The 60,000-nt window shown below is 36.2% G+C and overlaps 1 protein-coding gene across 4 annotated transcripts; it reads right to left on the bottom strand.

The window, feature by feature from the left end:
• Positions 1-21,104: 21,104 nt before the first annotated feature.
• LOC115222184 (activating signal cointegrator 1 complex subunit 1) lies at positions 21,105-42,291 on the bottom strand. 4 transcript variants are annotated; one of them, XM_029792331.2, is made up of 8 exons: positions 42,260-42,291; positions 38,789-38,892; positions 38,303-38,506; positions 33,472-33,650; positions 31,442-31,578; positions 30,320-30,439; positions 27,153-27,345; positions 21,105-21,455 (listed from the first exon to the last, which is right to left on the bottom strand). In XM_029792331.2, the coding sequence occupies exons 1-8, from the start codon at positions 42,274-42,276 to the stop codon at positions 21,339-21,341; spliced, it is 1,071 nt and encodes a 356-aa protein (XP_029648191.2). In that variant the 5' UTR covers positions 42,277-42,291; the 3' UTR covers positions 21,105-21,338. The 4 variants fall into 4 exon arrangements, with proteins under 4 accessions (XP_029648191.2, XP_029648190.1, XP_036366999.1 ...); XM_029792330.2 differs by lacking the exon at positions 42,260-42,291 and adding an exon at positions 41,828-41,967; XM_036511106.1 differs by lacking the exon at positions 42,260-42,291 and adding an exon at positions 41,790-41,931.
• Positions 42,292-60,000: the final 17,709 nt, after the last annotated feature.

Below are 60,000 nucleotides of genomic sequence, written 5' to 3'. Positions count from 1 at the left end.
ATTTACCCTGGGTTGTAAAAATATTCGTCATCACTCCATGTTGCACTTGGTGGTGGATATAGCCGCTAAAATCGATCATAGTACTTGACTGGTGTCAACCCCGAAAGGATGGAAAGAAAACTTGGTTCTTTCAAGATTAGAAATCTTAAGAGAACGTAGCAACAACCCATTTATTCCATTATTCAAATGCTTTTGTCATATTTTCCGTTAAATATTTTTTAATAACTTTTACTCTAAACATAACAAGAGCGTATTTGGCGTTCGGTTGCTTGAATTCCAATGAAACAGAAATTATTATTGCAACATCTTATCTCAGCACAGCGAATTTACTTGACGTGCATATGTAATTATATCAGCCGACTAATTGAGTCTGTGTTCTGAGGGTGTCGATATCAGAATGATGTTGATTGCTTAGTTAGTTTCTGAAGAGGACGGAATATTGTCATTTCTGTCATCTCAGTGGGTGAAAGCAGATTTAATGGATGAAACATTAAAATACTAAAACAGGGTCAAACATGAAATGAAAAATATATTAGTTGATGACTAATACTGTCCTTAATTTATCTCCGGCAGCTACGAGAAGCAACTCCAGATATATTTCACCATTTTTTAATTTCATCGGCGAAATTCTAGCTTCACCGTATCTTACCATAGTGTTAACGAAGGTCTACTCAGTACATATACGAAAAATTATGTTAAATGGAGTATAAACTTACAAATTAAATAATTCTGGGGTGTCATCTGGTGACAAATCATTCTGACTTGCACCCGATTTTCTTGAATAAACCTGAGCTATATAAAGACTAGCGAGAACCTGACATTTGAACTATAGTTCTCAAATTTTCCCAATCTAGAATCACGGCCTGATACGTTTCCATAAAAGGAAGAGTTGCCATAAAAGGTATTAATGTCTGCGCGAATATGATTTGACTAATCAGCAATGGTTGGTTTATTTATGGCTAAAGAAGCAATTTCAGAGGATGTGTGCAAATTTTCCTGCCAAACGGCTTCCTGAGCCTTCTGGACCGATTATTATTAAAAGCCGAGTTATTTCAACTTACAAAGAGCTACTTAAGATTTCTACGGCTCGGTCGTTTTACCCTGCATGGTAGTTCACATCTCTCTCATCTTTCTCTCTTATTCACAGGCCTCAACCGGTAGTGTCAATCAACGAATATTCCTTATATGTAATAATTCATAATACCCTGTACAATATTACTTTATTGGATGTATATTTGTAAAGTCAGAAAGACGAATGAAAAAATATTCGGAAACTCAGACAAATTTTCGAGTGGTTATTTTCAAAATGCCCAGCCTCTCTGACATTGAGAACAGATAAAGATGAAGACGGGATTGCAAACCATACTAAATTATTTCGTTTGACTTAACAACCCAAATGCAACTAACATGAAGATATCCATAATTTATATCATAAATACCACATATTATCCGCATATAAAATATACTGAGAAGCAGTTTAGTTGAATATTCCAGTAATATTGAGTTTGCAGCAATAGCAAACAATTAGTTATCAATACCGTCACAGCCTCTTCTCCTCAGCGTCGGGTCGAGAGGATGTCAACCATAGTATATAACGTGGGAGTCAGTTACTACTGAATCATAGTACCAACTTACAGAAAACACAATTCTATATTATAAGTAATGGATATATGATAGTTATGTACATGTGCGCGTAACAGTGAGTTGTGCATATATATGTTTTGTAATATTTGATGATAGCGTACAAATTTTAGTTTATTACTAGAGGACACGATTTTGCTATCTACAGCGATACTCCTCAAAAAGGGATGATTTTTTGCCAGTCCTAATAAACTCTGCTTCTCTCTTTCCGTAATTATGACCTAATCCATGTTTCCTAGAACTGCATCCTTTAATAAGTCTCTCTCTTTATCTATCTATTTCTCTCTCTCTCTCTCCTCTCTCTCTCTCTCTCTCTCTCTCTCTCTCTCTCTCTCTCTTCTCACGTTACCCTCCAATCTCTAATGCACAACTATATAATTTGAACCTTAATCATTCGCCTAGTTGGCAAGGATTGTAAAGTCTATGAATGTTCATACGACTGGATAAAAATATATGGTGAACTGTTATTCAGTAATGTAAACTAGCAAACAAATGCACTCTATACCTGGACATTGCACCATCAGACTTGTAGCAAGTACGTTAGCGGCCGACATTAAGGCAAACTTTATTTCTTCTGTTCTTTTATGGGTCGTTATGGAAAGAATAAGATTGACAACAGAAATGCAGGAAGAATGTAAGATAATTTTAAAATCTTTATTGGGTTTTGTTCAGATAAAATGTCAGCATCGAAGCAGACATGATAACATTCAATGGGAGAGCGATTTGTTTGTTGGTTCTTTCAAATGATAACAAGCAAGGAAATAGATAATGTTGCATCGATCATTAGTTTCTATTGCAGACCAACTTTGACCATTCACTTCCCAATCAAAACCAATAGAAACGACAAAAAAGTACACAGAAAACTACTGTCCATCTGTAGGTGTATACGCCAGTATACTTGTGTGTGTGTACATGCACGCTTGTGAGTATAAAGTGCGCTAGATGTGTGTGTGTGTGCGCGCGCGCGTGTGTGTGTGTGTGTGTGTGTGTGCGTGCGTGTGTGTGTGTGCGTGCGTGTGTGTGTGTGTGCGCGCGTGTGTGTGTGTACCTTTGTGTTTGTGCATGTGTGTCTGTGTTTTCACGTGAATACACAAGAGAGAAATTGTGAAAATTTCCATTCAAATCTCTGCATTATCTAGTGTATGTATCAAAGTTACGAATGTCTACATGAATAGAAACGATTCGTATTCTTGTGTGTGTGTGTGTGTGTGTGTGTGTGTGTGTGTGTGTGTGTGTGTGTGCATGTGTGTGTGTATGTGTTTGTGTGTGTGAGTGTGTGAGTGTGTGCGCGCGCGCGTGCTTGTGCAGATGAGTGGGGGTGAGAGAGAGAGAGAGAGAAAGCGAGACGGCCAGTTAGTAGAGTCACGAGCGCGTCAGATGGAATGCTTTTATAGTATTCCTTCTGGCTTTCTGCACAAGGTTCAAATCCCACTCAAGTTAACTTTCGTCCTTTTGAGATAAACAAGTGAAGTAACCGATTTCTCTCTCTCTCTCTCTCTCTCTCTCTCTCTCTCTCTCTCTCTCTCTCTCTCTCTCTCTCTCTCCTAGAGAAGAAGAAACACTTCCAAGTTTAAAATTGTCAAAGCTCGCCGTATGACGCAACTTCATCTTTGTTAGGACACACAGACACACACACACACACACACGTGTGGGTGTCAAAGGGAGAGGTGCCTATATGAATATAAGAATGGCTCGGAGAAAATATCCAGGGACGCCCGCTGCATGGATAATTAATAAGAGGAAACAAGCGTCAAACTGGTTCGATGAGAAGTCGAGAACAATCGGCTGGTTCCTGAATGTCATCTTCAAAGCCTATAGAGCAATTCTTCTTGAAAGATTTTCAGAGGAAAGTTCAATCCACCCTTCATACTCTAAAATCTGAATAGGTGAAAATTAAGTTAATTATTGTACTTTGAGCTTTGTTGCAGCATCAAAGAAATCCTGCAGCGCTAGATTCACAGAAAATAATGTCTGTTTATGTGGTGACACAACATTAGCTGATAATGCATGGTAAAGTATCAGTTACTGTATGTGAATGTGAAAATTTTAAGGGAAACTACAATTTATGCAAACATTTCAGTATAATTCTTTTAGATTGTAATTACGGAGGTTAAAGTTGCAAACTTTATGGCACGATAAAACATTCCAATGAGAATCACAAAATATTTGAGTCCTATTAACAAAATTTTTCCAGGCAGCATGACTCCAAAGTAGTTTCCTGCAAAAACAAAAGCCACATGCGCGCTGAATAGTCCCCTACTTTAAAAGTAGTTCTCTCATTAAAGTTAAACTAGAAAGTACGCGCTGACCAAAAAAGCCCAAAAAACAGCCAGAGTATAATACACATAGAAAACTTTGGAATAAGTTACTGTGTTATGGTATAAATATAAAATAGTGTTAACAGTGCAATGGAAACAAATTAATGAAGTTGGTCCCGTTTTTTATCAGTATGCAATCAAGTAGACTTTTCAGCGGACCCACATAAATTAATATATATATATCAATTCATGTATAATATGCACTCGTGCATAAGGCGCACCACTAATTCTGAGCAAAGACATATCTCCTGTCTCTAAGATAGGCAACAGACTAATGCTGAAATATTTGTGTGTGTGTATATATATATATAATATATATATATATATATATATATATTATATATATATATATATTATATTAAATCAGTGGATAGAAGAATACAGACAGGAGAATAAAGTTCACAGTTCATCTTCTTCCAGAGGATAAGGAGGTTAGTCCATACTTCGTGAAGGTATAGTCCCTTAGGTATTCTTCTATCCACCCTTAGGTATTCTATCCGCTGCTTTACTCTTTATTCTTCCATCTACTATTTTATTCATTATTATAGTCCTTATAGGCTGCGAATTTCCCTGTCTAGAACTTTCAAACATACTCACTTTGTCTCTGGTGATGGAATACTCAGTGTACGGACACGCTAGCCTATCACTTGAGATACCTGTCCTTCCTTGGTTTTTGTTTTGTCTTTTTCTTCTAACATATATACCTAAGTGTCAAGGTTTCGGACTGGTTATTACAAGGTCACAGATGAACCTTGATCGGGACGGCCAAAAGCCAACGCTATGTACGTCATGATTCTTGAGGACCGCCGGATTTCAGCTAAAGTCACAGCTGAGACTCTGGGGATTTCCCACGAAATGGTCACATCATCCACAACATTCTGGATATGAGAAAGCCTTCCTCAAAATGGGTGCCGAAATGCCCGAGCACAGATCCAAAGTGCATCAGTAAGACGACGTCAAAGGTGATTTTGGATCGGTTTGCAGCAGGAGAGGATGATTTTATGGCTCGTTTAGTCACCATTGGCTTTAGCATTATGATCCCCAGAAAAAGCATCAATCAATGGAGTGGCGCCATAGCGTTCACCGCGTTCCAAGAAGTTTCGGAGCCAAATGCCAGCTGGAAAGATTCTGACTTCAGTGTTCTGGGACAAAGACGGAGTACCCCTCATAAAATACCTGCCAAAGAGTCGCACCATCAACGCAGAATACTACACGTCACTGCTGGACGAACTGCGTGAAGTTTTGAAGCAGAAATGCCGTGGAAAGCTGAGCTGTGGTGTTCTGTTTTTCAGAACAATGCACCAGTACACACACAGCACATGAAACCCTACGGAAAAAACGCAACTTTGGCTTCCAATTGATAAACCACCCACCTTTCTCTCCTGACTTAGCCCCCTCCGACTATCGCCTCTTTCCACAACTGAAGAAACATCTCAAGGGAACGAATTTCACTCCGATTCAGAAGTGATCGCTGTTACAGAGGCCTTTTTAGAGGCACAACCTTCCGAGTTCTTTGTACAGGGCTTAGAAAAACTGAAAAACCACTGCAATGATTGTGTGAATCTAAAGAAAATGTTGCATAAACTCATAACTGATCCTCCTGTATTTTCTTTTACCCAAAGCCAGGAACTTTTCAGCATAACTCGTGTGTGTGTGTGTGTGTTTGTGTGTGTGTGTGGTGTGTGTGTGTGTGTGTGTGTGTGTGTGTGTGTGTGTGTGTGTGTGTGTGTGTAACAACAGGAACAAGAATGGAGAAAATCACCTCTTTAATTGGTGATTACACCATACAATACCGACAATCGTTTCTATAGTGCCAACATCTTCAAATAGAGAAAAAAGGTACAAAATACCAATCAGCCAATATATCCAAAACTTAAAGGCATACAATGTTATCAAGGTAACCCAAAACAAATTAAATTCAAAATGAACTATATCTATAATATATACTCTTTCTCTTTTACTTGTTTCAGTCATTTGACTGCGGCCATGCTAGAGCACCACCTTTAATCGAGCAACTCGACCCCGGGACTTATTCTTTTGTAAGCCCAGTGCTTATTCTATCGGTCTCTTTTGCCGAGCCGCTAAGTAACGGGGACACAAACACACCAGCATCGGTTGTCAAGCAATGCTAGGGGGACAAATACAGACACACAAACACACACACGCATATATATATATACATATATACGACGGGCTTCTTTCAGTTTCCGTCTACCAAATCCACTCACAAGGCTTTGGTCGGCCCGAGGCTATAGTAGAAGACACTTGCCCAAGATGCCACGCAGTGGGACTGAACCCGGAACCATGTGGTTAGTAAACAAGCTACTTACCACACAGCCACTCCTGCGCCTATATATATATGAATGCATACAAAAAGATTTTCTGGTACCCACTTAATTTTTGTGTATAAGGCAAACCCCTAATTTTAAGATTTAAAAATCTAGAAAAAAAAACAAGTGTTACCTGGAAAATGTTTGTAATGAATACAGTAATATACAAAATTAGCTATAAACTATGAAATATATTTCTTGTAATTTACTAAAAACAAATTTTGAATTTACTGTCATTTTCCAGCATTTCTACAAAGTTTTTCCAACATTTTTATTTGTGTTAGTCGACAACTCTGTAATTCTGTATGTCGAACTCACTCAATCGATACAAAGTAAGTTTTAGTACTTTTTGTAAGAAAGTACACTTCGTCAATCCGAAGGTTTACAGCATCTCATCCAACTCTGAATTGGAGCACTGCGCTTGGTGAAGCAGCTTTGTAAAAATGTTCCAATATCTTGTGATGAAGTTAGGTAAATCCTACACAGGTTTCCGCACATGTGCAAATTATGTTGTAAGCCACGTTGGCTTTCAGACATAAAGCAAACGCTATCTGACGAACTATTCTCAGATGTGTTGGACAGCATCTAGGAGAGCATGTTTCTTGCATGTTGGTGAGTGGTAGGTTTGGCCTAAGACAATACCTGCTTCTAACAAGACCGCGCCTCTTTACATAGCTTTTAATATTCTCACAAACCCAGTTTCTCCTTTATTTTTGTTTTCATGTCTCTTCTTCTTGTCTTTTTCCTCTACGCTCTTTCTTTTCTTTCTGTTTCCCTTTCTCCTGCTGTTACCTTTGCCGTCATTGCCACTTTTATTTGCCGCTCTTTAACCGGTGCACGTCAGGCCTATGTGGTCTGTGTCTCCTACTATTATTGTCCTTGTCATTATCCTTCCTGGTTGACATTATAGGCAGATATTCTACTCTACTTTCTATGCCTACTCTACTTTCTATGGCACACTTATTCTAACCATTACAAAAAGTATTGGCTGTAACAGTTGGAGAAACATCATCTCATTTTTCATGGAACTTGTTAGCACGGCCTCGTTGCATCTGTCTTTGCAGTCGAGTTCTTTTCTTGATGCATATTTCAGATTTTGTGTATACGTTGTCTGATCAATAAATATCTGGACTGTTACCATAGTAACGAAGCTAAAGCACACAGAGTGAAGCTGCTGGGTAAAGGTTGACCTTCAACTCTGCTCTGTAAGCCTAGTATTTATTCTATCGGTCTCTTTTGCCGAGCCGCTAAGTTACGGGGACGAAGACACACCAGCATCGGTTGTCAAGCGATGTTGGGAGGACACAGACGCACAAACACACACGCGCGCGCACACATACACATATACACATATACGACGGGCTTCTTTCAGTTTCCGTCTACCAAATCTACTGACAAGGCTTTGGTCGACCCGAGGCTATGGTAGAAGACACTTGCCCAAGGTGCCACGCAGTGGGCCTGAACCCGGAACCATGTGGTTGGTGAGTAAGCTACTCCTGAGCCTATATATATATGGAAGGTGAGGGCGTTCTCTTTTTTTCCATTCGTTTTACGTTTGTTTTTCCATACTGCCAAGGGTTAAAAGACTACTATTACACAGGCATTGTTTTTACAGCTAGATGCCCTTTCTGTCGCTAGCCCTGAACCTACTTTTCTAGTACAAAACTAATGGAGGGTTTGTTGACAAGAAAATTTCAATAGACATCATGTATGTGTATGCGTATATGTGTGTGTGTACGTGTGCATAGATAAATGTATCTCTCTCTCTCTCTGTGTGTGTGTGTGTGTGTGTGTGTGTGTGTGTGTGTATAGTTGAAATTTACGGAAAAACAAAAGACGAAGACACGTTTATAAACAACAAGCAGGCGTATTAGTTTGACGCTCGGTAAAGTGAGAATGTCTCTTACGTTTCGAGCCTACGCTCTTCAACAGAAAGGAACACAAGGAAATAAACAGAGAGAGAATTTTTTAAAACTTGTGGATTTAGCGATCAATCATGGTGACTGGTTGGAAAATGGTAGTTGGACAGGAGAACTAGGAAGAAGGGAGATAATAAAGTACTGGTGATCCCAAAACGCGGGTTTGCGTGCGTGTGCCTATGTGAGAGTGTATAAGTGTGTGTGTGTGTGGATAGTGGCTAGTGACTTTGATGTGTGCGTCTGTATTGTGTGGGTGTGTGAATGATGGTTGTGTGGGTGTGCAGATGATAGTGTGTGGGTGTGCAGATAATCTCTAGGAGGTGCTTCGCGCACCGGTCAACCAAGCAGCGTTCCGTTTGACCGATGTACAGAGAAGGACAGAAAGAGCAGGAGATGCAGTAAATAACGTTGCTAGAAGTGCATGTAAAGGAGTCAGTGATATGATTGGGACGATGATGGGTGCTTGTGAGGATGATGGTGTCAGAGAGGTAGCGGCAAGTGGGCGGGAGCAGGGGAACGAGCCAGGTTGAGAGGTAGGATTAGGGAAGAAACTGTGGACTAGGAGGTCACGTAGGTTGTGGGCTTGTTTGAAGGAGGGAAGGGGTAGGTTGGGGAAGATGTGCAAAGTGGAGGGGTTGTACTTGAATCGCCGGAAGGCTCAGAGAATGGTGCGTGGGAGGGGTAGGGTGGAGGGGTGGTAGGTGAGTGGTAAACGGGAGACAGGCAACGGTGGTGCGGGTGTGAGGCGAGAGAGCAGAGGCACGGTTCACGAAACATGGTCTGGCAAGAGTTGTGTGGATTGTGGAGGGGAATGTAAACATGATGGCGGATTACTGCTGGACCCTAACGAGAGATTGCAAGCAACTACCAAAAGCTGAAAGGAAATCATGTATGTATGTATGTGTGTATGTATGCATGCATGCATGCATGTATGTATGTATGTATGTATGTATGTATGTATGTATGTATGTATGTATGTATGTATGTATGTATGTATGTATGTATGTATGTATGTATGTATGTATGTATGTATGTATGTATGTATGCATGGTCGGGTCGTCAGCGACTAAACCGGCAACCCCACCAAGCTTGCTTGGTGAGGAGGGTGTTTATTGGACACCCTGTAGGATGAAAAACAAAACCCGTCAAAGGGCGGAGGAACTCTTGAGAGTCAAAGGCCATCCAATAAATGCCTTAAGGTTGTATCATGCTCAGGGACATAGAAATAATCGGACTGAATACCCGATCGCGCGGTTAAACCATTGGGAGTGAAGGACTTCTAGCCTTTGATAGGGCATCCTTCTAGGAGAAGGTAACTCCGGAAACTGGGATAACTCCAACATAAAACCTGCGACTCAGTGGTTACCGATGATGTTGACTTGTTCTTCTTTTCGGATTATGGCTGCTGTTGCTTAGTGAGTGGGATTGACTCAGTGCACAGCCTTTCCTCACTTAAAAACAAAATCTTCTTGCACAGGCATTGCACAATAACAACATTGATTAAGCTTCGTGCAATGGCCATACTCGATAACGAGGGGGCAGCCACCATGTATGTATGTATTATAGCCTATTAGCATTCAGTTTTATATGCTACACTCTATTAGAATAGATACTTTCTCCCATAGCAATGCCTTCCTTTTCATTCTGTTTTCTGCCCTCCTTATTTCTTTCTCTTTTCGTTTTTAATGTGTTTTTAGACATTTCAGTAGGACCATGCTGTCTTTTTAGCTGTCAGTTGTGATTTGAGGGAGGTTTCACAACTATTTCTAATAGTTTGAGTCACCACTCAGAAGTTAGCATCAACCTTCCCAGTATATGTTTGTACACAGTGTGTGTGTGTGTGTGTGTGTGTGTGTGTGTGTGTGTGTGTGTGGTGTGTGTGTGTGTGTGTTGTGTGTGTGTGTGTGTGTAACATTAGTCAAAATTCATGTATATAAGTATTACTATGTATTGTTCATGTGTGCAATTCGAGGGAGATGCACTATACACTATAGCTATTTTTGTTGTTTAGCCCAAGATTATCTATAATCAAGCAGACCCTTGATAAAAGATGATCCAGTTGTGACCACCCCGTGTTTATTTGGAAAAATCAATAGATCTCCAGTTTCAATATTTATTTCAGTTGTTTGATCATACTCATTGAATTGACCTGCAAATGGCTGAGTATTCCAAGACATATGTGCCTTTAACATAATTCTTAAGCATAATCAGCATGACAGTGTATACAATCCATCTGATAGGCTTCCTTACAGCTTCCTTCTTTCAAATTTTCCTCACATGATTTGAGTCAAACTGAAGTTATGGTAAAATAAATACTTGCAAAGATGTCATGCAATGAGATCCAATGCAGGACTCCAGGATTGCAAAGTTAACTTCATAAACATTTACCCATACTGCATCCATATGGATGCAGGAAATAGTCCCTGGTGATTTGGAAAACAAAATATTTCAAAATATATACACTATTCTGGAATTCTGGTTATACATAATAAAACATAGTTTTTGGCTTTGGGTGAAGAAAACACAGGAGGATCAGTTAATTATGATTTTATTCAACATAATCCCTTCTCAGATTCACACAATGCAGCAGTTCTTCAGTTTTTCTGAGCCCTGTAAAAGAACTTGGAAGGTTGGGCCTCCAACCAAACCTTTCATAACACCCTTAAAGGAACTTTTCAGCCCCCCTTATGCACTTGATAAAAAGTGTTCCAGCTGTGACCATCCTGCCATAAATAGTAAAAAATACCAAGTCATTGAAGGTATGACAAATTTTTTTATGACAGTGCCTTTCAGGTGGAACACATAAAGGAATATATATATTTAAAGATATTGCATCATCATCATCTAAATATCCACTTTTATCATTCTAGCATGGATAAGATGAGCAATTTTTGTAGCCCTTCCTATTGTGAACACTCACTTCTTTTCAAGAAAGGCACTATTTATTCCCTTGGTCTTTTGAACAACAATTTAATCGCAGAACACGCTTTTGCAGCAGGTTTAAACAGACACCATCCAAACGTTGATATTGTTCACACAACATATAAACATTGTCAAGACAATGGTAAGACACACACACACAAGCTTTCTAAATTTTCCATTGGTCAATTCCAGTCAGAAAGCAATGATCAGCCTGGGGCTATACTTGATAATACTTGCCCATGGTGCCATGTGTGTGGGTGTCATTCACCAATGTATACTAGCAAAAGACATAAACACTAGCAAAAAAAATAAATGAAATAAAATATAAATAGTTATTACAAACTAAGACCCTTGATATAGTTGGTCTGCATCACATTACAGTCATTCTTACTGTCAGAAATGAAGCAAATAGAAAACTTGTTTGTTGGAACCCTGTAACAAATGACATTTTTGTTCACATGTAAGCTGTTGCACACATATGTACACATTCACATACAATCAATCACACATTTAATAACATGCACTTACATATACATATCATTTCAACTTTAGAGTATTCAAACTGACACCTTATGTCCTGCCTCACTTCAAAACAAGAAGCAAAATGTAACAACTTCCAATTATTTACTGAATTTCTTTTCTTTAATCAACTATAAAAAAATTAAAATATGATAAGAAGAAATATTAATATCCATCAAAATTAGAAACATTCAATGTTTTTGCAGACTACAGTAGCAATTTGCCATTTATATATATCTCATCTGCAGTGTATCATTAAATTATCTAAAAAAATATTACTCAAGACAGGAAAAGAAAAGTTTGAAATTTGATAAGATAGTGCCAACTATTCTGCTTTGCTTTGACTGAAACTTGATAAGTTTTCTGCTTTTAGACTAAATATTTCTGTATAAGAAACAAAATTAAGAATATAGTTAACTACTGAGTCCATTTCTTAAAGCAAAACAAATGCAAAATGTCATTGCATTATGTTTTTGCCAATGGTAATCATTAGCAGTTACTAATATGTTCTTTTACTTGACATTACTAATACTATTACAAAATATAAGGTGCTATACAAAAGCTGTGCACTAGAAATTCATGACTTTAAGGAGTTCGGTGTTATTTTCCTTTTATTAAATCTTTAATATATAGAAGAGCCTGAATGCCACTGATTCTGATTTTCCTCTCCTGTGAATCTGAGGCATTATACCAATGTAAAAATATTTCATTTATATCTGATATATATATACACACACTGTGCTTGAGGAGACCCTGTGATTGAGGAGACCTATTGAGTCAAGTACATCAACATCAAAAAATCAAATGGAAATTGTAGTTGTGATACCTGTGCCAGTGGCACGTAAAAAGCACCATCCGAACGTGGCTGATGCCAGCGCTTCCTTGACTGGCTTCCATGCCGGTGGCATGTAAAAAGCACCAACCGATCATGGCCGCTGCCAGCCTCACCTGGCACCTGTGCCAGTGGCATGTAAAAAGCACCCACTACACTCACGGAGTGGTTGGCTTTAGGAAGGGCATCCAGCTGTAGAAACTCTGGCAGATCAGACTGGAGCCTGGTGCAGCCTCCTGGCTTCCCAGACCCCGATTGAACCGTCCAACCCATGATAGCATGGAAAACGGACGTTAAACGATGATGATGATGATATCGCTAAATTATGAATTATTTTGAAAGCATAAATCACTCAACAGTCAACATTTTTGTTATGACAAGGAGAAAGTGCATAATCAATTAACTAAATACCAATATGTTATTGATCAGTGTTTAACATTAATACTAAAACAGCATTTTCTAAACCTCATAGTTCTTAAAATAAATGTATGTTGAAATGATAATGTCCTAGGTTAATGAAAAGTGCAAATATTTATTATCAGTTCATACTGAAAATATGTCTTTAGTACAGACTGTATCAACCTAGGATGCATTCAAAATACAATGTTAGCATTAGTGTGGGATTAAAGTCCAGAATTAGAAAGTCCTGCTTAAGATATTTCATTCTTATAGCACAATGTTTTAAAACAATGAAGTAGTGCTGGTTTCCATTATTCTCAATAAAATCTGCAAACCTTTGATTTACACTATGAGTGTAGATGACCAAATAAAGAAGTTGGCAGATTGTATTGTGTCACTAGCACTGTATTGTGAACAGGGTTAATCTTATTGTAATGTAAACAGATACCTAGTATAACCCTGACAAGTGTTTCATTACCTTGCAATACTGAGCCCAGCTCTTCATGTGTGTGTATAGCATTGAGTAAAGTGGATTCCACAGGGCTGACTTAGCTTATATACACCATATAAAATTGGAGAAAATTAGAAATGGTCTTCATTATTTTTCTCACCACATATCTCTTTCTAGCTATCATTTTTAATGCTGCTGCCATTCACCTTTTGGCATTCAGATTACTTTGTCAAATGTGGTGCTTATTTATTCATATTGTTTTGAATTAATAATGCATTATCTTGTACCTATAAAATTTCAAGGATGTGAGCATTTAGTTTTTAGAATGATGTTGTAGGATAGGTGTAAGAGGCTAAGTTTGGCTAGTTTAAATGTGAAAAAAGGTAGGATATTTGGGCCGGATATAGCTGATTTAAAGGCTAAAGGGTTAACCATGTCAATACAAGCTTACCACTTAAAATAATATTAGTTAATATACTTCTTTTTTATAATTTTTTTTAAGATTTACCTATTCTCCAGACAGATTACATGTACTATAGCTTGTAAAAACCACATCTTCATTTGTTTTGTCTTTTTACTAACTGTACATGGGACTTCCTATATGCTGATGCCCTAGTTCTCTTCAATGAATCTGTCCAAGAATTGGAGTATAATTTCCAAATGTGGAAGCAAAACCAAGTATTGAAGGATCTTAAAGTAAATCTAGCAAAGACAAAAATAAACAGGACTTTATAGCTGTTTGAGAAGTGGCTGTACTCAATATGTATGCATGAAAAGTGGACATTAAATGACAATGATGATGATGAATGCTGTACAGAATAGTCAGTGTAAATTACAAGTGCACAAGAAATACAGTGAGATTACAAATGGGCTAAAATAGAAAGACTTTGTATGTAGCAAATGTGAAGTAATAACTATCAATATAGGCACATGCATGGCTGTACTGTTAAGAAGCTTGCTTTGCAACCATGAGGTTTTGGGTTCAGTTTCACTGCATGGCATCTTGGGCAAGTGTCTTCTACTAACCAATACCTTGTTAGTTAATTTAGTGCACAGAAACTGTATGGAAGCTCGTTGTATATACATATATATAATTTTAAAATAGGATAAAATCTTCATAAGGAATTATCAAGTAGTTAGCGTGAAAAACCTCATAAGAGAAAAAAATCTGTAAATTTTTTCCACTTCGGTACGATATGTTTATTTTGGTAGTTTTGACTTTAAGAGTCCCTCCTAGCGTGCGGCATATATATATATATATATATATATATATATATATATATATATATATATATATATATATATTATGTGGGTGTAGTGCCTTTGTGTCACTGTCTATCATCTTCATTACTTGACAACTGGTATTGGTTTGTTTTTGTTCCTGCAACTTAGCTGGCTGGAAGAAGAGACTGACAGAATAAGTACCAGCCTTACAAAAGGTAAATAAGTACTGGGGTCAATTTGTTTGACTAAACTCTTCAAGGTGATGCCCCAGCATGGCTGCACTCTAATGATTGAAACCTGTAAAGGATAAAGATTATATGCTTCTTTCAAATGCTCAGACAGCTCCCTAGAAGTAAATGATAGCATCCATTATCTATATCAGTGATTCCCAACATGGAGCATACACCCCATGTCTGGGAAAATTGTGGTGAGGCATGGTGCCATAGTCACCAGGCACAAGGTTCTCATTAAAGTGATCCACTTTTTTTTTCTTAGTCAATAATGTACTTTTTTGTACTCAATAAAAGAGTTACCAGTAGATTCCTTTGTATTAAATAATCATGCAAAAATATTAAAAATAAAGTTGTTTGTTCTTTTTCCAACCACTGTTGGAGCATACAGTTTTCTGGAAAGATATAGAGGGGCCTGGAGGTAAATAGGCTGGGAAACATTCATCTAGATGATCAATTTAGTAGTGTTGGAGAATGTTTCAAAAAGATACTTTCTACAGCTGGATGCCCTTCCTAATGCCAACAATGTGTATAGTGTGTATGAATAACAGAGCTCAAATGAAGAAATGAGGGAAAATGAGATATAAGAGGAATCAGATTCAATGAGCTGCAAAGAAGATTGAGTTGTTATGGACATCATCATCATCATGATCATCGTTTAACGTCCGCCTTCCATGCTACAATGGGTGGGACAGTTTCACAAGAGCCAGCCAGCCAGAAGCCTGCACCAGACTTCTGTGACTGTTTCGGCAGGATTTTTTACATCTGGATGCCCTTCCTAACACCAACCACTCAGCAGAGTGGACTTAGTGCTTTTTACATGGCATAAGCACAGGTGAGGTCAGTAGTGCTTTTTACATGGCACAAGCACAGGCAAGGTCAGTTTTGGCCAAGTTTTTACAGCTCGATGCCCTTCCAAACACCAACCATTTTACAGTGTAGACTGGGTGTTTTTAAGTAGTACCTGCACTGACAGGGTCACTAAGTACTTGCAAGACATAAAACAAAAATCTTTCAAGAGGGGAGGTGATTTTGTGTCGGATGATGAAAGGTTATAGTGAAGCAGAAACAGGTGTCTTGCTGAAGAGGAAGTACAAGGTTACCTGGCCAGAGAGAGAGAGAGAGAGATCAGGAATGAAGACAGAAACAGGTGCACTACCACAAAGGAAATACATAGTTACCCAACCTGTGGGAAGTGCAGGAGAAGGAAAGAGAAAGTGGGAGATGGTGGTAGAGATGGTGGTGGAGATGGAACAAGGATCAGAATATAAATGGGATGGTTGAGTAAAGGAAGAGAGAGATATAGATGATGGCAAGTGCCAGGGCATACCCTTGAGGTTCAAATGCCATAATATAAGTGGCATGATATTGTGAAGGAAGTGTGATTGAAGAGTGCAAATAAGTGGCAAAAAACCTGAGTATATATAGAGTCAAGTGGGCTACCAGATAGCAATGATACAGAGGAACAGGGCCATGAGGACAGGATTGGGGAGTGAGAGCTAGGCTTAGTGTATGAAGGAGGAAATATGAGAAAGAGATGTGAAGATGTAGATTGGTTTGTTGGGGTAGGGTAAGTGAAAAGTTTTCTTGTTACTTGCGGGTGAAACACACAGGTTTGGGGCTAGCAGATAGCAGTAATACAATGAGACAGGGTATGTAGGTAGAACACACATGTCAGGGGCAAGTGGAGAGCAATGATACAGTGGCACAGGGCTAAGAGGATAGGATTGGGGAGAGGAGGTAAGCATAGTGTATGAAGAAGAAATGTGAGGAAGAGAAGAGATATAGAGATGTAGATTGGTTTGTTATGTGAGAAGTTTTCTTAAGTGTGGGTGGGACACACAGCGCTTCTAGAACGCTGACATGTGCGGGTCTTCTCAAGAACTTCATATCACCAGACATCTTGCTCCATTGTCATTTCCTCCATGAGGCCCAACTTCCTGAGATTGGTCCTTACCACTTCATCCCACATCTTCCTGGGTCTCCCTCTTCCATGGGTACCATCCATTTTCAGCAATCAACACTTCTTTATGCAGCTGTCCTCATTCATTTGTATCACATGTCAAAACCAATGTAGTCTTCTCTCTTGCATGTTATATTTGATTCCTCTTATACTCAACTTTTTTCTCAATACATTTGCACTTTGCCATACATGTGCACTGATGTTGCACATCTGACAGAGCATACTACCTTCATTTCTCTCTAGTCTACACATGTCTTCTGCATTCAGAGCCCATGTCTCACTGCCATGGAGTATAGCTGTTTGCACACAAGCATCATATGGTCTACCTTTCACTCTGAGAGAGTCCTTTTGTTGCCAACAGAAGTAATTGCTCTCTGGACTTCCTCTACCCAATTCTTATTCTAGAAACAATACTTTTCAGAGTATCCTCCACCATTATTAATTTGGTCACCTAGGTAACAGAAACTATCTACAACCTCAAGAGAGCTTCTGGACATTTGAGATAATCTAATTCCCATGTGTTCTTAGTGCTTATTGTTCCTGCACATCTTCCACATACAAAGATGACTTTATCTGTTAATCTACCTGTGATCCCACTGCACCTCTTATGCATCCATTCCTACATATAGAGCAGGGCCATTTACCTGACGGAATGAGAGTTTTATCTTCTTTATTACTAACAACTCTTGTCTTAGCTAGGTTAACTTTAAGGCCCTTTCATTCCAGGTTTTGCTTCCATACCTGGAATTTCTTCTCCAATTCTGCTAAAGATTCTGCAATAAGAGCAAGGTCATCAGCATATAGCAGTTACCACAGGTACCCAGTTTTGAATTCCTCTGTTGTGGCCTGGAAGACTATAATGAATAAGAGTGGGCTGAGAACTGAGCCCTGGCAAACCCCTACCTGTACATGAAATTCATCATGTGATGCATATAAAGGATGACAATTGGGTTAATCAAATATCAAGCAATCCAAGTGGAAAGAATCTGTGGAAGAGGAAGATATAGGCAGAAACTGAGTTGCAAGATGCTGAACCCCATGAAACTAATGACATGACTGCAAACAAGTGGTGAGAGACTGTGTTGTGAAAAATGGAATGTTTAACCCTTTAGCATTCAGATTACTACCAAGTGTAATGTTTATTTATTTACATTGTTTTGAATTAATCACTTCCTCCAATTACCCCTCCCCTCAAAATTCCTTGTCTTGCAAGTTACATGGTGACCCTGCCGTTGCTGGTGTCACGTAAAAAGCATCCAGTCCACACTGTAAAGTGGTTGGCATTTGAAAGGGCATCCAGCTATAAAAACCATGCCAAAACTGACATTACCTGTGCTGGTGCCACATAAAAAGCACTCAGTCCACTCTGAGGTGTGTTTGGTGTTAGGAAGGGCATCCAGTTGTAAAAACCATGCCAAAACAGACATAGTAGCCTAGTCTTCTACCTGGCCAGCTCCTGTCAAACAGTTCAACCTATGCCAGCATGGAAAGTGGGCATTAAACAATGATAATGATGATGATGATACCTATCTTACAAATCAATAATTCATTTATATACAAAGAAGGACTCTTTACACTGAAACTGCAATAGAATATATATTGTCATTAATGGTAGCAATGAGAACATTCTACCTTATTTCTTAATTTCTTCTTCCCAAGCAGCTACAAATAAGATGTGTTTTCAGAAGTCTCTGTTTCTCATTAGCTTTGGTAAGTCCGGAATTTCATGTTGTGTGTCTCTGCTAATAACATCAATGTAGTTAAGTGGTCTTCATCCTGTATTAGAGTGCAGAAAACTCCAAAATATAACATGATATGGCCTGTTGCTTAGCACACTGACAGGGCCAGAAAAGCCTGCCGTGCATTGAATATACCAGTAGAGATGGGTGAAATATGTCCATAAATTTCCACTTTGGCCCAATGTTCATGTCATAAGATGTTTTGAGGCCTCGTGAGAACTTGGTGTATCAAGGCAATCTTGAACTTCCTTTTTGATAGTTCAAATTTCAGTTTCATAGAGAAGAATGCTCTCTACACACACTCTGAAGAAAGTAAGCCTTGCTAACTTTGAAATACTTGATTACCAGATGTTTTGAAGCACGTTGCAAGCACTCTATGATTGTCCCTTGTGTGCAAGGAAGCCTTTCTAACTGTCAGCAACACAAGACACAAAATAATTGAGGCCACTGACCTCCACCAAACTGGCAGATGACTTTTATCTTCAATGATGGTCATACAGTCATTCTTCATTACACTGAGAAATAGACCAATTGTGAATACAGCTTTCTTGAGGGATGTCACAGTAGATGAGTTGTGAGGGTAAGATCATCAGCATAGTCAAGATCAGAGTGATGCAAGATCTGTTGACAGCTGCTTCTGCATGAAGGTTTGATGATTAGGCCTTTGTCTAGGGTAGGATCAGGACCTTGCCTAAGGATGTAGTCTACTACAATGACAAAGAGAAAAGATGCTAGAGTGTCCCTGAAGGATTCCCACTATTGTTAGAAACTCTTTAGTTGAAATTGCCAGCACAAATTTTGAATGGTTTTTATACATGATTTAAGGAGTTTCTGGTTTTAGTACAAAATAGGTTCATCACTTTCTGTGAGACTTCAGGACAAAAATTGCAGGGCTGTATATGACACCCTAACCACAACCAACAGAGACATAGGACTGGATTACTCTAAATAAAGAGATAGAAATCACTAACCTGTACTTCTAATGAGAAGATAACTAAGGTCAGGGGAAATTTAAAGAAAACAGCCCAGAAACATTAACCGAAGTCCACTAGGAATATTGAAAAGCACCTCAATTCAGCTAAAGTCCCACTTGGTGGGATATACAAGGAGGCACTAGAACTGAAGAACTTAACCATCATAAGGAAAACAAGTATGCTGCCATCTCAGCAGCTCTGAAGGAATTTACCAACTAGAGAACTTTTCAACCTATTGTTGAGGAAACCACTGACTAGCAATGTAAAGTAGCACTTTAGATAGCAACTTGGTAACACAGATGCTAATCAATCCTCTCTTCAACTACAAGGTAGCAGATAGCCTGCCAATTCAGATTAGCATATTTATGACAGAAGAGCTTCAAAAAAATGCCTAAAAAGGTTAAGTACCAAATAACACCCCAGGTTATCACTTGGAAGAGTCCACTCTTCCACAAGCATCTCTTGGACTTCTGTAATGAGACCTACGAAGGAAACAAAGCAGCAACATCCTCAGACTCTTCAATTGTTCCACCTCACAACTACAGAGGAATCACACTCTCACTTTTAGCTTTAAAATAGATCATCACCACCACAGATCCTTGGTCTTAGAAGAATTATAGAAGAACTCAGATCCTCTAAACAAAAGGCAAAAATTGTATTTGTGGATTTCCAAGGCTTTCAATAGTCTCAAGAAGCTTTGTTACTATCCTGTTGAATTATGATATCCCACACGAGACTGTCAAAGCTATCATCATCATTATGTACACAAATCCATTTCTAAAATGAAAATCAAATTATGTAGACCATTCCTTCAGACCTTCAATAATCTAATTATAATACTATAAACATACTACAATAGAAAAATTTTCTATGAAAACTATTTACACAGTAAATGTGTAACTATTGCCTTGTGTCATTTCTGCTTTCAATAGTAATTTGATTTCATAAAACTCTTGGAAATGTTTCTACTTTCAAATAGAATACACTTTAACATTACTTTCTTCCATTTTATTTCTGTCATAATTTTCTAAATGATTTGTATCTTGTTGTGAGATACACAAGCATCTTCATAATTTTAATAATTTTTTTTTTAAATAATGACCTAGTTGGATCTTGAATTCCTTTCAGGATATCTGTGTATATTTGTAATGAATGTGCATCAACATCATTTATACCAACTAAGACATCAATTGTGGTGAGCCCTGATGATAAAGATAATGAAATGTTTTGAATAAAGTTGTTAATGAATGGAGCATGAAAAAGAATATAAACATATTTATTTAAATTTCTTTTCAGACTTTTTCCCATTTTCAACACAACAATTTTCTTGTAACACACCTAACTTCTGCCTGTTAATCTAATCTTTAATTTAATTTTCTCCTTCCTCAATATATAAATATTTTGTCTCTCAATTACTTGTTCTATTTAAATACAGCTTTCATTATATTCTCTCATTTTTTCCCAAAATAAAGAATTCAGACTGTTCTTCTCTTCACAATATATTGACATAATTCACCTTAAACATTATGCTTGAAGAACTGATCTTCCCAATTTATGGAGACAAGCACTGGTTTCCTCAAAGTGTATACACCATATTGGTTAGATAATCATTAAATATGCTAATTCTTCAAAGAAAACCAATGTTTTTAAGAATAAAATTTTTATTCATGAATTACAAGAAGTTATTTATGAAACCAAAATCACCTGGTGATGAAACAAATGTAACAAATAATGAACAGATGATTTGTCTTCCACATCAGTCAATATTAATACTTAGTATTAAGTAACAAGTCAAGATAGGTGCATGGCCCTTTCAATCAAACCATACAGTCATCAAGACACAAAATTCGAGCAAGGTGCCATTTTCCCTTTTTTTATTATGGCAACTTGATAACAGCAGCTGGTATATAATAACCATCTTTCCCAGAAGAATATCTTTTTGAAAGATGAATTTCTCCAATATAGTATGAACCGAAGTCAAAGTTTCCAAATTTCTGAAATTGAAAATGAAAAAGAAAAAAAATTTTTTCAGAATAATTCAGAGGAGAAAGTAGACATTCATAGACTAGACTAGTGAGATCAATACAGCTAATATGTAGTTTTTATTTCTGTGGGTTCATGCCTATAGAGAAAATGCAAACAGGAATTTCCAGAAAGATGTAGTTTGAGGGATAAAGATTTAGGATAAAGCAAAGATGATAGCAAAGCAGAGCTGAATGAATAAAGAAGGCTTGAGAGTATTGGATGCACAATTTTGATCAGTGTGTTTCCTTGATGTCTGTGGTGACTCAGTTTTGTTGCTATTAAAGAAGACTAGGTTATCACATCCCCATTAGAGGATATGTTCAAGTCTTTTTTTTCTTCAAAGTAATACATGTCAGGAAGTTGCATATAGATGAAACCTGTGTACACAGGGTTGTCAAAGAATGCAGTATGATATCTGTATAGGACTGGGTTTTGCTAGAAATAACAGAGAACAGATTCGTCATCATCATCCTTTGATATTTAATTTCCTACGCTTTCATGGATCAGAGGGAATTTGTTGAGAGAGATTTTCTACAGCTAAATGCCCTTATTGTCACCAACTCACACTTGTTACCAAGCAAGGTGATATTTTCCCATAGTCAGGAGACTGGAAACAAACAACACTGCTTGTATGACAATGATGCTCATTTATAACTATCACATGATGTTAAGACAAGGGTACACACAAACATGCACATATGTGCATGTTTGTGTGAGGTAAGTGGCTGTGTGGTAAGTAGCTTGCTAACCAATCACATGGTTCCAGGTTCAGTCCCACTGCGTAGCATCTTGGGCAAGTGTCTTCTGCTATAGCCCCAGGCCGACCAATGCCTTGTGAGTGGATTTGGTAGACGGAAACTGAAAGAAGCCTGTCGTATATATGTATATATATATATGTGTATGTGTGTGTGTTTGTGTGTCTGTGTTTGTCCCCCTAGCATTACTTGACAACCAATGCTGGTGTATTTACGTCACTTAGCGGTTCGGCAAAAGAAACCGATAGAATAAGTACTGGGCTTACAAAGAATAAGTCTCGGGGTCGATTTGCTCGACTAAAGGCGGTGCTCCAGCATGGGCAGTCAAATGACTGAAACAAGTAAAAGAGTATATATATATATATATATATATATTTGGATGGACTCAAAGGATATAGGAATATTGCATATATACCATTATGCCTATAAAACGGATTTACGAATTCAATACCCATACATATCTTACCTCTATTTTCTTTGCTCCACCTCACTCTCTATTTTGTATCACATCGAAACTAACTATGACTTAATTTTTCCTCTCACACTGTCTCCGATGAAGGGATATAATTAATAAATATCCTAGAAACAGCTGTAAGACCTTCTATCTATAAGTGGTCTAATATCTATACAGCCTTGGTTTTTTTATCTCATTATGCAAAAAATTCATATATATGTACATATATATATATATATATACATATATATAATTTCCCCCACTTAAAAGTGGATGTTGTGTTAGAAAACAGAATACTGCCATAGTTACATAAGAGAACCTTTCATGTAACTAGGGTCTTGTGACGTATATAAGCACTTGTGTTTATATCACTAGTGGGTGATAATCTTCTGGCATTGCTGCCTGGACTACCAGATCATGTGATTTCAGCGTTCCTTGGCCTTGTCAATGGTAGATGCCTGAAAGCTGGAGATGGCAGAGATTACTCTGCTAGTGATATACATGCATCACAAGCCCATAAGAGAGGTTCTCTCATTGTAACTATCACAGTATTCTGTGTTCTAACACAACATCCACTTTTAAGTAGGGATAAATATTACCTTTGGTATTAGTACTGCTTCTGTTGCTATTAATTATTTTATAATAAACTCATTGGCTATATGCAACTACAGTGCCTGATTAGGTACTGAGATTCTATGTATATCACTAGCAGAGAAATCACTGCCATTTCCAGCTTTTGGGCATCTACCATTGAGAAGGCCAAGGAAGACCAAAACCACATGATCTCGTAGTCCCGGTGGTGATGGCAGCGGTGCTTATATGCACCTCCAGTTCATATGAGAGATTCCCTCATGGTAAATATCACAGTATTCTGTGTCCTAACACATCAACTTTTAAGTGGGGATAAATATTACATTTTGGCATTAATACTATTTCTGTAACCATTAATTATTATATATATATATATATATATATATATATATATATACACTCTAGTAGAAATACCTGGTGTTGCCCAGGTTAAAGAAAATAATGAAATTTAAAAACGCCATCTAAATTACGCAGGTCTCAACCGCTAGTAGCTGAGATACCAACTTTCTACATTAATAACTCTCCAACCAACACCAGCATGGAACACAGACGTTAAGTGATATGTGAAAAGAAAGTTTTCAACTCATATATGAAGTAAATACTCGTTATTCAAAAACACCTTTAGTCTAACTTATTTCGTAACCAAAAAAACAGGTACAGATTATAAACAATAAAAGGCCGCGTGTAGAGTACACACACAAACAGACAGCGAATATATCATGTTATTGTTTCACTTTTATATACACAGATATACAATCACGCATGTCTGTTGAAAAGTGAAAGTGAAATAGTATTACTTTAACACTCAATAGTTTTACACTTCTGTATATGATATGGACGTACTATTCACATAAGTGCTTCTTCATATACAATGTTTTCTGTTTTGCCATGTTTATCACTGAGAATGTAGATAGATGTTCTTTTCATCTCCAACTCTAGAACATCCAACATACAGCTGACCATGTGAGAAGCAAGGAGGTTAAGTCCTACCACCTTTAGAGACTGACCTTGTGCTTTGTTGATAGACATTGCAAAACTAAGTTCGACAGAAAACTGCAGTCTCTTGAAATGTAAGGGGAGATCATTTGAGATGAGAGTTACCCTTGGAATGAAGACATTCTCACCCATGTTGCCTGTAATTATTGCTGCTTCCAACACATGGGGCATGGCTGTTTTAACAACTAACCTTGTTCCATTGCAGAGTCTGGGGTGCATCAAGGTTTCTTAATAGCATTATGGGAGCACCTGTTTTCATGATTAGAATATATGGTGAAAATCCTGGTGGCTGAAGTGTATTGAGGAACTCCACTGGGTAATGCGTTACCTGTTCTTGATCAGGGACAGTCAATTCATCTATATGAACATTCAGGTCCTAGAAGCTGAGACAACAAATTTAAATTCAGCTTGTCTACAGCATCATTACTTGGTGCCAGAATTGTTCTTTCACATAGCCACTTGTGACTTTTATAGTTTGTGGCAATGTTTGGAAACACCTTGCACTTCAGTTCTTCAAGAGAGGCAGTCATATTGCCAGATGGGAGGTGGTGCAGACTATCTTCTGTATCTTGTGGAAGTTTTCCATTTCTAATGTCAAGTAACTTGTTGGAGAACTGTGTGGATAATGGGTCATCATGAATGTGAACCCTCATGTTGGTTGTCAGAGTAGGCTGCTTGACATGTTGCCAGATATATGAGGGCTTGATGCAAGCTCTCAGCTCATCTGCCCTTGTTTCTCTGGGAATGACAGGCAGTGTTTGCCTGAAGTCACCAGCCATGAGGAGGGTGACACCACCCATGATCTTCTTATTGTTTCTGAAGTCTTGTAGTGTTGTATCAAGCGCTTCAAAGGCTGCCTTATTGGACTGTGTCTGGGGTGAAGTAAACCCTTTCGCAATTCTCCAAGTGTACTGCAAGATGTTGCACATGGGATATCTCTCATGAATGGGGAACTTGAAGATTCTCCAACATGCTTCACCATTTGGAAGGTCTTGATTTCATCATTGTTCTCTGAATCCTGAACTGCAAAGACTGCCATGTCAAATCCCTTGTTCTCATATTTGCACACATACTTAATGGATTTCACTGAGTTACAGAACTCAACATTGATGTGTATGTTGAATATCTTGGAGAGGAGGGGACAGTATGGCACTATCCACCTATTGTCAACTAGAATTTCAGTATGAGATGACTTCTTGATGGTGGTTTCAAATCCACCATCACTTGGCCTTCTTCTTCTGTAGAGTGGATAGCCATCATGTACAGTCTGTGTCACTTGAAGGAACTTCTTTGGAAAACCTTTTGTACACTTTCTATCCTGCATGCATGGAGCATGTAAGTTGATGTTCCCACATGGACCATGAACCATTTTGGTCTTGGCCACATTAAAAAGTTTTGGATCTTTCTGAGGATCTGGAATCTCTGCACTGATGAACTTGTCTATCATTCTGGCATGGATTTTGTTTGTAAGCTAGAGCAGGATGTGTACATGAGGAAGTCCACGTTTCTGCCACTCTATTGTATACATGTGGCATCTAGTGGAACCAAACACTTTATCTTTGGTCAGTAACTGCATGAGCTTGATAACCTTCTGTCTGAAGACCCTTGCAATTATGTCATGTCTATCGTTAGGCTGTTGGTTTGAGAAGAGTTCATTTTGAATCTCTTTCCATTTAGAATTGCATGTGAAGGTTATGAACAGGTTTTGGACACTAAAACTCTGCTTGCGAAGACCTGTTGAGGCAAGTGAAATCAAAATCAAATTCGATGACTGGCATCCATGCTAGCGGGGTGCAAAGAGCACCATACAAGCGTGATCATTGACAGAGCAGCTACCTGGCTTCCGTGCCAGTGGCACATAAAAGGCACCATTCGAGTGTGATCGTTACCAGCATCGCCTTACTGGCACTAGTGCCCCGTGCTAGTAGGGTGCTAAGAGCACCATCCAAGCTTGATTGTTGCCAGAGCGGCTAGCTCGCTTCCATGCCGGTGGCACGTAAAGGGTACCTTTCAAGCGTGATCATTATCTGACTGGCCCCCATGCCGGTGGCACATAAAAGCACCCACTACACTCTCGGAGTGGTTGGCATTAGGAAGGGCATCCAGCTGTAGAAACTCTGCCAGATCAAGATTGGAGCCTGGTACAGCCATCTGGTTCGCAAGCCCTCAGTCAAATTGTCCAAACCATGCTAGCATGGAAAGCAAATTGTCCAACCCCTTCTAGCATGGAAAAATGATGATGATGATGATTAATATACAGATTTGTGATAGCAGCTACTAGTGATTATTTCTGCTGATTGCTCTGTTATGCCTGAAATAGTGAGATTTGATGTAAAATTCACATAAGTACACTGTACAAAACTTTATATAGGTGTGTATTTCAGTCATAAAATGGACAGAAGCAAATTTCCAATCATCAAAGACCCCAAATCCAAAGACACAGGTGACTGTTAAAGCAAGCTACCTTCTTAGATATAAAAACTTTTAAAAATACCCCATCACATGAATACAGACTCATTTTGCAGATGATACTTTCCTCAATTGCAATTCTTTTACTTGACATTCCTTCCTGAAACATTTAATCAAGCAAGACATTCAATGAGCAATAGAGGAGTAAGTGTGTATGTGTATCAAGTCTGGTTTCTAGTTTTTGTTTTAGTCTTAGGGGGTCATTCAAAATTCATTAAGAAATCTCCTCATAGACTCCAGAGAAATGAAAGACAAAAGTGACTAAGGCAAGATTTAGACTAAGACCACAAATGGGTAGGATTAAATATTTTAAAACACAATGTAACAAAAAAGAAATCACAGCTGTGAAGTATTTAATACAAGGGAGTGTACTCTATTTTGTAACCTATGTTATTACTTACCTTTAATATTTGTTTAGCATCAAAAGATTTTCTTGGGGCTCCACGATTTGATTGAACACGAGCAACACCTGAAGGATCACTGCGAAATAGTGTATTCATTATGGTTGCATGTAATTTCACACGGTCGTAGTCTTTCTGCATTAATCCTGCCACTGTGAATTTCTCAACTAACTGATTACACAATACTTCAAGCCTAAAAGGTATTCAAATAATAAATTTGACAGCATTTGCGTAACAATTAAATGATAAATCATCAGTTATCAAATGTCAAAACCTTACTACTCCTGTAGTAATTTTCCAACATGTTTCACTGATAACAGGTTCCGCATGTAAATACTGGGTTGAAAAATCCTTTTGGATAGAAAAAAATCAAAGGCTGTCATATCTACAGGAGATGTAGGTTCATGTCACATGAACCCCCATCTCCTGTAGACATGATAGACATAGGCAGCCTTTTATTTTTTTTCTCTCCACAGGGGTTTTTCTATTCAATGTTTACATGCTTTTGTTTATAGTTTTATGTGTATGTGCTTTGAGATATATTAAAAGATTTCACATTCTCTCAAAAGTTTATAAAATTCTTATGGCATCAACAATATATATATATATATATATATATACATATATCATAGTCATGGCCAATGCTGGCATCACATAACTGGCACCCATGCTAGTGGCACATAAAAAGCACCTTCCAAGTGTTGGGTCTCACAGAGGCAAAGTGGCTGATGCCAGTGGCATGTGAAAAGCACATTTCAACTGTTGGGCCTCATGGCGGCAATGACAAATGACAAATGACCAAGACCTTTGGATTTATGCTGTGCTTGAGAAGAAACCCATCAAACTAAGTAAAATTGCAGTCGTGACAGATACTGGTGTCACACAAATGGCACCCATGCTGGTGGCATATAAAAGCACCCATTACACTCTTAGGTAGTTGGCATTAGGAAGGGCATCCACCCATAGAAACCATGCCAAATCAGATTGGAGTTTGGTGCAGCCTTCCAGCTTGCCAACCCTGGTCAAACCATCCAACCCATGCCAGCATGGACAAAGAATGTTAAATGATGATGATAATGATATATATATATATATATATATATATATATACACACACACACACACACACACATCTACAAGACTGCCAGCAGTTTTAAGGAAAAGATTAATTATATACCAGACCCTAACCCCTCAAGAGAAAATGTCACTGGAAAGTGTTGTGGTTCACACCTCCCTTCTCTTTAAGTGTTAAAACTCATGTGGGTAAGATTTTCTTAAGCTTAGTAGACAAACACACCCCTCATACAAATAGATAAAATATTTAACAGGCACACCCTGAGGGTTTCTTTTAATCATGCACGCAACGTAAAAAAGAGATTTTAGTAAGTAGGTCCACACCTGAGACAGAAGCAGGATGCTCATATAGGGCTATCACAGCATGTCCACTTAACGGCCACTGTAATACAGAAACCATTGTATATGAGGCAGAGAAAACAGCAACTGAACCAAATGGGTAACCAAACATGCGAAAGTATGTGGGAGCAATTGATGGGCTCTTCAGAACCTGATACAACAACCACAAGTCCTCCTTCAACATCCTGGAGAGACAAAATGCCACAATGCTGGCCAAGCATGTATGGTTGTTGAAAGAAAGCACCAGAGAGTACAACATAAAGTGGAGGATATTGAAGAAATGCAAAGCTTACTTCTATAGCAGCAGGTAATGCAGATTATGCCTACCTGAGAAAAGAGCCATGAGAAAAGAGCCATAATAAAGAAAACCTAACATCCAGGCATCTATCTGAACAGCAAAAGTAAAATTTTCAATCCTTGCCCACATGAACAAAAATACATTCTATCATACCTACAAGCACTATCATGACTATAATCTCCAGTTCCCCAAATTCGACTCTCCTACAATCCAATACCTGAGAATCCAGCAAAATGTTTGACCAGAACATACACAAATGCACTCAAGATTTAGACTACACAACATAACACAACATAACACAACAGACATTCACCCAATAAATCCTTTTTCCACCTCCCAGTATACACTCCTATACATATGGTACTCCTACACATACTCCATACCTACACAAATACTCCAAAGAATTCAACTAAAAGATAAACAAAGCATACACAGGGTTACATAATTGGACTGCTATTTAACACCCTGTTGAATCCCTGGTGCAAAATCAATTGGTAAGATCGGCTGTAATGGATATATAATATTGTACACTTCAATTAACGCCTCCTCCTCCTCTATAATAAGACACCTGTTTCTGCCTTTCTGTGTCTCTGTCACTCTCTAACCTCTCATCTGACATAAGATCCCCTCCTCCAATGCCTCCTCCCCTCTCAAAATTCCTTGTCTTACAAGTTCCTTGATAACCCTGCCAGTGCTGGTGTCATGTAACAAAGCATCCCATCTACACTGTAAATTGGTTGGAATTTGGTAGGGCATCCAACAGTAAAAATCATACCAAAACTGACCTTGCCTGTCCTGGGGCCATGTAAAAAGCACTCAGTCCGGGCATCCAGCCATAAAAACCCTGCCAAAACAAGCACAGTAATCTGGGTGCCTCCTGTCAATCATCCTACCCATGCATGCATGGAAGATGAACATTAAACGATGACGATGATGATATGATAGATAGATAGATAGATACATACATACACACACAAACAACATTTATACATGTTTTTCCTACATAGACATGTACGTGTATATATCCATTTCACACAACATATCTAGACATGAGCACAAATGCATCATATATAAAAAGAAGTACAGCCATCCATTAGAAGGTTGTGAGGGATGGGCAGTATTAACATGGGAAATGACAATAACTTACTTATCTGATAACCATCATAATAATAGATGCTTCACAATTGTTCAATGCTAAATGAAGATTCCTAGAATATTTAGATATTTATCAAGTAAAATGGCAACCACCTTAAACAGTAAACAATAACTTATTTCACACTATATACAGGAATAAACAACTTCACAACACAAACTACCATCATTCGCGAATGCTGAGGGTTAGAATAAAATTATTGAAATTACATATCAAGAAAAAGAATGTAAGAACTTAACTTAGGAGTCTTTTATGCACATCTTGTCAAGATATATAAAACGGAATGCTTCTAGAAAGTCTCACCTTTCAGAATTTTCTGGTTGGATTACTTTAATATAAAGAACATCTACAGCTCCAGGATCATCATTCATATATTCCAAGCCAACAAGCTGACAGTGAAGGGGTTCATCTTTTAAAAGTGGCCTACAAATAATATTTGTTATAAATGGAAGATAAATTACAATTATGTATTTAAAATACTTCTTTATTTACTAAATCAGATATTTAACAGCACCAGAGACATGCTTTGTGGCAAAAGAGACAACTCATGTTGCAGCATTAACAGAGACATGTTTTGTCACATAGCAGCATAGACATGTCTTGTCATGTAGTAGCATTAACACAGATATGTCTTGTCATGCAGCAACATTAACTGACACATGTTTTGTCAAATAGCAACATTACCAGAGACATGCTTTTTCATGTAGCAGTAACAGACATATTTGGTGGAGTGGCAACAGCATAGACATGTCTTGCTGTACAGCACAGTACAGAGACATCAATACAGACTATGCTATATTTTAATATTATCCTGAAAGTTAAGGTGGCAAGCTTGCAGAATTGTTAGCACAGGCAAAATGCTTAGTGACATTTCATCCACCTCCACATTCTGAGTGCAAATTCTACCAAGGCTGACTTTGCCTTCCATCCTTTCAGGGTCAATAAAATAATTACCAGTTGAACACTGGGATAGATGTAATTGACTTGCCTCTCCTCCCAAGATTGCTGGCCTTGTGCCAAAATTTGAATCAATATTATCCTGGAAGTAAACCTATGAAATTAAGCACTTGCACTAGTTGAAATATATTTACACATTGGGTTATCTATACAAATGACCTATTCAAACTCAAATTTATCTGAGAAGATTATGACTGAAAAGTTTCTGTATATCTTCCATTATCTAAAGATTTAAACACAACTAAGTCTTATAGGAAGCTGTAAATAAGTCAGACATAGTGATGAAGTAATTGTCAGTATAGACATAAAACCATAAAATTCCATGTTCAAATGAAAGCATCATAATCCAAAGAAAAACTTCCTATTTCAATTGGCTACTGTCACAATCTGGTTTGGTTAGATACATTCCTAATTTAATTTGCTGCTAAAACAAATTAAGTTATTTCAAAGAAACCAGTAAAGCATTACCGAATTAAATTTTCATTGCATTTGTTCAGTAATTCTGTAGCTTTTTCAACCTCTGATTCACTTAGTAATACCAACGTTCCAATAGTTAAATGCAGCTTCTGATAATTTTGAAAGATCGATGCATCCAAACCCAAATCCTATAATGGAATTTAAAGTTGTTTTTTTTTTAACAATTCACAATCCTCAAATACATAACCAACACAAGAAAATTTATCAAAATTATTTTTATGAGTAATTTGACAACATTATGTTAGATTTTATATTTGCAAGAATGTTTAGAATTTCAATGTTTGCTTAATTTAAAAAGTCATAAAACAATAAACAAGTGGTATATTTATCACAGAGTAAAAAAAGAAATTCTATTATCAAGGACTGATTCAACCAATAAAGGAAATACAGAAAAGAAAAGAATTGTGGAAACTTAAATAAACATTTATTTATTATAAATACTAATGCATCTGAAAAGATGGAGACTTTCCCTTTCAATAATATCAGTTGTTTCCCATCTAAGGCAAAAATAATGATCTGGGAACCAACTCACAGGAAGACAAATTATAAACAATCTTCCAAAATCATGTCGTAATTGTTGATGTACATAGAACCTGATCATACAACTGGATATGTGGCATGTCCATTATCATTCCTAACATAAATACATGTTATAGGTGATAGTGATGATGACAGGCCCTCACAAAATAAAAAGTTTTCGTTTTTACAGCCAGAATATTCATAAAACATTTGCAAGTGAGATACTTCAGTCATTTCAGCAGACAAAAAAAGTCATTCTTAATAGCAATAATTCATCACTGAGAACTGAGGATTTTTATTTTTTTAGAATGTAAAAAATGGGCAATTTTCAGAAACTAATAAATTAAGAAAAGATTGTGAATGAAGGATATTAACTATCTTAACCCTTTCGTTACCAAACCGCCCAAACCCGCCCGTATTTACCTATTCATATTTAAATGAGAATATCAGAGCAAATCTCTTTAGTACATTCGTGAAAACACATATTATACTTCGTAAACAGTTCAACTACAGTTTTGTACAACAATCGAAGTGTAATTTTAATTCCGTGAATTTTGGGAGATTTTTTTCCGAAATTTGTTCCTATTGTGTTTTCAAAATTTGTAATTCTGACAAAAAATGGATACGAATTTCATTATATCAAGCAGCGAGTCAGAATTCGAAGGATTTTCTACTGAAGACCTTCATAAATCTAACTCTATGACTGAAAAAAAAAAGCACGTGGTTTTGATAATGAATCTGATGTTTCATTTTCCGAAAGTGAAAACAGTGAATCCAAGAGCTCCGACAGCGATAAAGAAAATGAATTGGCACCTGAAATGAGTGAAAATTTAAAAACTGTTTCTTTCAGTGATTTTTCTGAAGAAACTGGACCAAGCCACAGACTTTCCCAGAAGAGTAAAGCCTTAGACTATTTCTTTTTACTTTTTCGAATGAGCCTATTTGAAATCATTACAGCGGATACGAACCGTTACGCTGAATGTAAACAAAGCAAAAGAAAGGATAGTTAGTGGTTTCCCATAACCTTAAATGAAATTAAGACTATTTTGCCATAAATATTATTATGGGTATCAGAAAGTTACCCAGAATAACAAATTCTATCGTAAAATTTTGTTGTATACCCAATTGAATATTAGCTAATAACCCATTTTCTATAGTGATGTTTGAATAAAATTTTAATAATTTTATATTTTGTTGAATTTACTGTATCTACCTGCAATTAGAGTCACTTTGTGACAAAAATTATAGTATAGAATTGGTTGAGAACATTTCATTAAATTATCTTCCAAAATTCACATTAATATATTGATAAATAAAAAGGTTATAGTTGTTTAATGAAACCAGACTAAATTTATGATTATGTTAGAAATTAATTGAAACACATAAGGGGTGTATTTTGGTCAGAAATATAGTAACGAAAGGGTTAATCAACTTATTAAGTCACTATTGTTCACAAACTCCAGGTTTTTAAAAAGTTTTGAGTAAATTTTAAGTAAATTTACCCCATCACATTCTCGAAGCACATCTTCTTTAAACTCCAAAACTTGATTGTGTATAGATTTGGCTGTGATTGGAATAGAGAGGAAGTGTGTGAAAGGTTGTTTCTGTCTTGCTGAAATAACCAGTAATTCCAATCGGGTATATGCAGAAACCACACCTTTCTTGTCTCGACCCAAGATTACTAAAATATAACAAACAAACAAAAAAAAATCACAATTGTGACACATTATATATTTTACCTACTTTCAAAAAGATAATTGATAAAAATCATTAAAAGTATATCTATCAACAACTTATGTAACTTTCTCTATAATGCATTGTTCTATGCAGGCAAAATTGTCTTATCGAAAAAACTTTCATTATTTGCACATTCCTTCTAGAATTCACTCTCCACCACACTTGCCCATCATTAATAACTTACCACAATTCAAACAGAAAATGAAATGTTGATTTAAGCATTTTAGCACAAACAACACAGTCATGAAATGAAACTGGTGCTTTTCTTATGTTCACTAAGATTCATTTAACAATGTACACCCAAGAAATTATCATCAACATTATCATCATCCAAACTAGTGTATGTATGTGTATGTATATATGTATTTTCTTTTACTTGATGACCTCACTAGTACTGGTGCCAGGAAAAAAAGCACCCAGTACACCCCATAAAGTGGTTGGCATCAGAAAGGGCATCCAGTCATAGAAACCATTTCCAAAGCAGACACAGTCGTTCTTGTTCATCAGTTCCAGCCTATGCCAGTGTGGAAAATAGACATTAGAAAATGATGATGATGTATGTATGTTTTGGGCTGCAAAAATGAGAACAAATACTAAATGCATGTCGTTGCATTTATGTATTTGCAAATAGCTGATGATTCCCTGCATAGCTACATAGTTTCTTCTTACATGTGGCCATTCATGTGCCAGGATGGCCTCACTTAAGTGGAAAAACTTTGAAGTAGAGACAGTGAGGATTATCAGTTGATTCCAAATTTATCCTTCTTACTTTTATTACGTTGTTTCTTTGTTATCAAGTATGACATAATTATGTCATATGGTGACATCAAGTACAACATTGTTATGTCATACAGCAATATCAACAACAGACACTGATAACATGATATATATATATATATATATATATATATATATCAGAAATATGATGACAATTAAATTTATCATTAATGGGTTGTTGTGAGATTGCAGATAATCATATTTAAAGAACAGTGGACTTGAAAACTATTTTTCTGGGCAGCAGTATATCCTCATCAACATCATGAACATTTAACGTCCATTTTCCATGCTGGCATGGGTTAGAAAGCATGACAGGAACTGGCAAGGACAGAGGCCACACTAGACGCCATAGTCTGTTTTGGCTTGGTTTCTTCAACTTGATGCCCTTCCTAATGCCAGCCACTGCACAGAGTGTACCAGGTACATTTTATATGTCACCATCACGTGTGCTTCTATGTGGCACCAGCACCCACACTAATGCTTTTTACATGGCACCTTAGTTTTAGGATATCAATTCTGTTGTGATGGACAGGTCTTCTTGGGTCTCCCTCTTCCACAACTTCCCTCTACTTTCAACAAAAAAAAAAGAATTCTGAAGCCTTGAAAGTTAGAATTATCCCTGGGTATAATTTGAGTTCTAATTCTAAATATCCCATAAGTTTTATCCTACAGGTTCAAGTCCTAGAGATACAGAATATTTCTTAATACTTTCTCCTATCCCCACATGCATTGCAATTAGAGATCCCCAAGTACATTTTATTCCAATTTCAATGAATTCTCATTTGATGTCATTTTTTTATAATTATTTTACAATAATTCCCAAGTGTCATGTTGTCAAAGTATGTATCAAAAATGGGAAAGTAATTAACTCATTATTAATCTATCAACTGAACAGAAATTATGGCTTCATCTTAAAGAAGAAGCATGTACCATCTAGATGTCTTTAACTATATTCGTGACAATGAATGAATGTAGGAAATCTATTTCTCATTTTTTTAACAGAGCATAATCTGTTTAATTTTGAGTATTGCTTGGAGACTGAGATAAGTCATGGGTTTCTCAAACTGTTTGCATAATTAACAGAGAGTATTTGAGGCAATGAATGGCAATGGACTAATGAGAAGAGGAGATAACTGAAATCTGGTTTGCTAATGGTTTGGATGGAAACAAAAAATCAGTAAGATTGGTTCTGATTTTTGTATTGTCAACATCAAGAGGATCAATCAAAATAATCAAAGCAAATAGACATATCCTAATCAAGAATCAACCAGAAGAACTATCCTGCATCCAAATGAGATATTTGTTTCAGCTTCCAGAACTCCTAAATGGCAATGATGAATTACTTATGTTTAATGATAAAGATTTTTTATTTATGGAATATGATTGATTTTCGAAGAACTTCATCAAAATTCTGGAACCAAAGTTATTTCAACATATTTTTGCAAGTTGATCTCCAAGTTAGTCAGTTTTTTAGGATAAAGGTAAGAACATGTGCTCAAAGAAAAGAAACAATTATTTTAACCCATTTCTAATAAATATAATATTGCATATAACTTTTTTTTATGTTTTGGAATTTTCAGAAAATTTTTGTGAATTTGTATTCTACACATGAGAATCCAAATGATTGTGAAAAAATTGTGTGTGATTTAACTGTTATTTTTAGTACATCTAACGACCACCTGACACCTTCTTTGTATCTTCGTTACAGGCATGTATTAATATTTTTCAATGTTTTTCTCCACATAAACACATTTAGTGGAATGATGATGCACACAAGGTTGGGATCTGAGCCTAAAATTCAGACTATCCATATTTTAAACTCTGATTAAAAAAGAATACAACAAAGAGTCGAAATGAAGGTAGCAGATATTGTGGCTTTTATTTTGGGGAATTTTCTGAAGATTTTTGTGAATTTGTGTTCTATGCATTAGAATTCATACACTTAATGAAAAAAAAAATTGTTTTAAAACCCCATAAATCCTAAAATTTCCTACTTCTTACCAATTTTTTTTAAAAGTCAGAGTTTAAAATACAGACACTCGGGACTTCTGCTTAATGGACTGCTCTTGAACAATATCAATACATCATAGTGACAAAGAAACGAGGAAGGTATCAGATGGTTGTGTGATGTACTAAAAACAACAGCTAAATTGCCCAAATCACACACGAAAATTTTATTTGCATAATCTTTTGAATTCCCATGTGTAGAAGACAAATTCGCAAATATTTTCTGAAAATTCAAAAAAATGGAAAAGTTACAAGGAGTTATATGAGGTGCTTAAATCAAAATTCTTCCCCTCTAACTAAGAAGAAATGCTGACAGTATTTCATTGAATATCTGTCTATTGGCTGTAATCTGTCACCATAGAATGAAGAGAAACCAATGTGTCTCATATGTATGGATGTACAGTCAAATGATAGCATGAAGCCAGCTCAGCTTAAAATCCATTCAGAGACCAAGCTCAAAGACAAGTAAAACAATCCAGTAGAATATTTTAGAAAACTGCAATGAATTCCAAACAAGAAAAATGGTGAATAAGTTATTTAGTAATCAATTGAGTAAAAATAATAATGGTTGACTGGCATCCCCCACCCCCCATCCCCATTGTTTAAATCCAGCCCTGTTGTGAGGCAATGAATCAAAGCAAACCAAGAAGTTATTGACTAAAAGTAAATACAGAATGATAGCAGTGCACTTTATTTGACTGTCACTGAGAAGTGACACACAAATGATACTAAGAATGACTGTTAAATTAGGAGAAAGTATGAGGAAAACCTTATATGGATCCAACAGTGGACCAAACTACTGAGATCAACTGCAATATAGTAGAAATAACCATTAAGGATATGAAAGCAGGAAAAGCTGCTGAATTATAAGAGATAATCAAGCAGATACTGAAAATATCTTCAATACCACTAATATCTCTATGCACTGCAAACTCAATGAAGTAGTTGAGGGAAGTGTCACTTCTAATGACTGACACAGAAGTATCAGCATTAATACCTTACCACAGAAGCAAGAGATTTAGAAAAAAGTAACTATAGAGACATTAAACTGATGGACAATTATAGCAAATCATAGTGAGAATGAACCTAAATGAGTTTGGCTTTGATCCAAGACATGGAAGCACTGACAGCCTCTTCTTAATAAGCAACTACAAGAGAAATTCTTAACCAAGAATAAATCATTATACTAACGTTTGTTGCCTTGAAGAAGACCTTTGAAAGGGTACCATGCTCCATAGTCTGTTGGTCACTAAGAAAATTCAAGGCAGAGGAACGATTTGTAAGAGCTATGCAAGCCATGTATATAAGTGCCGTTAGCAAGATAAGAGTTAGCTATGATATTAATGAGGAATTTAACCTACAAATAGGGGTCCATCAAGGCTCAGTTTTCATTCCTCTCCCTCCTGATTATAACAAGAAGTTGAAGACAGTCTTCCCAAAAGTATACTAACAATCTATTTCGCAAGAACAAATAAATTTTAAAATGAAAGGGAAAGTTCTTATGGAAGTAGACTAGAATCGAAAGGCCTAAAAGTCAATTTAGTGAAGATGACCATTTTAGTTAGCAAAATAGAAAACAGAACACTATTACCACAAAAATAGTCAAACAGAAATTGAATTTTTGTGTTACACAGACTTTACCCAGCATTCAATTCAGTTTTGGATATAGTCAAGATACATCATAAGATATTCAGCAAAAAGAAACAGGTACTTAGATTGTTCCAATTAAAATGGAACAAAAATATATTGTTCGATTTAAGGCTTTATTAATTTAACAAGAGGAAAACTTAGAAACAAATTTTGTTTCCTCACCAATATCTCCATCCTGACCTCTTGTAGGAATACGTATTTGGGTTCGTGTCTCATTCTCTATCCTTTTTTTTGTTTCTCCTTTCTTGCCAATAATGTATTTGAAATATTCACTTGCTATGGACATTTTCCCTTCAAATCCTTTTTCTGTTGCAACAACCTCAACATTGTCACAGCTTTCATCTTTTGCATATTCTGCATAATCCTCTGAAATTTAAAAAAAAACTCATTTAAAATTTTTCACTCACAATGCTATTGTGGTTCTGTACAGATGGCATCTTTATGCAATTAATTCCAGTTTGAACAAATGTTTTGTCTGTTTTTTGTACATAAACAAAGCTTTACAGTTGGTTATAATTGTAAGTTATGTAGTCTGTGTTATCTCCATTTCATAAGTCTACATTAGCATTGGTATTATTAGTTAGCAATTGGTTCCCTTTACAGAAAGTCTAGAAAATATTCTAGTAGGGAAGAAGAAAATGGTCTTACCAAATAACTCATCTTTAGCTTGTTTACTTTCAGTCTGTGAGGTTGGATACTTGCGATAAATTCTGTTGCCAATTTTCAATAAACTAGGCCTTAGAACCTCCATACTATAAGAACAATGATAACAGGAAAATAATATTAGGAAACATTTCTAATTGGAACTAGAATTTATCATTTGAAAATTCAGATACAAAATTGAATTGTCAAAAGAAAAGATCAATTTTCACTAATGAAACTAACAATAAGTCTAATTCACAATCACTTTGGGGTTAGGGTGAATTCCAAATTATTAAGCTATAAAAGATTATAACAAATGGATTTTAGACAAATGTACAAGCAGTGTGTTTATTTGTTGGGAAAGAATAATGTACTTGTGTAATGGATAACAGAAGTAGACTCCAGAAGTTATTGAGGTGGTATTAGTCATAGAAAGATCAGGGATTTGGTTGATGTTTAGGAAAATGATCTGCCTACTGCAAAAAGTTTCTCTCTTCATATAAAAAGCAGAAGTACAATACTGTATGATAGTGAAATTTCTAAAGTCAAATATCAGGACCTGCAACAATTATACAGGATCAAAATGTAATCCTTTTGATACACAGTGAGTACTTAAGAAATAGATTAAAGATACATTTAAGAAAGCAGTACAGAAATAGCATTCATCATCATCATCGTTTAACGTCCGCTTTCCATGGGATGGACTGAGGACTGGCGAATCAGATGGCTGCACCAGGCTCCAATCTTGATCTGGCAGAGTTTCTACAGCTGGATACCCTTCCTAACACCAACCCCTCCGAGAGTGTAGTGGATGCTTTTACGTGCCACCGGCACAAGGGCTAGTCAGGCAGTACTGGCAACGGCCACGCTCAAATGGTGTTTTTTACATGCCACCTGCACAGGAGCCAGTCTTCATGTGTTTCTTCACATGCCACCGACACAAGTGCAAGTAAGGCGATGCTGATAACAACCACATTCGAATGGTGCTTTTTACGTGCCACTGGCATGGAAGCCAGTTAGCCGCTCTGGAAACGATCACTCTCGGATGGTGCTCTTAGCACTCCACAAGCACAGATGCCAGTCATCATAGAAAAAGCTAGTTTGAACATTAAATAATGTTCAAACATTACTTAAACATTAAATAATGTAGTGAGGAAAATTTATTGATATACTGAGCAGCTAAATACCATAATTATTTTGTCTAAAACCTTGCAAACTACTTCTCTAAATATTGAAATTACAACCTAATCAAGAATATTTTGAAAACTGATTCAAAATTATTGTATTCTAGTTTCCATCATTAATTTAAAACATTAATATCCTTCTGAAAGATATCCTAAAACACTTAGACAGAGGTTTAAAATGAAAAAGGTTTTGAGGGTTGATATTTTGTCTTTTCTAGGTCCACAGAAACACCAAAATTTATTTAAATGGCAATATTGGCCAATTTTTCTTTCTTTTTGTCAATTTTACATTCTTGCCACTACTTAAATTGCTATATTTTCACCACCGTCATACATATTTATAGACAGAATATAATGTGAACAAACACAAATCAAGCAAATGGCAGGATACATCTCAGTAGGTTGTCAAGCACTATCAAATTGGTCTTCTACACTATCCATATACTTACATAAATGTTTCGAAATGACAACATGAACAGACCTCTATACATGTAAATAAATCTACTTAATTACTTTTCTAATTTTCCCACTACTCCTTTCTAAAGGAGATATAGTCAAGTGAACTAAACAGACTTCTAACAACACAAAAGAGTATATTTCATATTGTCAGAAAGAAAAGATGTCAAATGTTTTGGATAATTGCTCTTCTTCAAAGAAAGGAAAACATCAGTAGGCTGCACCATACATTCTGTTGAAAACCTCTTTGATCAAGTTTCAATTTCTGATATCAAACATTTAATTAGCATGTCGAATCTGCTGAGTAGCAAGAAAATGGCTGAAATGTGTTTAAATCCTCAGTACCCGAAATCCAGTTTTGAGCCATTGTTGCAGCTACTTTTGCTTATGCTAACAGCTTTGAGAAATGGCTATTCTATCCTATTTCGTGCTCCCATCGAAGTCAACAGGACTGATCACCCACTGATGATTTGGATCAGCAATTCTCTGCACTATTTTGATTATAACAGTATACCATACATTTAGATTTCCCTGATTGTTAGATAAACAAAATGGAAAAACAAAATTTCAAATAAGCTATCATAAACTTATTGTAACTAGAAATAATGGTAAACAGTAAGATAAGTTTTGAAATTACTCCATTTTCTCCACCTTGTGGCATTTTCTCTTCTTTTTTAATACTGGGCGCGTTTATATGGTTATTTTGTTAAAAGGTGAATTAAGAAATGTATGTAAACCAAACAAGTTTACATAAGAAATCGATTTAAAATTACAGTAAATTAAAAGTGCATTAGTCTTCCCCACCCCAACTACAAGTCCTTGGCTACTTCTTTTAACGTTAATTTACCAACAAACTATATACTATCATAGGCGAACTTTTGTTTTCCAGTCAAAATATACTTTTTAAAATATCCTCAGAATCTGAAATTTTCTATTACATTTCATTAACCTTATAATAGAAATCAATTACAAATTCCTAATCCGAGAGAACACACCAAAATTGAATTTAGAATGGTTTGCAAAGATTTATTGCTTTAACGATAATTAAATTCATTATTGGGGAGGGGGTAAATTTCTAACGACTGTAATTAACAAACATACGAAGAAAACAATAGCATGTCTAACTTATTATTAGCCCCATTGGTTCAGTTTTATATTTAAACAAACATCTATTCCAAGTAACATGGAATAAAAAGTATTCATTTAAAATTTCCGGAAAGCTAATTTAATCTATTTGAAAGATAAATATTTTTCAAGATCAGGAAAATTAACAGAAATTATTATGCAGTTAAAAAGCAAAATTGTTAATAATAATAAGAGTGGAAATATTTGGTGTAGCAATATGTTAAGTATACACATCAATGTACTTATGTCAAACAAAAATATTCTCGCTTTAAATAATCACGTTTTACTGAGCAAGCAGGTAGCCGCGGATTATATTCAGTTCCGCCAATTCAGCGCACGCGTATTGGCCATTCGTGTTACATATTTCTCAAATAAGGTGTCAGGAAAATCCTTGTTTATTACTATTATTATTCAGTTGAGTAATTTTTGAGCTTTAAGACATTTCGATTTGAAAACGTAGTTTTCATGAAATAGTCAGTGCGTCCCGTTATGTCATTTTACTTACTCGGTTTCCCGTTGTTGTCCCCCTTAACACACTCTTTGCTCTCTTCTGCCACTTCGTTGAAAGTAAAAGGAGATAATTCTCACAGCTTTAAACCTATTTCACTCAACTGAATAACATTCTATATTAAATCATTCTGGCCATACCTCCTAGCAAGGTAAGAGATCTTAGATATTACTTTCACTTCTGTATTTAATATATATTTCTTACATTACTTCGTCCTTCATGGAAGCTTGTAATCGTTTAGGTGTAATCCCAACAATGGGAATAATCGAGTAGCAGTAGGCTAATCGAGCAAAATTGTCTTTTCAATGTTTCTTTATTTCCCAGAAGCGTCCTTAAATATTATATTTATTCTAACAATGCGTCTGCCAAATTCCTTGGTTTTCATCATTCCTTATGCCATTTTCGTCCCTATTGTAAAAGGATTATTGTCTTGTCTAACGGTTGTCTTTTAACAGTTGCTCTTCAATTTTTGTGATAATTTTTCTCTATTTGTATCCAATACCTGATATAATTATAACTTTTGAAATATTCCCATGTCATTTTCGTGTTTGGTAGTTCCCCCTTTTAATGTTTCCTATAAACATTCTAAGCTCCTACGAAAAGTGGTACATACCTCTCATAGGTATTTTGTAATACTATTTCCAAAATATTTTACTTTAAAAAAACATCATCTAAACATTGAAATTGTAAATTTATAAATGTTCTCATTTCCCACAAAGCTCTTAATTATTTTCATTCATTCTGCCTCCTCTCTTTTTTCTTTTCTCCTTGTTATGTTTATACGGACAATGACGGCAATGAAGAGAGCCGGGTTATTGATAATGCTCACTATAAGAATCGTTCGCGGTTGATTTTGCCAGGCTTAAACCGATTAAATGAGTTCCAGTATATTAAAGTTAAATTAGTCGACTATTTTTTCTTTACAGAACCGGTCTTATACCTACTTATAGTTATTTATAAAATATAATTGAAATAAACATTTATTGTCCTAAAATTACACAGCCTAGGAAAACAAATCCATGTTCCGCACAGACGGGCAAATTTTATTTGATGAATGAATAAATCATTGTTGATAGGTTTTGCTACGGAAAATATGAGCTATCTCGTTTGACTTGCCTTCAAGAACAAATTTTTAATCTTTGAAAGTGAGTTCAGCTAGTAGATCTCTCACATTTCATTCAATGCTTTATTATCTGTCTACCACGAATATACTGAAGCCAACATGGGAGCCTCTACGCAGTCTCTCGACTTGCTAAAAATAGCAACCAAATTTTCAAATCACAGCAAACCATCTTGAGAAAGGAAAGGACACCATGGATAATGTATTCCTTGATACCACTTAAAGTACGGTGGTTCTGGTTGGAATGCGTTTGTGTCTTTCTCAGTCTGACTTTAGCTAAATAATAACAATAACCACTAGTATAAACTCTAGGGTGTATTTTTTTTTTTTTATTGTGATTTTATTAGTCTAAATGAATGAATGATGAAGTTCTGTTTAAAATCCAATAGGTATAGCAGCGTGTAGCGATAAAAACTGGGTAAACCGAAGAAGCTCCATCTAAATACGATACTATTCTCAAAAGAACAGTGAATTGAAACAGAATTATGTATCCAAATGAGACAAGAACACCTGCATTTACTTAGTATATGAGCTGGAAGTCCGACACCTTAATCTCCGACAATATTATCTTATATTTAATGTGGTTAATTCTCTGAGGTAGATAAAAATTATTGTACAGGTAGGTATTTTAGTCTGTTGACCGTTATCAGTTCAAGTTTCAGTTTTAAGCATTCAACAAGATTCTTGGAATATCTTATGTAATTTTTTTTTTTATAGTTTTAATTTAAAATTGAATTTATAAAGATATTGTTGTCTTATTTTGTTAAGTTTGCAGTTGTGTTAAATTGTCAATGAATGGAAATATTCCCGTTATTCATAATCTCTGAATTACAATAGCGAATAAGTTTCTGTGCAGCGATAACTTCTGATTCCAACAAACTGGAATGATGAAGAAAGGAATAATTAGCAGTGCTTTTAAGGCGGGGCATAATGAGGAATATTTACTGCATTTTCAACTTTGAGAAAAAAAATATTTTTCTTATAAATGTCCAGTATCTTACAAAAACTATATAAGCTAATCAAATGACCTTCTCTAAATGCATTAAAGACACTAATTCTCACCGTTCTGTTTGAGCATCAAACACGAGTTTAAATGGGGCAAAATGAGTAAGACAAGATAAGGTAAATTTGCCCTTCAGTTCTTCAGAATTACATTTGAAAAAAGACTCATATACATCAATATCCATACTTGGATATCAGTAAGATCAGAAATACAACCAAAATTTTTAATTTCTAGGTTAAATGAAAGAGGCTCATGAAAAAAATGACACATGATATGAAATTAACGAAACTCAACATAAGATATTGTCTATAGCTGCTTCAGGATCTGCTGGAGTGGTTCTCCTCCCGATATATTCACACACCATGCAGTTAAAGAGAAATTATTGAAATTAGTTATTCCTCATTTTGCCCCATTTTAGACATCAAATTATCAAATTAGGCAGAAAAGGTTTACCTTTGTCGTCGATGATCATGTTGGTGCCTACACTTCCTACAATGTGCAGTATAAGAGAATAGGAACTATACCTGGCTTCAGTATAGCACTGATCAATTTTGGATCACTTGAAAGAATTTGACAATAGGAAATAAACTCAGAATGCAAATACTGACAGCACATGAATGTTTATGTACAATACCTTAGGAAAAATAACTGATGTAACTGCACCCATTAATGATACATGTACACATCTACACACACACACACACACACATATTCATATGGAATCACATGCACATAGATACACACATAACATCTCATATAGCGTACAGACACATACAATATATTGTATTGCTTCTCCCTAACATTGTTTTTTTCTGATCTCAAAAAATTATTAATAATAAAGAAATGCAATTATGAGGAGAGTGATAATAATGAACTATTACTAATATGCATTAGTGACACTGTCTCATCTCCAAAGACTTTGAATCCATTTGAACCTTATTCTTGTTAATAATGGTTGTTAACTCACTACTAGATTTACCTTTAACAATAAACTTTGGAATATGTATGGAATTTTCAAAAATTAGAGAAATATGGTGAGAATCTTGTATTTACTATCTACATCAGATGAGAATGTGAGACAACTCAGCTTAAATTTAGATGTGAAAAGAAATTAACTGCCTTTGGCTAGTTCTAAGCACTAAAGTGTCAAAGACAAACTGAATTTGGAGTTTTGGACAATGGATTGCTCTCACTGAATTTTTGTCAACAAGATATGGCTATGTAGTTAAAAAGTGTGCTTCCCAATCAGATTCATTTCCACTGTGTGCCTCCTTGAGCAAATGTCTTCTATAGCTCCATGTTGACCAGTCTTGCAATAATATTTGGTACATGGAAACTGAAAGAAGCCCATCTGGCTTCTGTGCCGGTGGTAAGTAAAAAGCACCAACCGATCGTGGCCACTGCCAGCCTCCCCTGGTACCTGTGCCAGTGGCACGTAAAAAGCACCCAACACACTCACGGAGTGGTTGGCATTAGGAAGGGCATCCAGCTGTAGAAACACTGCCAGATCAGACTGGAGTCTGGTGCAGCTTCATGGCTTCCCAGACCCTGGTTGAACTGTCCAACCCGTACTAGCACGGAAAACGGACGTTAAACGATGATGATGGTGATGATAATATATATGATAAATAATATATATATAGATATATATGAGTACCCACTACACTTTTGGAGTGGTTGGGGTTAGGAAGGGCATCCAGCTGTTGATATATTGCCAGATCAGATTGGACCCTGGAAAATGGACATTAAACAATGATAATGATATATGTGTGTATGTATGCATATATATATATACATACACACACACACACACACACATGCATATATAGGTACAGGACGTCACTACCGGTTCAAACATGAAATACATAAACGAGAAAAAATGGAAAATGGGACAAGTAAACACAGAGAAAGGACCCTTCATCAGTTGTCAGCTGTCTCTTTACTCAGCATTTCAAGCATTCAATGACAATGAGTCTTTAAAGACAGTTTCTCCCATAAATCCTAAAATAAAATTTAGGATTTATAAAGGATCGAAGTTGGGAACAAAAACATGCCAATGGAGACATACAAGGAAACTGAATGGAAACAAACATGGGGGGTCAGTAGACCAGAATGAGAGGAAAATAGTGAACGCTGTGAGAAACATTTTTTTGAAAAGAGAAAAAAAAGGGTCCGTGCAGGAAAAGAAAGATGGACAATGGTCCCATGTGAGCAATGAGAGGGAGAGAGAGAGATAAAAATCAGTGAAGGAGGGAGGGGTGAAAAAGGATGGAGGAAGAAAACAATAGAGAAGAGTCGCATCAAAAAGGTGAAGATGTGTGTGTGTATATATATATATTATGTTTATATATGTGTGTTTGTGTACGTATACATATGCATGTTAGTACATGCTTTGAATTTAAAACTCAGAGCAAGATGCAACAGATAAGTTGCAGGCAGTTTTTTTGAGCCCTGTGTTTGAGTAAAAAGTTGATCTTAAAGAATTTAAAGACCAGTCCTTCTACTGCCAACAGAGAAAAGTAAATCTCCTAGGGTTCATCTGGTGAATCCTTCTTCAGACAGATTTTTACAATTATAGCATCAACAGTGAACAGAAATTCAGTGAAATCTTCAACTATTGGAAACGTAAGTCAGAAAGAAAAAAAAAATGGAAGGTAGAAACTACAGAAATATGCAGATGGAAACAAACTCACAGGTTTTTTCTGTTCAAAACCATTTATGGATCTTTGCAACCTGTATCTGTCTCTGTACATTCTTCTGATAGACAAAAATCTTGATCAATGGATAAGAGTAATATACTTGAATCATTGAACAGAGCTCTTTCACTCCCTGCTCTATCAAATCAATTTTATTGATCTACTAGTGGAAGAACTGCTAACCTCACTACAACTCTGAACTTAAAAATGACACACCACTAAATGGAATCCAAGCAGTTCACTAGAACTGACAATCCTCTGACTTTGATTGTATTTCTGGGTGAAAATCCATAAATATGGTCATATAAACTAGGGACACGTCATCATCTGTCAAGATGGACTCAGGACCAACATGGCTTGCTTTCCTTCAACTGAGTCTCTATATGATTACTTTGCCTGCTAGAAATACTAACCAGATCTTTATACCATACACTACTATCTCAATAAAGGAGGACACATTGCATATGTAGTCTTAGATATCCTGTATCTGGGAGAAGGGGGAAACAGTCATGACTGAAATTTTGTGATTGTAGATCTTGATCAAGGTTGATCTGAAACTAATGATAGTGTTAAAGGTAATGTATAGTTGATAAAAGCTGGTAGAGAATAAAATTACCTTAGCTCATTTACACTTGGTCTTTCCCAACCATATGGTTCCAGACTCAGTCCAATTGTGTAGCACCTGGAGCAGGTATCTTCTATAGCTCCAGGCTGACCAAAGCTTGTGAGTGAATTTGGTAGCCAAACTGAAAGAAGTTTGTCGTGTATGTTTGCCCAATCCCACTTGACAACTGGTGTGCTTTGTTTACATCCCTGTAATTTGGCATTTCAGTGTAAGAGACCAAAGTACTGGGATCAATTCATTTGACTAGAAATATCAAGGTGATACCCCATTTCAGCCACAGTCTGATGACTGAAACAATTTGAGATGAAATGTGTGTACATGTGTACCCTTGTCTTGACATCATGTGATGGTTGTAAATGAATGTTATCATCATACAAGTTATATTGTTTGTTTCCAGTCATGTCAAAAACCCATAAGCAAATTTTTCCTTGCTTGGAAACAGGTGAGAGTTGATGACAGGATGGGCATTTAGCTGTAGAAAACTTTGCCTCAATAAATTCTTGGTTTTGCTTCTATGTCTGGAATTTATTCTGTATATCTACAGATTCAACTATAAGAACTTGTTCAGTTCACAGAAGTTCCCATACATAGCTGCTCTTAAACTTTTCTGTTATGACCTGGAGAATTATAGGAGGACCAGTTAAATTTTGATGGGATCCATTTTAGACTATACTTCACGTGGTATAGACTTTTCTTTAGCATGTATCACTGATAGTGCTTCAGACTTGAAGCAAATAAAGACAGCTATCTCAAGTGTAGTCAAGCACTTGTATCACAGTAGAATACATGGCAGTAAGTATTCATACTTACATTCATTGCAAAGAGGTAATTATAGATAGAGCAGTGATTATCCATGGGTTACTCTGTGTGGTGATGATGACAACATATATTGCAGTCTTTTGTTCTCCACCTTTCCTATTTGCAGAATTGTTAGTGTCAGAAGAAATACTTTGTGGTATTTTAACTCTTCATAAACTAAACTTGAATCTCACCAAGGTCAACTTTTTTCTTTCAACCTTCTTGAGTCAGTAACATAGAGTATTAGTCAAGCATTGGAGTCAGTGTAATTTATGGTCCTCTCCTCCAAAACTTTATACTATTTCACTTGTAATATTTATAATCTAGTATTTTTATGTTATTCCACTTGATGTAAAGTAGATGCTTTACATTTTGTTTCCACTTTTCAACATTTTTTAGATCCCTCTTTGGTGTTCTTGTGCAATAAATTTTTGTTTCTTATTTTTATGGAGCTACAATACTTTGGGTTACCAGTATTTTTTATGAAAATTGGAATTTTTTTTGTATTTATAGGCAAGACTGGAGGAAATATGCTATAAAATTCCTCAATGCAAAGACAAGTACCTTCTCTACTGTATGTTTACAAACAAAAACTTGGAAATTTAGTTTTTACTAATTCAGCCATCATAAAATAAGGTCATGACTACTGTTCACATCCTCACTTTTAGATTAAATGATACAAGCAGTCATTGAGGACTTCATTTAGAAAGAAAGGCATGGTTCCAAACCTTTCAGGTTCATCCACAACTCTTCTATATTAACAAAGACAGGAAGAACCAACATGATCTGTTAAAAACTTGACCCTCCCTATATGATACAGTAACTGTCTGACTTCCAAGTTCACAAGTAGTTAAATCATAGGTGCTTACAGAGTGTGTGTAACAGTTTTACATATCTCACTGCATCACTAGTAGCAGCAGCAACTGGAGTAACAACAAAAAAAAAAGAGCATAACAATGTCACAAACAAGTATACCAACAATGATGAAAATATCAGCATGAATTGAAACCAGTGACACTAGCATTGTTATTAGCAACAACAAATTCATGAGGGAGCTTCTATGTGGTCATTCAAACTGCTAAAAATAGCAGGCAAATCTTTATCAAATTATGCCTAATCTGAAAGAAAAATATATTGGGTAATATAGCTTTAAATATGCTATAACTGAAGAAAACAAGATGAAATGTCATTGATCATGTCTCCAATCAGAACTGACCTTTAGTTAAACGACACCATGAAAAGTGAATTTTTTACAAAAGGCACGAGCTCCTGGCCTGTGCATTCACTTTTGTACAAAGGTGAAATGATGTGACTTAAGTCTTATATTAAGATTCCTAATGTAATGCCTTCAGAAATTATATAGGGTAGATAGAAAACCTTTTTGTACAGACAGGTAAGTGCCTCAAATGTGTGTGTGTAAATGTATGTGTGAATGTTCTTTATTCCTTTACTTGTTTAAGTCATTTGGCTGGCCATGCTGGAGCACCATCTTACAGTCAAAGCAGTCAACCCCAGGACTTTGTAAACCCAGTACTTATTCTATCGGTCTCTTTTGCCGAGCCAATAAGTTATGGAAATGTAAACACACCAACATTGGTTGTCAAGTGATGGTTGGACACGCACACACTTACATGCAAGCATACATACATATGACAGGCTTCTTTTTAGTTTCTGTTTACCAAATCCAATTGCAAGGCTTTGGTCGGCCCGAGGCTATAGTAGAAGACATTTGCTGGAGCACCGCCTTGTAGTTGAAGAAATCGACCCCAGGACTTATTTATTTGTAAACCCAGTACTTATTCTATCGGTCTCTTTTGCCGAACCACTAAGTTACAGGGATGTAAACAACAACATCAGTTGTCAAACAATGGTTGGGACATACACACGACAGGCTTCTTTTCAGTTTTCGTCTACCAAATCCACTCACAAGGCTTTGGTCAGCCCAAGGCTATAGTAGAAGACACTTGCCCAAGGTTTCATGCAGTGGGACTGAACCTAGAACCATGTAATTGGGAAGCAAGCTGATATTTGTTTGTGTGTGTGTATTATATAAATAAACTGCTGGACCAAGTCATGAAAGTTATAGAGAATGTTAGAACCCAATTAATTAGAAACAGAATCGAAGTAGATGAGATGTAGTTTGGTTTTGTGCTAAGTAGAAATACTACTAAGAGTATATAAGAGTACAGTAACAAATTTAGTGTGCAGGTAGGCATGCACCAGAGCTCAGTTCTCATTTCCCCTCCCATTCATCATTGTTCTCCAGGTCATAAGAAGGATTTAAGACTGTTTACTCTTGTGAACTACAATATGCTGATGATCTTGCTCTCATAGCGGAATCTGTGACAGAATTAGAAAAGATGTGATGCATATGGATAAGGACAGTTGCATAAAGGAATGTCAATCACTTAAAGTAGATGGAACTTGTGGAAGAGGAAGACATGAGACGAAGGCTGATCTCAGGATGCTGAGCCTTAAAGAAGAGATGACAAATGGCCAAAGATGATTGACATTTTGCTGTGCTTAAGAAGACTGCTCCATTACAACAAAAATGGTGTCTTAAAACCACTTTGTTATTCTTATACATATAAGTGAAGTCCTATCTCCCTTCCCCCTATTTTCATTCCTCTCCTTTTATGACATTACTTGATTGCTGAATTTCTTGAGAGAAGAATTAGCACATATTACATCCCATCCCATCCTTAACATAACTCATCATCCTTACCCATACTATTTCAACCAATCACCCCCACCTCCTTTCTGTACTTTCAGCTACTGTTCTCTCTCTCTCTCCTGCTATACTCCATTCTAAACTGCTCTCTTACCTTGCTATCATTCTCAATGCCCTCCCATATCTACCGTCATGACCCACCCACCTACTATAGCCCCTCCCTCTCCACTGCTCCTACACCTTGCACATTCCTTTCTATTCTCTTTCTTGGGTCATTCCTGTGTCTCCCATCTTACCCCTTTCCATACTGATATTTCCCATCATCTGCACTCCTGCCCTTGCTCATCACTCATATTAACCTTTAACCTCTTTCTCCATCTGTTTATTCCCCTCCCACACTCTTATGAAAGCATCTACACATTCTCTCATCTCCTCCCATGACCCTTCATCTGTATCTTTTTTTATGCTTACCCTCTTGTTTGCTCTAGCACCTCATCACTACCTTTCTGTTATCTCCTCTATAGCAAGACACCTGTGCTTGCCCCTCTATCACACTTTAACCTTTTATCATCTGGCATAAAGCCACACACCTTTGCATTCCACCCCCCACCTCTACCTTCCTCCTCATTGTGAGACTTTTTCCCTTTCCTTTTTCTCTGTTTTTGTATGTGTTGCAAGCTTAATAGCAACCTCATTTGTGCTAGTAGCACATAAAAAGCACCGAGTACACTCTGTACAGTGGTTGGCATTAAGAAAGGCATCCAGCCATAAAAACCATGCCAAAGATGACATAAAAGTCTGAAGCAGCACTGCAGCTCACCAATTTCTTGTCTAACTGTCCATCCCATACCATGGAAAGCAAATGGTAAGTGATGATGGTAGTTTGTGTGTGTGTGTATGCACATACTTGCATGAGCTGGACAGAGTTTATTGAAGATTTTCTACAGCAGGATGCCCTTCCTGTTGCCAACCCTCACTTGATTCCAAGCAAGATATTTTTTCCCTCTCACCAGACATGTTTTCACAAAATATTGGAAAAGAATAATACTATTTATATCCCTGTGACACTCTTTTGAAGCTATCGTACAATGTCAAGACAACACACACACATATATACATACAAACAGTTTTTTTTTAATTTATCTCCCAAATCCATTCATGAGCTTTGATCAGCTCAGAGCTACCGTAGAAGACAGTTGCTGAAGGTACTATGCAGTGGGACTGAACCCAAAAACATGATTGTGAAGCAACCTTTTTACACTCTGTGTGTGTATCATCATCATCATCATCATCATTTAACATTCATTGTCCATGCTGGTTGGATGGTTTGACCTAAGTTGCAGAGCTGCACCAGGCTCAAATCTGACTTTGCATGGTTTCTACAGCTGGATGCCCTTCCTAACACCAACCACTTTATAGAGTGCACTGGGTGCTTTTACATGGCATTGCACCAGCATGTGTGTTTTTTACATAGCACTGATACAAGACTCTGGCAGGCTAATCATCTTCACCTGTGGGAGTGACCTTATTGCTTCTGCTGTTGAGGTAAAAGTCTTCTTGAATACAGTAAGTTGCAAGGCATCTCAGTTCTTTGTCATCCCACCTGAAAAATTCATCATCTTGAATTCATTCTTCAGTACTTCATCCAATGTCTTCCTGAGTCTCCCACTATCGTGTGTTCCATCTACTTTGAGAGATCGGCACTTCTTTATGAAGCTGTCAGCATCCACCCACAACACATGACCAAACCAGCACAGTCTTCTCTCTTGCTCACTGCATCTAATTCCTCTTATACCTAACTTCTCACTCAATGCACTAGCACTCTGACAAACATATACACTTATACTACACATCCAGCAGAGCATACTAGCCTCATTCCTCTCTAACCTTTGAACGTCCTCTACATTCAAGGCTCACGACTCACTACCATGTAGAATTGCTGTCTGTATACTTGCATTATACAATCTGCCTTTCATTCAGAGAAGAGAAACCTTTCATAGCCAACAGAGGTAAAAGCTCTCTGAAATTCCTCCATCCTATTCTTATTCTAATTATCATGTGTGTATGAATGGATATATATTTACGTATGTGTGCACATATGTATATACATGCCAAACCTACTTGGTAAGAAGGATGGTTTTTGTTGCAGAACACAAAAAAATCTCTCAATGGATGGATAAACTCGGTAGAGTCATCAACCATGCAACTGTTGAGAGTGAAGAACACTCTATCTTTCTTCAGACATCTTGAAGGAAAATTTTGATGTTACATCTGTGGCTTACTTTGCATCCAATGATATAGACCAGTTCTTGTTTTGGGCAAATGCATACATTTAATGTCCATTTTTGTGCTGGCATGAGCTGGCAAGCCAGAAGACTACACCAAGCTCCAGTATCTACTTTGGCATGGTTTCTACAGCCGGATGCCATCAACCACTTTACAGGGTACTGCATGATTTTTACATGGTACTGGCACTAGACCACTCAACTGTAAGGAAGTAATATTGAGGGTGGTGGTTTTGTGCCAGAGGATGAAATGCTAAAGTGTGATAAGGGTCAGGAACAGGTGTTTTGCTGTAGGGGAGATATGTTTAGAAAGTGGAACTTTTCTCACTTCAAAAAGCTTCATGCTTAGGAATCATTTATTTTTAACATCTCTATTGTGTTGCATACCACACCTGGACATGGCTGAAAAAAGCAAAACACTCAATGAAAAATTCCATGATAGAATGAAGGCATGTGTCAGCATGGGTATAAACTCTCTGAACATCTGCAAGAGGTGCCTGTCATTTCCACATTTGTGCCTACCACACTCACTATGGCAATTTTACTATGCTCTTTCTGTCAGTTTTTCTAAATAATATGTCTTGCCAAAACAGACCACCACCAGAGTCTTTAGATATCATTCTATGTATATCTATAGACTTGTACCTGTTTTATTTAACTTTTTTCTCTATCTCTGTAACATCCTTTTTTTTATACAGTTCTATATTTAAAAGATGAGGAATTATGTACATTATTTACAATTGATGGATATTTGTTCTCATCTTGTTTGTTGTTAACACGTTTTGGCTGATATACCATCCAGCCTTCATCAGATGTCTTGGGGAAATTTTGAACCTGGAATCGAACTCGGAATCTTGGGGTTAGTAGCCTGCGCTCTTAACCACTACACCATATGCCCGTTGACAATTATGGAGTGAATTTTAGGGCTTATAAATCTAATATTTTCTTATCCTTCTTTAATGCCAGTTCCCATATGCTGTTCATATCTGCACTCGGTCTGCTTAGGAGGTTGTTGTGTCCTAGCGTATGTGCTGCTTCTTTTAGTTTTCGCATTTTCCAGTGATGTTCTCTGTCTATTTTTTTCCATACATGATCAGCTATACCTGATTTATCAATATCTCCCCGTGTCACAGCTTTGCAATGTTCCTCTACCCTTATTTTGAGGGGGCAGCATGTTTCGCCTTTGTATAACATACCACAGCTGCATGGGATGGAGTACACACAGTCTGAGGTCATATTCTCTTCTATTTGTGGTTTTACTCGAAGGAGATACTTGCGAAGTGTTGTATTACTTTTGAATACTGTCCTGGTGTCATATGGGCTGCGTATCTTTTGTATCTTTTCGGGGAGAGGCCTTTCACATAGGATAGACAGACTGTTGGCAGTTTATCAGATTCAAGACAGTACATGTGTGGTAGTTTACTGTAGTGTTGAGTCAGTTGTCTGTACTTCATTGATGTAAAGTGATCCTTGTTCTTGATCAAGATCTGTGACAACTTCCTCTCTGTTTTCAAAGTAGGGTCTTTCTTTACTTTGCTGTAGCTACCATCACTTATAAGACTTGCCAGTTTTTCCAAGTAGTCAGACTTGTTCATCATCACTGTAGCATTTCCCTCGTCTACTGGAAGTATTATGATGGAATTGTCATTCTGTAGTCTTTTGATAGCGAACGTTTCTTCCTTAATGATGTTTGGTTTGGGAAATTTCGCATTTTCTAGTAGCTGTCTCACTTTCCATCTTAGTTCATCTCCCTGAGCTTTTGGTACCTTTATGGCTATCTCTTCAATAGGGGCTATTATGTCCAAGTATGGAATGCGCTTGATGGTTGTTGCAAAGCTGAGACCCTTGTTTAGTACTGCTTCTTCAGAGCTTTCTAGATGTTGGCTACTTACATTAATTACTGCTTTCACGGGTGGGTGACAGGCTTCAGTCTTCATTCTCTGACCTTTGAGTTATATAAACTTCTTAATCTGGCATGTCTTCACCATTTCAAATTCTTTCATGTATGACTTTTCTTGATCTTGTTGGATTCTCTTCCTATCATCATCATCTCTGGTTATTTTCCTAAGTAATGAAGATAACCCCTCTTTGATTTTATTATTTAATTGATGTTTTTTTCCAATTGTTGTAATGGATCCTCTCATGGACGAGGGCGTGTCCTGCCCTTTCTGCTACTCTTCTAGCTTTATATGAATCCACTGGTGTCATTATATTCAAGCCAAGTGATATTAGCTTTGAGTCTCTACATCTACACAGGAAAGTTAGATAGTTTGAAAGACAAGCTAGGTTTTGGAGTTTCTCTATATGTCTCCATATCGAGGAGGTAAAGGAACAGATCTACTTAGAACACACAGTGAATATGTGCTAAGATAAGGATGCTGAAATCTTGAGAATAAGGGGGCCAGATGGGAGACTTTTACTTTAATAAAAGAGGTGTTCAAAGCAAAGCTTCTTTTTGACAGCATCATCCTACCTGCACTCTTATATGGAAGCTAGACATGGGCTACTACATTGAGGGAAGAACATCTGTTGGTTATGACATAAGGAGCTATGGAAAGATCCACATTAAGAATATCGTTGCGAGAACATATCTGTAATGAGGTAATTCAGGAGTGGAGTGAATGACGTGATCACAATACAAAAAGCACAAGTCGTGCATGTTGCAAGATTCACAGACAACAGGTAGACCCATGAAATTGCTGAGTGGTGTCCATGCTGGGATGGGGAAAGAGAAAGGTACAATCAAGAAAGAATTTGAAACACATTGTGACCAGTGGTGTATAAGAACATCCAATATTGATACAATATATTTTGTATGTGTGAATATATATGTTAAATTTGTATTTTGCGATACTCTGAAATCAATATTGTGTGTGTCTGATTGTGCAACCTACTAAATCTCTCTCAAATAAAAGATATTGGCTTATAGAGTCTGAGATGAAGTATCTAAAAAGATAGGATGGTGATGATTAGAATACCTTTTACCAGATAGGCTGATCCAATCTACATCAACCACTAATATTTTCCAGAAAGACAAAATAATGACAACCTAAATGTGGAAATGATAATCCAATTGTTGTTCTAAAGTTGTCCTTTTTATTTGTTTCCCATAAAGCAATACTTTTTGAAAGATGTATTTTATCTGGATAAAAATCTATGACGTTAACATATTATAAGCAATATATATTTTTCATATTATTTTTTTAAAATTGTCTGATGTTGATTTATATTGAAAAACAAAACTTTAAACAAATATCATGCCATACACTTCATGATTTTCTTGCTTTTTCTATTAAATTTAGATTCTGCTCAATTGAAGATGACTAACTTCAGCTATATATCTTTATGGTTTCTGTTAGAAATTAAAAAGTTCCTTTGAAAGCTGAACAAACTTTTATGTAGAGTCTACCTAAATTGTAAGCATTATCTACTTACCAAAATAGTATTTTTTTTTTATTATGATTGCTTTTAGTCACTTTCAGAGTGCTTCCCATTGTGGATTTGTAAGCATATGTATGCCATGAAGAATATGGTGTGCTTATCCTTGTTAGTGTTAAGTGTTGCTAATGTAAAGACCATTTGAAAAATATGACAAACCTTGTTACATCTAAATTATGTATTGAAGTAATGAATGCATTGTTTAATTCTGGTTACATAATTAATTTTCACTTTCAAATTCATTATACTGTTCAATATATATAAATGTGTGTGTGAGTGAGAAAAAATAAGTTCAAAAAGAACCATTCAAACTTTTTGAAGGATCCAAAAAGAGAGAAAAATAATTTCCAACAAAAAATTCATAATATTCATAAAAATCAGCCAGAACAAGTATTAAGAATATGAAAATAACAATTAAAAAATTTGTTATAGGTATAAAGATGTCATAAACAAGTATAAAAATGGAGAAAATATGTTAAAATCAAAATTGAATTTAATACTAAATTGAATTCAATACATAGGCACATTTCAAAGTACAATTCAAATATTTAATAAAAAAAATATTATAACAATAATTATAGTTATGCATTGTCATTCTCATCAGTGTGAAGAATTTTTAAGAAGGAACATCAAAAAAATTATTGATAAAGTTCAATAAGGAAAGACAGATGAGGTAATAGGGAAAAATTAAACCGGATATCTACAAACAAGTTGTAAAAGGGAAAAATAATAATAAGAGAGACAAAAAAGAAAGATATATCAAGTGTATGCAAGTCTATTTGTGAAAAAAATATATCCGTTACACTTTTTAAGTGTAACGGATATATTTAAAAAGTAGTAAAAGATCAAGACAAAACATAATGTAAACAAAAACACATGTCTAGCAGATATAAACAACACATTCACTAACAGAAAAAGCCATAGAAAGTCAGACGTATACATATTTATATTGAAAAGGAAAAGAAGGGGGGGGGGGTTTAGAAGCTTCTAGCTAAATAACAAAACTATATTTAAATTCATTCAATATTTGAACATATACGATTTCTTCAAAAAAAATCTCCCACTCAAATATTACCCAGCTCAGGGAAGACATTCAAAAATGAATAATAAACAAATATATGAAGGAAATAATTATTAATTCACAAGTAATAAATACGTATACACTTAACATATAAGAATATACACACATGTGGAGGCACATGGCCTAGTGGTTAGAGCAGCGGACTTGCGGTCGAGGGATCGCGGGTTCAAATCTCAGACCGGACGTTGTGTGTGTTTATGAGTGAAACACCTAAGCTCCATGCGGCTCTGGCAGAAGGTAATGGCGAAACTTCTGCTGACTCTTTCTTCCTGCATCTTGCAGCTCACCTGCAATGGACTGGCGTCCCATCCAGGTGGGGAACCTATACGCCAAGAAACCGGGAAACCAGCCCTTATGAGCCAGGCATGGCTCGAGAAGGAATAAACAACAAAAATATACACACATACATGAGTGCATGTGTATGGGAAGATACAAACATAATATAATTAACAAATACGTATGCACATAAATCATGTACACATACATACACACATATATGCATATGCACATATATATACACATATATATAAATATAAACATATATACATGTATACATATATACATATACATACACTCACATACATGTGTATGTATATATGTCTGTATTTATTTGTATCTGTGTGTATATATATATATATATATATACACACACACACATACAAATGCAGACACAACTCATACATAGATACAAAAACACACATTAACATATACATACACACATATATAGGGGGAGAGTTCACAAAAAAACAAAGGGCGAAAACAGGTGGTGTAGACAACAAACAGATGTATTGGTTAATGCTTGGGAAGTGAAAAAGTCTTTAGCGTTTTGAGCCTACACTCTTCCACAGAAAGGAACAAGGAGAGAAAATAATGTGTACTGACTAGTGATCTATCATACATACATGCATATACATACACATATACACATGTGTAGTGACTAGTGATCTATCATGCATACATATACATACTCTTATACACATACGCTAAATATATACGAAGAAATCACACAATACAAATACACATACATGCACACACACAGATATACACGTACACACACATACATATATATATACACACACACACATAATTATTATAATTTTTTCTATAGAGGGCATTATTATACATATATGCCACACGCTAAGAGGGACATTAGTCATTTCTACCAAAAATTTTACTAATCCTACAAAATGCAATTCTTCAAAGCAAGACATTTAAAAAATTAAGTCTTGTATCACCTGTGATTTCGTACTTACGTACTCATCAGCAAGACTGGTTCTGAACGTATCATAAATAAACGACCCGTCTCGTCGGAGCCCAACAGCCAACTGCTAAACCCAACGACGCACATGGGGAAGTTTACACATAATACATTATTTATACATAATACATAATACATAATGTCTTGCTTTGAAGAATTGCATTTTATAGGATTAGTAAAATTTTTGGTAGAAATGACTAATGTCCCTCTTAGCGTGTGGCATATATGTATAATAATGCCCTCTATATATAAATTAATATGTTCAATAAGAAAGAATTATTTTCGAAATTTTTTCTCTTATGAGGTTTTTCACGCTATCTACCTGATAATTTCTTGTTAAGATTCCTTATTAAGAGGTTATCCTTAATTGTTAAATAATTTTATTACGAAAAAAACTTTTCCTATCCGAAATGCAATTCGAAGAAGCCTGCCATTTACCGGATGTATTATGTGTAAACTTCCCCATGTGCGTCGTTGGGTTTAGCAGTTAGCTGTTGGGCTCCGACGAGACGGGTCGTTTATTTATGATACGTTCAGAACCAGTCTTGCTGATGAGTACGTAAGTACGAAATCACAGGTGATACAAGACTTAATTTTTTAAATGTCTTGCTTTGAAGAATTGCATTTTGTAGGATTAGTAAAATTTTTGGTAGAAATGACTAATGTCCCTCTGTGTGTGGCATATATGTATAATAATGCCCTCTATATATCAATTAATATGTTCAATAAGAAAAATTATTTTCGAAATTTTTTCTCTTATGAGGTTTTTCACGCTATCTACCTGATAATTTCTTGTAAGATTCCTTATTAAGAGGTTATCCTTAATGTTAAATAATTTTATATATATAATATATATATATATTATATATATATATATATATTATGTTATATATATATATAATATTATATAATTTATTATGTGTATATATATATATATATTATGTGTATGTATATATATATATATTTATTT

The sequence above is a fragment of the Octopus sinensis genome, linkage group LG19 (assembly GCF_006345805.1).
Source record: "Octopus sinensis linkage group LG19, ASM634580v1, whole genome shotgun sequence".
In the NCBI taxonomy this organism is placed as follows: domain Eukaryota; kingdom Metazoa; phylum Mollusca; class Cephalopoda; order Octopoda; family Octopodidae; genus Octopus; species Octopus sinensis.
This window is presented reverse-complemented; position numbering and strand designations above follow the sequence as displayed.

Excerpts from the sequence above, each read along its gene's own strand:
- LOC115222184 (XM_029792331.2), bottom strand. Across the intron at positions 38,507-38,788 it reads AGCTAAAGATGAGTTATTTG|AGGATTATGCAGAATATGCA; the intron begins GTAAGACCATTT and ends TTTAAATTTCAG. Across the intron at positions 27,346-30,319 it reads CAACCAGAAAATTCTGAAAG|GCTTGAAGTATTGTGTAATC; the intron begins GTGAGACTTTCT and ends AATACCTTTTAG.